Source organism: Anas platyrhynchos, chromosome 2 (genome assembly GCF_047663525.1).
Source record: "Anas platyrhynchos isolate ZD024472 breed Pekin duck chromosome 2, IASCAAS_PekinDuck_T2T, whole genome shotgun sequence".
Classification (NCBI taxonomy): Eukaryota; Metazoa; Chordata; class Aves; order Anseriformes; family Anatidae; genus Anas; species Anas platyrhynchos.
Window position 1 is genome coordinate 104621408 of NC_092588.1, and position 72089 is coordinate 104693496.

General features: G+C 39.6%; 1 protein-coding gene and 1 long non-coding RNA gene across 2 annotated transcripts; one reads left to right on the forward strand and one right to left on the reverse strand.

Moving 5' to 3' along the window:
- Positions 1-19454: 19454 nt before the first annotated feature.
- On the reverse strand, positions 19455-29472 carry PDIA4 (protein disulfide isomerase family A member 4). The gene is made up of 10 exons (XM_027451302.3): positions 29246-29472; positions 26839-27016; positions 24560-24765; positions 23736-23874; positions 23343-23548; positions 22544-22702; positions 21564-21715; positions 21016-21172; positions 20697-20930; positions 19455-20123 (listed from the first exon to the last, which is right to left on the reverse strand). Exons 1-10 carry the CDS (start codon positions 29340-29342, stop codon positions 19708-19710), a joined length of 1944 nt encoding a protein of 647 aa, XP_027307103.1. The 5' UTR covers positions 29343-29472; the 3' UTR covers positions 19455-19707.
- Positions 29473-37221: 7749 nt separating this feature from the next.
- On the forward strand, positions 37222-38637 carry LOC106014462 (uncharacterized). Its single transcript, XR_002398471.4, has 2 exons — positions 37222-37592; positions 38135-38637. It is a non-coding gene; the product is annotated as an uncharacterized lncRNA (long non-coding RNA).
- Positions 38638-72089: the final 33452 nt, after the last annotated feature.

The following is a 72089-nucleotide window of genomic DNA, read 5'->3' on the forward strand; positions in this document are numbered from 1 at the left end:
TCCCTGGAAGTATTTAAGACCAGGTTGTATGGGGCTTTGAGCAACCCAGTCTAGCGGAAGGTGTCCCCGCCCATGGCAGGGGGGTTGGAACTGGATGATCTTTAAGCTCCCTTCCAACCCAAACCATTCTATGGTTCTGTGATTCTATAAATAATCCCTTATCATGGCAGAGACCCAAAATACCTGTAAACCCTGGCACGCAATGTGAATGTTGGGCCACCCCACAGAATGACGCTAAGATTGTTCCCATGTTCTTTACTTCTGGCTTCATTGTTCCAGTGACATCTGCATGGGCCTCAAGCTCAGTATTATTTTAGTACACTAACTAGGTATCCTGCAGCATGAACTGGAGTTCAGGACTAAAGTAGTGGATATATGTCATCCTCTGTACAATCTTTTTTAATACATGTTAAATAATGCAGGTTGGAGCTTTCTATCTGTTAGAGGGCTCTATGGACAGTGAAGAGACACTTGGAGTGTAATAGGACAGGTTCTTGTACATGTAAGAGCTCACAAGGATTTCTACATATACCTCGTGCTCATATTTTTATTGAAAACCATTGCTCTTCTGACTAGCCTAGTTAATTTTAATGCTGACTTCCTCTTTTTCATTCTCCACTATCTGTGTGTTCAACTGTGCCTTTAAAGACTTAATCTGCAATCAAAATATTTGACATGTAATGTGGGAGAGTTAGTGCTGCTACAGAAACCTTTATTATTACTTATAAATAGTTACTTTTAATTATGACAGATTGAGGAACAGGTGACAAAGATTCTACAGTGTGTTTCAGATAGTGTGCTACTCAGCATTTCAACACATAATGTTAATGGCAGTGGTTTAGGTATTCACTAAAAGCAACAAATGACCTCATTTGACACTTCAACATGTACTGTGAACTAGATTCCCATGAGCGCCTGAGGAATGTAAGGCAATGTGATTCGACAAGTATGTTCACATCATTAGTTCTGCCAATGTAAAGAATAAGAGATGGCTCCTTCCATTACATAGGAAGAAAAAAGCAACTCACTTTAGTCAAAACAGTAAGAAACAAAACACTAAATTGTTTAAAGAAAGATGTTTCTCCTTGAGAAATATTTTATCAATATTGCTGATCTTAACAAACAATAGCATAGCTCATATCTCGGAAAGGAATTTTGTTCATCAGGGTACTAATTCAAAGCACTGAGAGGTAAAACTTCCTTGATTTCCATAGAGCTTTAATCTAGCTAAGGAAAATACAAGTGTCTTGAGCCAACAAATGACCCTTCCAAGAGATTTTATCAGGCCCGATTTTCCTGGCAAAATTTAGCTAATGAAATATGACATTATGGGATTCATTTTCTTTGAAATAACTTTTTTTTTTTTTTTTCCTCTCTGTACCTTGCTGACCTACTCTTCAATTCATTACAGATTTGAAAGTGTCCATTTTCTTCCCAGGAGTTTTAATAAGTCCAAAATTATTAATACTCCAAAATTATCAGAAACTACGTGTAACAGGAGAATAGCTGCCCTGCTGTATGAACCCAGCCTTAACCTCAGATTCTGCTCTGTGTCTATAAATGCAGTAATAATTGGCAGAGATTAAATGCAGATATTGGAAAAATATTTCAGAGATTTAAGGAGTGATCAGACAAGGACACAATACAGTTGGGCAGAGGGTCTTCATTGTTAAGAGAAAGTCTATATGTTGGAATTTCTGTAATCAGAAAGAAAGAAATACTGTCTTTTGAGCATCTCCAAACATGAAGGAAAATGTTTTTCTAAATTCTCTCCTTTTTGTTTAAAGCTATAATTTGATTTAGTGTGCTGCAGCAACTAAATATTTACTAAGATTATTAAATCAGAGCAACAAGATTTTCCACCACTGAATGTAAGAGATCATGACCAAAATATTTAAAGATTTTTAATGTTCATGATTATTAGCATACTAAAAATCTATTCAGAGACTAAAGCTAATTTTATTTGCTCCTGTTTAGACAATTTTATGAAAAGTCATCTGAAAAATTATTTCTATCAATTTCAAACAAGAAAGTTCTCAGCAGAAGAGAGCTGGGAAAAAAAAAAAAAAAAGGAAGAACAATATAATACAACAAAACAACAAAAACCATTTATTTTATTCTTTGATGGAAAGCTCTGTAGTTTTGTTTTGTGAGAATATTTTCTTTGTAGCTGCTGGGATCCAGATCTCATCCACGCCCATTTACTACTTGCCTCTCCTCATTGGAAGCACTGATATGCAGGAGATGCAAATGGGGAAAGGCTTCAGCAGCCTCTCTTGAATAAGGAGAAGTATTTGTTGGTTTATAAGCTACAGCAGACAAAAGTGCAGGAACGTGTGTGTGTGTGTGTGTATGTAGGTGTGAGTGGGGCCCTGCTTATCTCTCTCTGGAGGGCTACAAGCACAGAAGTGTGAGCACAGAGCACGATACCCAACACAGGGCTGCTAACAATAAACCCTGCTCGCTTCGTTTGCTAAAGAGCAACCGCAAACAGTATTTTTCTCTTATCAGAGATCATCCTGCAATGCTTGCAGCACTGAAGCTAGGCTGCGTGGTTGCAAGCACCACTCTTATTCACCGATTCTCAATTTTAGGGCTTGACGCTTCTCATTTGCATATCTCTTACCCATCGTGCAACAGTGCCCGGCACTGCCTAGAGATAAGGGCCCACACGAAGCGTGTCACACACCGTGCTTAAGGCAGAGACAGAGGCGCTGCTTTTAAAGCAGTACGTTCATTCGGTTTTGGAAAACTAAAATACTACCAATATCACCATAACATTAAAATAATTGTTTTTTAGAGCTATAAATACCTTTGCATCAGCACTGTGGTTTCGGCTGGTCCGATGGCAGTGGCTCTTATAATTAATTGATCACAGTCAGTTACAGATTTCTTTGTTCTTTCTCCACTCCCACTGCTGCACTTGACTAGTCTTTTGCTGCCCAAGTTCTGCATTTATTATATTACTTGCAATAGAGCCTTATAGAAATATTAATATAATAACTTTCACTCTAGTAGAACTACAAGGTGCAGGAGAGAACAGTGATTCAGATGCCAGGGTTAGTGAATACCTCCAACGTTACACGTTTAATTCGACTTTCCTCATCCTGCTTCTACTTTTGCAAGTGCTTTAGTGACTAACAATTTTTTAAGACTGTTCGATTTAATTTGTAAATTTATGGTCTTTTTTGTTAGCATGTGATTTTCTGGAATAAATGAGCATCTAGACAACATTTTATTATTATTTAAGTCTTACTCCCTTTTGGCCTATGCTTTCTTCTCCAGTCATTTTGAGAAGTCAGTGCCTGCTACTTACTTGATTTTTACCGTTGTTACTAACAAAGGAATTGTGCTTCAAAGGCATTTGTACAACAGCAGCTGAAAGAGTAACTCACTGCTGGGGGTAGAGGAGGAAAGAGAAGCCACTTACCATATTCTGCTTCAATTACATGCTTTCCTTTTCTAATACATTATGCTTACAATCTCCCATGTGGTTTTAACAGACTAATTAAATCAAATGACAGTCAAAAGGATAAATAAAAATTAACTGATGACTGCCTAAACCTATTACATACTAGACATAAGGATTATTTTCCTCCTGTGCTTTATGCGACTGTCCCATTTGATTATCAGAGAATATAACAACTGAACAAGGTGGAGGCCCTGGTTTTATGCAGAAAGGTATTTCATTTTTTGTTGTCATGATCCTCAAAAATTTCTCTGATGTTAGCTTTCCACAGGTGGCTGCTTGATGCTCCTTGCCTCCAGCAATCTCACCCCCCTCATTCTAGACTAGGGGGTTATGTTTTTGTTTTTTCAAATCAGCTATGACACTTTAATTGTGCTGACAGGAATGCACCTTTACTCAGTTCAGCCACTACAGATTTTTTTTTTCCCCTGTAGGTTCTTTTTAACAATAATTGTGTATTTCAAATAGATGAGAAATGCTGATAAATTATGTAAGTCTGCTGAATAACAAACTATTGTTCCGGTTTGCCTTTTTTTCCCATTCCCCTTTATTTTTCTCACTGCCTTGCTTTCAGCTGTCTACGTTATGAATGCATTGCAAGAGTGCAGACCCACAAATACACAGCAAAAAAAAAAAGAAAAGGTTTCTTTTGTGGACTGAGCTGTGCAGGCAAGGCACTTCATATTCCTGTAACCATCACTGGAACCTCCCTCTCGTGTGTAACTGTACCCACAGGCTAAAGCTCCTTTCAGATGAATGTGGGATCTACATGGGATCTGTGTAAGCAACCTGTATTTTTGAAAAATTGTAAGGAAATAAAACTAAGTACACTTCAAATGTTTTCAACAGTGTAGCGTTATACTACAATATTACAAAACTGCCACACTCAAAAGAAGAACAAAGCACCGAACAGGAGCCGCAAGTCAGTTATCATGTCAGCAGCCATGCAACACCACTGTGAAGAGTATATCCATGGTGTTTGTGTAGGCCTACAGATGTTTCAAGAGAGTTCTGCTTCTGTACCACTGGGGCTAGAACTGCATTCGTATTAAAAATATTTTCCTTGGAGGCATGCAGTCTTTCTCACTTCAAAACAAAACTGATTTAGGATAAGCCCAAAGAGGTGTTGGGTACCTTATATACTCTTTTCTTCTTATTATTTTTTTTTTCCCTCCCCCAGTGTCTACAAGCCAACAGTTCTGGAGGTTTTGCTGGGAGATAATTCCCAGTGGAAGCAGCTCAGTAATGGCAATTATGGAAGAAGGAACTGCTTGTGAAAAGCAGAAGGAAAACTATAGAAGCAGACTAGACCCTAAGCCTCTGCAGTCATAAGCACTACTCTTCAAGTTTAATATTGAAATTCAGAAATTCAATTACTGGAGTTAATATGCAAGGCATAGGCCCACTGAGGCGCTGATCAGATACCTGTGTCTGCAGGGACCTCAGTGTAAAGGCTGTGTGTTCATTAAATGCTGCAACATCCACATTTGCATAACAAGTGTCTTTTCAGACATTTTGCCAAGCAGATGAGATTATGATATTGGTTCAAAACTAGCTTTCTCAAGATGCTGCCTATGGGGCAAACGTGCTTCAGCCTGACATAGTACAGACCAGGTTTCTGTGAGCGACAGGTGGGGTGCACCAGGGCTGGCAGTGTGAGCGGGCAAAGAAAGCTTTCACCTCCATTTCCCCTGCTCTGCCAAGGTACCATCTTCACCCCCTTGCTGAGCTACTACCAACTGCACTTTCTGAGGTACATCTTGCCTCCTGACCCGAGCCAGCAGCCTGCCCATCCCAGTGGTGCCCAGCTGCCCGTCAGCATGCAGGCCTTGTGCCCTGTGGGGCCCAGGGGGGTGAGGTCCTTGTGGGCCTCCCCATGGGGCCACTTCCCACTGGTAGCATCGACGCTGCCAGGCCTGGTGAGAGAGGCTTTGTCTGACCCCTCCATGATCTTCTGCAAAGCACTGTGTAAAATCAGTATTGCTGCGGAGATATTTAATAAAACCCAGGCAGACTCTGGTGCCTGAGGGAGGATGTCTGCATTACTCATCAGTGCATTCAGAGGAACTAATTATTCCTGTTATTTTACAGCATACTATTCTCTTTTGCTCTCCTTTCACATGGAATTTTCTCTTCCCTTTCCCACTTCAGAAACCCAATCTTGATTTTGTTCTCCAGCCACTTCTCCCACTTGCTGCATCCTCCAAGCAATTCACTGCACAGTATATTTAAAGAAAGTCTCTTAAACAAGTAACACCCAGCAGAACTCTCTTTAGAGCTCCAGTAACTTTTGTATGCAGGCTCAATCTCTTTAAAAAAATAAAAATAAAAATTATTATTTTATGTTTTTGGTGTGCTTTACCTCCCATGCCCTATGGTCTTGTATGGGATAGAACCATCCCAATACATGCTCATCAGCTACTACGGTTGAATAGGGATCTCTAGGTGTAAACAATATATCCACTATTATTTATAATTGCCACTAGTTTGTTTCCTTGCATTCGCTTTAAATGCTGACACACAGCCTCATGCACATGGCTATGAAGGTACAGTCTCATTTCTTAATACTTATTACCGTGCAAGTTTCTTAACATCTCTTCCTGTTTGGTGCAAACAGCTTGAAAAACATCTGTCTGATTTGTAAATTCTGTCCTTTGTCTCTTTCAGTCATGGAGGCCTTTTTAAAACTTAGACACCATGAAGGATCAAAGTTCAGATTCTACTAACCCTGTTAGCACACCACTCTTCCCAGTAGTTATTCAGTTTAGCAAACCTCTGAAGCTAAAACAATGTCAACAGTAATAAAAATTAATAATAATAAAAAAAAAGCCTTAAAAACATGCCTTTCTTTAAAACACAAGCAATGACTAAGTTCTATCTGATCTAGGAAGCCTGTGCAAAAATTAGGATAGCAAGTACACTCAAAATCTATATTTCAACTTATGGTTTCCTTTATGTGAAATCTCTATCCATCTGCTAGGTTCCAAGTGAATTTTTTTTTTAAAGACTGATTACATTACTCACAATAAGTATCAGTTATTAGGTACCTAAGAATATTAAAGACCAGATTATTGTAAATAAAAGTTAGTGAACCTTTTGTTATTATGTAATATTACCTGTAACAGAAAAGGCTCACGCAAATGAGTTCTGTATAAAGGTCAAATGATAATGAAATTGGTATTGGCACATGCAGTCATGTGCTCTTTGATCGCCTAAGCAGTAATCTTGTTCTGAATTTCTATTCACTTAAATCAGACTGGTAGTGTTTTTTTGTTGTTGTTTTAAAAAAAAAAAAAGGATCAGAGAAGCTTTAATAAGAGGGCCACAGGTTTAAATAACCACAGCCTTTATGCTTCCTCCTTCTCAGACCACTGGCATTCAGTGGACCAAGAAAAAAAAAAAAAAAAAAAAAAAAGGTTAAGGTAACTTCACCAAGACCACTGTAGTTTCCTCCAAGGAGACAACATCCAGTGATCAGCTGTTAGTCCAGAGGTAGATACTAGAGCTTCCTCTCCTGTCTCCTGCAGGACCACAGAGTTGCACCACATTGCAGCAGAGTTACTCACTGACTGGAGTAGTAACTCACCTGGGAAACCCCGGTACAGCAGTTCATGTGGCACTCACAGAAGATGCTTTCGGTGTGTCCCTGCTCCTCTACACAGGTGCAGTACTTGCTACACCAGGTGCAGCACCTCTACCACCTATAGAGGTCTGTATTTGTGCCACAGAAGCATTGCTATTTTTCTGCCAAAGGCTCATCTACACCTGCATGTGAGGGAACAGGATTGTCCCTGAGATAAGCTGGGAAAGGAAAAGTGTTTCCTTTCTAGACTTCACATCATTTTTCTTTTTTAAACATTGATCATGAATTGTTTTGGTCACAACTTTTGTGCCATAAACCTGGGAGAGTAAGATACGATAACAAAAATACATTAAAATAGTCTTCCTCATGATATCTTGTGAAATTTACTCAGTTGAGTGATAAAGAAGTAGTGCAAAGCTAACACATTACATAATACTCTCATTAGGGCAAAACAAATATTTTGAACAGAAAATAGCTCAAAGTACAGTTGGATACAGTACCTTCTCTTTAAGAAAAGTTATCCTTTCACTAGAAGTTTGTTTTGCTGTTTAAACTAAATTCTGGAAATATTAAATTAGATGCTTAATGTAAGAAATAACTGCAGATATGCAGCATCATTACATCCACTGTAAAAGCTGAGATATATCTTCAACAAATATTCCCTAGAGAAAGGTGCTAGAAGATTCTGAATATACAAATACCTATAGTCAGCAGAGATTAAAGTCATTTTAATTAATTCCCAGTGGGGAAACTTGAAGTTGCATGGAACCTATCCAAGGAATAAAAACAAAAACATTTGTGTAATTACAGATACTTCACAATTCCTCCTCTGTCCTCCAGAAGATAGGAAATATTTTCATAGTGATATAGGTTCTCTCTTAAGACTGATATCTTGAGCAATGGAAAACAAAGCCTTACTGAGCCTCAGAAGCAAGTGCTGCTAACAGTGTCACACAAAATAGTTTTCTCTGTTGTCTTGAAATTACAGATCTATAATTTATTTCTCACCAATTTAAAACAATGGAGTGTTGCACTTCTAAAGGAGACACTTCAAAAATGCTCTGTGATAAGCGTGTGTTGTTCCATATCACTGTCCTCGCCCTGTGAATACTCCAAGGACCTTAGCTGATATAAACCAGAATGCATGAAATCTCTGCCCTAAGGAGCTTCTTGCAGGCTCTTCCCCCCCCCCCCCCCCTTTTTTCTCCTCTCTCCTCCTTTTGCCTGTTCATTGTACAGTTGTCTGTCAGAGGGTGTGCAGGTGCTTTCTCAATGTAAATTATAATTAATGGTTTTTGATATTAATAAAAACATATTGATTTACACTTGCTGGAAGTATAAACCCAATTATCAGCAAATACAAAAATAAAATGGAAACTTATTGTGCATGCTAGCTGGAATAGAACAGCTATAATACCATGAAACATTCATTTTAAACAACGACAACAAAAACCACACCCAAGTTTCAAATACGGATGAAATAAACCAATCTGCAAACAATGCATTTTTAATGAAAGTTTCTCTAGCCAAAAATAATGGCACCATGGACTCCAAATAGTTTCTAGAACTTTCTGCTGTTGTAGAAAGTTCTCACTGTAAGCAGGAGATTTGTATTCCTATAATTGTTCCCAGAAGAGAAAGCAGGGAAGATAAAGATCTGAGTCTATGATCTAATGAGCAAGTAAAAAGAAACAAACTAAATCAAACAGGGCAAAAGTTACTCTGTAGTAATAACACAATGATAATCAAATTTTCATAGGAGAAAAGAAAGAAGAATAAATTGATATAAAAGTGCAGGAGATTAGCATTTCAGTGATTATCTGTGACTATATTTAATTGCAGTCCACGCTCTTGAAATGTGAGATAAAGATCAGTTAAGAAGGTTTTAGTTTTGGATAGATAAGAATACTGCAGCTCCTACTCCAAAACAAAAAGTCAAAACATTGCTACCGATAACCCACCCAAACAATCAAGCACCTATCCTTTGCTAATCCTTGGCCTTTATGCTCTGCATATAGGCATTTTCAGCATTAATAATAATAATAAAAAAAAAAGAACATTTAGAAAAAAATGTCGGGAACATTTAATATATGATTCCAGACCAATTACAGTAAAAGTAGCCCTTCTCTCTCTCTGCTTTGCCATTTTCTGTGTTTTAGGTTTTATTGCTGCTCAGAAAGCATCCATCCCCTCAAAATGAAGCGTGTAAAATTTACCACGAAACTCTTTCTGATTAAGTAATGAAGACAGCTTCCTTTCCTGTTATAGTCAGTTTTACCCATTTCATGCTTCTGTCGGTAATTACAGGCCACTCCAAGGCAACCACAAGTTTGCTTTTTTTTTTTTTCTTAAATAATTTACTTCATCAGACTTTGTTACTCTCTCATAGGCACTCACCTCAATTGGTCATCTAATACCAATTGCAGAAGCAGCTTGCAGGGCTGCAGTTGAAAAAATGTGCCAGAGTCATAGCTCTAGGAAAGGACAGATAGAAGGCATGAAAACACAGCAGTGGGCAAGAGATAGGTAGTTATTCTCCTCCTGCATATGTACTGGGGGCTTAAAGTACCAGATACTTTCATGTTTTCTGCAACAAGCACCAAAACGGCATGCAGCTTGGGCATATAAATAGAATTGTTCAGTTGGAAAAGACCGTCAAAGATCAAGTGCAAGCACATCAGACTACTTCAGGGCTGACACAAAATTAGAACATATCATTAAAAGTATTATCCACGTGCCTCTCAAACACAGACACGCACAGCACATCAACCACCACTCCTGGAGGCCTGTTCCAATGTCTGTTTACCCTCTCAGTAAAGAAGCTTTCCCTAACACCCAGTCTGAACCTCCCCAATGCAGCTGAGAGCCATTCCCACTTGTCCTGCCACCAGGTACCAGAAAAAAAAAGACAAGCATCTCTCTCAGCTTCTCCTCCTCAGGAAGGTGTGGAAAGCAATAAGGTCACCCCTCAATCTCCTCTTCTTCAGGCTTGAGGAACCCAGTGTCCTCAGCCACTCCTCACAGGACATGCCTTCCAGCCTGCAGAGCTTTATTGTACATGTACACCTACCAGAGCAGGATCATCAGGATAAAAGCACACACAGTCCTGCCTATCCACTAACCAAGAGGCAATTTCCCCAAAGTATATGCTGACAACTGAGGAAGCTTTCACGAGTTTGAAGTGAGAGTCAGCTGGGAAGCATTCAGTCAATTACGGAAACCATCCCAGTGATGAATTACACCAGACCTAGTGGCTAATGGAGGCAAGTACCCACAGGCCTTTAGATAGGTAAATAAATAAGTAAATGCAGAGAAGCTCTCCAAGGCCTGGAAAACCCAACTTCTTTCAATAATCACAGACCTTAGGGGGAGGAAAAAGGTAGCAATTAGAGAGGATTAACCACCAATTGCTTCCACTTCAGTGCCTTGATTACAGAAAGCAAGAAAGCAGCAGTGGCTGGCCCGGGATCCCCCCCCACCCCCCAGCAGAGTAGATACGTCGTATTCTCACTGTGAAAGAAGCCTTCTTGAGACGAAGGATAGAAGCCTAGGGGAAAATAATTTACGTGAATGAGTGCTTCTCTATATCTGTGTGTGCTACATACAGAAGAAGCTTAAAAATAGGCTAAAGAGATGGTCTGAGACATGGAGTCCCTTCTTGCAGCTGACCAGATCTATCAGCTTGCTTCTGGCAGAGGGTAGTAGTCTCACGTGCAATTTTTCTTTCCTCGTTGTCCTGAACATTGCTGCTTGCCTTGTGCTGCCTCTGGTGCTCATTAAGTTTCTCTGTGAGCCAATTCAAGTCACTAACCTGGCAGAGAACAAACCTAGCAAAGAAGTGACCAGCAAGGGAGCAACTGGTGGCATAGAAGCGGAATGAAGCCTTTCTTGGGTGTCCTGTACGTATTAGACTGATTCAGCTTAAGTTCATGCTATAGCTTTGGTCAGATTATTTATACAAAGTAAATAATATAATGAAATATACAACATACACTAGAAAGAACATTTTCTTTGGAGCTAATGATGTTCTCAGCTTGAGACCAAGCTTGTGCCCACTTATGTATTTTCTGCTTTCTGCTTACTTTATGCAACAATAAGACTGATTTCAGAGAGGGATTTCTATTTTCTGCATAAATGGCTGGGCTGGTACAAAGCAAGCTGCTATCCTTGGCTGGCAAGTGAGTCCTGATGAGAAAGCTATGGGGATGTCTTGAGGCACCAAGATACTGACCAAAAAATCCTGCGACTGATGTCATGGATATTTTGAATAACCATAATTTTAAACAAATCTAAAATTGCACAATGATTATTTATATTGCACTTTATAGATTTTCAGTTTTGGACAGATTGCTGTGAATAATTTTCTCCGGTAATTAACACAAGTGGTATATTAAATATCAGGAAAATGAAGCAATCACAAACAACTATTCATACCACACGCTTGAAGTGTGCGCATATACACTGCAGAAGTTTCTTTAAAACAATGCTAATCCATTGCACATTCATGCGTGTCTGAAAAGCAGCAAAGATGTGGTGCCCTCACCACAAGTGGGAGCATATTTTTTCTACTTTAAGAAGATCTTTTATTCTTTTCCTTCGATATCCATTTCATCTTCTGTCCTTCCTCCTTCGAGCTCTGTGCTGGAGATCTGCCATTTGCATACTAAAGAACCACTGCTGTTGCTTCTGTCCCTCTTGAACACTGCTGATGCTCCATTCTGTTACCAAATGCACTGTGCAAATGCAATGTGACATATGCTGAAGTCTACACTCTCCTGACACGCTATACTGGCGAGGTCAGTCACAATGTTAGGTTTATTCTTCGTGCTTGCTTTCTCCAGGTGCTGGCGTGCCTCACAGGGTGGCAGAACGCTCAGGTCCAAATTATTGCAGACCAGGCCTCTCCAGCCACGAGATCAGCTGGCAGAGCTTACAGCTTTACTCATCTGTTTATTTTTAACGAGGGGTTCATGAACACTGGCACTGTTGGAGACCTTCAGTCCCAGGGGTACGTCACGCGCCTGCTGGCACCCTGCGCGTAGGAGTTTGTGCCCAGAGCAGAAACATGCTTTTTTTCCCCATAGGGCTGCTTCTAAAACACGTCTTGGAAGCCGCAGGGTGCCCGTGCACCCCCTCCTGCCGCCCTTTTGTCCTTTCCCTCAGCTGGCAGACAGCAGCTCACCTCTGAGAGAAAATAGGGGAGTGTGGGGGGGTGTCGGGGGGCGGGGCCGGGGGCACGGCCACGGTGCTTAATTTGCATACCGCCTTCCCAGGGGGCAGCGCGGCGCGGGGCGGCCGGCAGGGCCGTGTCCTGGCCACGCTCGGTGACCGAATGACCCAAATCCGGCCTGGCACCGAGCGGCAAGGCTGGTACCGAGATCATGGCGCAAGGACACGGTACCAGAGGCACAGAATCAGAAGTAGCCATATCCAAAGAGAAGTGTAATAGTGGAGGTATAAATAGTCCCTTGGTAGGCAGTGGTTGTTGGCTGGTCCGAAGGTAGTGGGGTATCTCAATTGATTGTTCACAGTCAGTTACAGATTGATCTCCTCGTTCTCTCTTTCCCCCCTTCCCACTACTGCACTTGACTAGTCTTTTGCAGCCCCATCCTCGGGCAATAGTCCCAGCCTTGCCTTTTGCAGGTCTCCGTGCAGCTCCCAGCCTCTCGGCTTGCCCCAGTGCAATGGCAATTTTAAACACCTCCCAGCCTTTGCACCCCCTTCCCAGGGCTGGGTGTGGGGAAATACGGGTGCCAAGTCTGGCTCTAGTGCAAGTAACGGGGTTAATGAGTCAGAAAACGTGGGATTTTAGAGCTTTGAGGGAATCCCAAGAGCACATTGGGTTTGCAGGTGTAAGAAGCCATGAGTTTTTGTGGGCAGGCGGGGGCTGGTTGGATGAGGCAAAATCTCTGGGTACAGGGAAGGCAGGCAATTTATTTTTTTTTTTTTTGTCACTGTAACAGTCCTTATTCTGAAAAGGTAACATTGGATTCAACATGACAAAAAAAAAAAAAAAAAAAAAAAAGAGAGAGAAAGAGAGAAAAAAGAAACAACTTGACCTAGGAGAAAGGAAATATCTTAGCAGAGAACCACATAATAACCACTTCTTTTTTGGATGCCAAACACGTTAAGTCCAGCAGTATATTTTTGAATGCATTTGATTGACTCTTTGAAGTTAGTTTCTTTGTCTATTATAGAAGCCCTTCTTGAATCAAGCAATGCACATTCTTTCTTTTACTGAGATTAAAAATGAGTGGACTACATCTATTATTGATTTCAGCTAGTGATAAGCTAAAATTGGTGTTTTCAGACCAGACTTTTTTTTTTGTCAAACAATAACACAATATCCTTATGCTTTTCTACTTATTCTGTATCTGAATTAACACATTTTTCAGACTTCACTTTCAAAGTCTTTCAAAGACTTTCAAAAGTCTTCACTTTTTTTTTTTTTTTCCCACTCACATAGTTATTGATCTGTATTTGCTAATGGTATGATGAGGGATGAGCAGTACTATGTGTGGTGACATTTATAGTGATCTTTACACATTATTTGAATTTTCTCTTTATTTTCTGAGCAGTATGCTTTTGATCAATCAGCTAGGTCTGGTCCTTCAAACTGCAGTGTCCCACAGCCATGAGGATGACTTGTTACTTACACATCCATTGTTCAGCTGCATCTCCTCAGGCTGAGGTGTTTAAGTAGTGTGGCTGATTAAGGTTGACCATTCCTACATTATCCAACAACTTAATTCTCAGCAAAACAAGGATGCATTGTTAGAAATAAAGCACACACTGATTTGCTTGTACCACTGAAGCTGTTGTCACATCACTGGGATCAAAGACGTTTTGATCCTTAGCAGTCCTGTTGGACAGCTGTCAGCATGAGGAAGCGCTGCCCGTCCTCCTGCTGCTGTGCCACTACAGAAAACAGCAAGCATCAAGGATCTCATTAATGGTGGTGTATTGTGGAAGCATGAAAATGAAAAACAAAGCCCACAGTGACCTTTTTTTTCATTTATTCAGTGATTTTTCTATTTAAAGATTTAACAACAGCTTTGTCTGAATTGAACTCTAAGGATGAGCTCTCAGAAAAATAGAGGGAGGCAGATTAGTAAGGCCACTTAAATTTCAATGGAATGGTTAGTACACCAATAAATGCCTCTCTAGATTTGCACATGCTGCTTGCTTATTTCTCCTTCAGATTTGTTGGAAGGATCTTGAACAAAGCTCAACCCCCCTGCCACTAGGCCCTCTGTGAAGACCTCTAGGTAAAAGCAGAAGTAACATGAACTATATCACTCTGTAATTGAATGCAAAATTGCCTTCTGTACTCAAAATAGTACTACTTTCAAGGCACGATCCATTACCTGAATGCATTTTGTGGACATCAGTGTAGCATCAGCACTTAACGAAAGCTCTATGACTTATGTGTAGACTTTTTTTTAAAATGGGTACATAGGTTAAATGCAAGTTATTAGGCTTAAACAGCTGGAAACACAGACAGATATGTAAAGAAATCAGAGTGAGTAAATGGTCATGTCTAGTCTTGATTTCTCAGACTTTATAGAAGCATGGGTTATCAGTTACTTTTCTTCTGAGCCCACCTTCTGCAGTATTTTCTTTTACACTACTTCTATCACTTTGAGCAGCAGTGTGCTAGGCTGTATTACAGAATAATTCTCTATTGTAAGACAAAGCATACTAAATTTCAAGAAGGTTACTGTAGCTTAGATAAAGCGAGAAGTAGCACATTAATCAAGAGCAGGCTGACAAACATCAGCTTTCACAATGAAGAAACAAATGGCTGTTCAAAACCCCAGCACAATGAAATCCATCAAAGGATTGGGTTACTGATAGTGATAAGGGTTTTATTTGCATGGTTGTGTTAAATGTAGCTTTATCTTCTCTGCGTTTTTGTTTACCAAGCTGCACAGAGCTTGGGATTTGAACAAAGAGCATTTCTGGAAGGGAAACTTCCGCCTTTCTGATGTATAGAGTCATGGTAAGTCACAGAGGAAATCTTTTCCTCTCTACAAGCAGAGATGAAAATGGAGAGTGGCCACAACCTTCCAGAACCGAGCAGTCTCACTCAGCCTCTGCCAAGGACTTGGCCAGATAGGCCTTCAGGAGTTCCCCAGAGAGCCATGGTACAAAGACTCAGGTAACCACAAGGTGGCTTCGCATAAGACCAGCTGTTCATGGCACAGGAACCTCATTCATGCTGAAATGACAGCAGTCCATGGCTCCTGGACTCTGGAAGGATGCACAATAGCGTCCAAGGAAGTCAGCTTCAGGGCCAAGGGTCTGCCAAAGATGAGCAAGCAGCCTTCTGCGCTCTGTGGGACTCTGGACACAGATTTCAAGTGAGACTGTGTGTCTAGAAAGCTTTTGCCAGCCCATGGCTTCCTGCAAGCTACTACAGGTTCAGGCAGGAAAAGCAGGGAAGCCCTTCTTCCTTGACACCAGGGGAACCTGGTCACCATGGACCATGGTGATTTGTAGTGATTCCTGTGACAACCCACAATTCAAACCAATGTCCCAGAAACACCTAGTAACAGAGGTAAGGTACTGCAGCACTTCAGAGCTTTCAGATACCATTGGTCACAGCTACCCACTTTTTACCAAAAAGGGAGCTATGCAACTTAAGCAATTTGGCTTTTGCTTGCTGTACTTCACAAACACATGGCTTTGTATCGCTTTTGTGGGTTACATACTCGCTTGCATGGGGCTTGATATACTCATTACCCCACAGGCTGCAACACTCAGTCCTCTGATCCTTGTACAGTTCCAATTCAGATCATGACCAAATGCAGTTTGGAGCACAGGCAGCTTGCAGGGGTTTTACCTGCCTACTGTAAGAGAAAGGACAGAATTTTGACCACATTTATTGCTGCTTTCTGAAGTCTTTAACCTCTAACATACATTCTTATTCACAGTTGAATTTCCAGAAGCCCGTTATCTCAACATATAGCCTTACAGGAGGGCAAATCTCTTCATGAAATTGTCTGCTCTGTAATGCCTTGCTTGCTATCAAACACATCTTGGGCCATCCCCAAACATCACCATAATTAACAGCATAGAAGAACAAAATTGTTTTGTAGAAGCCAGGTTGTAACTTTGATTGCAGAAAGATGGCTTGTTAATCTCTCTCAATACAAAAAAAAAAAAAAGCTAGCATCAAAGTCCTAGGACAGCATTTACTGTGGCCTTGACTGCCCTACAGCTAGAACAGAAACTCACTTTCAGTGGAGGAGCGGCTGTGCTGGAGGTAGCCACCCCAATCCTCTGCCCTTCAGGGCAAGGGAGTAGCCCTGAAGTCTCAGCTCTGACTACATAAACTGTACCCCAGTTTACAGATTATTATTTTCCCACCCTCAAAGCTGTGCATGAGAACATGATCTGGTAGTAAGTCTTTCCCACTGAGCTCCTTGCAGCCTATCTGGGAACGGTTACTGCTATGCAATCGTGTGCTGAAGCCTGAACTGTAAGCTTTGTTCCACTTGGAACTACAACCAGAGATGGTATCATATGCTTGTACAGCTGTATTAAGATCAAGCGACCTCCTCCCTTGCTTTTCTGCACTGTGTGTATTTTTTTCCCCCCTTTTGTAAGAGGTAAAACACCAAAACTGACCAGTAGCACTTAGGTAATACCTTAATGGAGTTTAGGATGAATAGGCGCCACTCTAATGTGAAAGGGAAACAGAAAGGGAACAGAACAGAAAGGGAAAAGCATTTAATAGAAAATCCAATAGATGGTATGACTTATTTTCCTTATGAGCATCAAGCACATTTTTAGAAAAGTCACCTTTCAGGTAGATAGCTTTATCTAGCTATGGCCTAATGATCAAACCACCCCAGTGAGACTCCTAGCTCAGGGCCAAGTCTCAGAGAAAGTCTGTGGGATCCTGACAATGCACGTAACAGGGGATGGGATATAGGAGCTAAGGAAGTTCATTTGCTTTCCAGTATAACTTTGCTTCAAGCTGACAGACAACAGTGTTCTCTATTCTGCTGGAAAGTAGTCAGGATAAATACATCAGTTACAGAGTGGAGGTGCCGAGGGTGGCAGGCAAGGACTTGTGAGAAATACAGCCAAATGACACCAACACAGAATGAGGAATTCACCCCTCTTTAATTCACCCCTTTCACTGCTCTTGCAGCTTACAGATGCCAGGAAATTAAGTTAGTAATACTACAGCTAGGCTTATTTCTCTTACACTGCTCTGACTTCAGCACTGCCACCCCAAAATAAAACCCAGTCCCTAAGCACAGCCCTAAGTATCTGCAACCCAGGCTGTTTCCACCTGCAAAGGCAGGGAAGAGGAAGCCCGCAGGACTGCCATGCAAGCACAGCTCTACCACTCCCAGGGGCTTGTATAGCTGCAAGGCTCCCGGGCAGGCTGGAGAGCTTGCTTTCAACCCAGAGCAGCTTCTGCCCACACAGCCTCCTGTGGAAGACAGATCTCCAGAAGCAGTACAGTACTGGCAGTGATATGAAGTTAGCAGCTGCAAGAAGAGAGGTGGAAAATTCTTATCAGCTTTTGACATTTACTGTCCCAAGAATGGAGCCTCAGCCCCAGCAAGGGATTCCCTCCCCCACTACATGTTCTATATTTATCTGTGTCCTCCTGTTGGTTAGGCAACATCTGTTTTGGAATAAATACCTACAAGCCTGCAACTAATCTATTGTAAGAGCAAACGATAAGCAGGAGCAATTTAGTTTCCCACAGCGCTAAGTGAGGTATCTCAGGGATAGAACCTAAACTATGTTTGAGAACAGATTTAAAAAGTCTGTGCTTGCTTCTTTGAAAAAACGAGCTGATAGGAACTGGCAGAAACAGGACAGAACATTCTGCTCGGGTTATATACATCCTGCAAAGCTGAAAAAATCATCTCTAACACACTGACGCTCAGCTAAGTTTGATCTCAGTCCTATTACCTACACATAGACAATTACCACAGATTGTGGTCTCTGAAGGCTCTACAGAAAAGCTGTAAACAGAAACAGCCAATGCTGAAGATAATGCACTTTGGAAGAGTCTTGTAGATGAAGCATTGCCTAAACTTAACATGCATCTGTATGTTTAGGGACACTATAGGAAAGCCTTTTCTACTGTGAAGAGAAGACTGACAATGCCAGGGCATGAAGTAAATGACTACACCTGCTTTAACACAAAGCAGCAATTGAGACATTATCCTGAGTAAGTAAATGCTCAGCACTTCTCAGCTTCCTCTGATAAGCAACAGGAGCTAAATGCAATCTCTCACACCCCAGCACTCTATGGAGATTTAATACCATCCCCTTCATTCATAATCTGCTGGTGAGCTTTGTTCAATAGCTTCTGTTTAATTTTTAATGAAGGGAAAGCTTTCATGCAGTCTCATTCACCTCTGTGAGAATTTAGTCATACTTTGCTGGGTAGGTTGTTAACTGTCAGGTAGAAATGGTCTCTTACTGAGGCAGAGGCACACCCCCTTCAACAGGGATGTAAAGTACACTAGGAGAGGAGAAGCATTACTTGTCCCTTTGCAGGCTTTAGGCTGTACTTTAAAAACCAAATCCTGGATGTGGGTTTATTCTTGCTACACAGAAGATGCTGTCTCATCAGGAGAAAAAAAGACTGGGTGGTGGTTTTAGATTTCACACCCTCCAAAAAGCTGAAAAACTAATGCAGCACAGAAACAGAGGGAAGACTTGGTCTTTTGGTCTTTTCTAAGACAGAAAACAATGCTGCTAGGTCAGGAGCATTACCTGTAAAATTAAGTTTGCTGCAAAATTGCTCCAGTGACACTCAAGTGGCACACGCTATAGCATCAGAGCTCTGGAAAAAGGCAGGCTGTTTCTGGACTGCTAAGTCCAGTCTTTCCCACAGAAGAATCAGTACCAAACACTATCTTCTCCGAGACAGCAACACACAGACCTGATATCAGAATCCAAGCACTAGCCCCACTAGATGCTATTTCCATCACGCTCCAATTGCTCTAAAACATATTTGGGAAGACTAAGATATAAATTGGTCAATATGAACACATATCAAATTTTTCTAAGTGACTTCTCATTATTATATCATCACTCGCTCTACAGAGATCCATAAATCAAAAGCAGACAAGTCTAGTGTGTATTTAGTTAGCACATTACTGGTGTCTTATCTCAATAGCACTGAGTACTTCATCCACACTTTAGAAAACCCCCTTTCTTACCCTCAATCTATACAGTAATACAGTCACCTGAGTAAGTATACAGAAATATAGCAGGAAGCTAAGCTCTCTTGCTCCCAAAGTAACTATACCAACAAAGAAGACAAATATATTTGGTAGAGGAATTTGGTTCTCTCTTTTTGGTAGTATCTTTTAACTTCTAAAAAACAGTTGCATTGAAATCAAAGAATCAAGGTCAAGATAGTCACAAAAAATAAAGGATGTATTTTTCCTCCAAAGATCAAAACCATAACTAACGTAAGACATTCATATCATAGAAGTTCAGTGTCCAGAGAAAACTTTCCTGCAATGCAAAAAAGACATACTGCAATTGCTTTACTGCTCAACAATTTCCTTGTTCCAGCTGCTGAATTCTTCTCTCAGGAAGTTTTGTCGGTAACTTTCTTTAAACTACAAGGTACAAAAAATTCTTTCTTTACCATCCCTCATCTTATCTAAAGCTCTTCTTTTGTTCTGGAGAGTTTTGTCGCATGCTCCTCTATGAATTTGCTCAAATGCTCTAAATCTCTGTCCCCGCCTTCAAATTTAATAGGATTGTTCTTCTTGTCCCTCGGAGCGAAGTAGATAGTAGGGAATCCTTCTACTTTGTAGTGGTCATTTGTCACGTCGTTGGCAGTAGCATCCATCTTGGCTATGACTAGATTTTTCTCATTCTTGTATTTTTTGCCTAGCTCATTATACACTGGTTCTAGTTTCTTGCAGTGTCCACACCACGGGGCATAGAACTCTATGAGAACATCATTCTTTGAATCCATTACTATGGTATCAAAAGTTTTACCCACTACCACTTTCACGGGCCCTTTGTTATTTTTTGGCACCGGCTGGGACTTCACAATAGGCTTCAGTTTTCCTAGGAGGAAGGAAAACACACACCATTATTAGTGTAGAGTAAAAACAATCCTTATGATCTCCCCTAAGAAAGGGCAGAAGTACATTCTCACACCAAGGAAAAGTGTTGCACCAATAAATAAGCTTACCTCTACAGGAAACACTGGCTAGCTTGCTGACTATTTTTTTAGTATGGCAAGCTTGTGAAATATTGGCAACAATATTTCAGTTCTCTATAAGCTTCCTCCCTTTTTTTCTGGTATCCATCCATAATGTATTAGACAGTGATTTATTATACTAGCCATGAATATGAATGATCAACAGGCACTTCAAAGCTACAAGCAGCTTTTAGGCTTAGCAAACACATTCAGTGTTAGCTAGATATTAGCTAGTGTCAGCTAGATGCCACAGCATAGCTAAAACAACAAAGTTAATGTACCAAGGTTAAAAGAAAAAAAAAGGCAAGAATCATCCAAAAGTTTTAAGCTACAGAGCACCATAAGGTTGCACATATGATTTTATTGTAGCCATAATACCGGGAAAAAGTGATGGAAGGAAAACAAGCAAATGGCTTTTTTCTTTTTAGAAACTATACCTTTTTTGAATGCCAGCACAAATTGCCTGAGTACATCAGAATCAAACTCCTCTGGCTCCATGGCATATTTCTTGCCACCTTCATCCAGAATGGCAACATTGACATCCTCTCCACTCTCAAGAAGTCCTAAATCCTTTATTTCAGAAGAATAATCTTCCTCATCAGAAACAGCAAACACATATTCAGGGAAGTCCTTGGCCACTTCCAGAACTTTGCCTCTCCAGTATTGAGTAGCTAAAGAACCAGAATACAACAGGATTAGTGATTTCTAATTACTTATCGCTTGCTTCCTTCCAAAGAAGAGGGATGGTGAACTTACCAACACGATAGTCAAAACTGAAGTCTACAGTATAATAGACAACCACTAGAGGACGCTTCGTGTATCTTTTAACATCATTGGAAGGCTTGCGATGACCAACTAGAGGCAAAGCATGTTTTAGCACGTGCTCTTTGATCTCTGATCCATCTGTAGAATCCTGCCAAAAAAAAGAAAAACAGGGAAAAGACATGCGAATAAGTGGCATTTCTGTTACACAGTACTGGAAACTAGTATTTGTGCATGCATGACTAAGGAAGTGGCATGTTATAAACAATGCCCTCACCATATTCTTCAAATCCTTAAGCATTAATAATTATTTAGCTTTCTACCCCTAACCTGAACATTGCAGTAGTAAATTATTTGAATGTATAATCTCTGTGTTAATTTCATAAAGTTTTGAAGAACAAACCAAAATAATTTCAGGAGACAAACAGGTCACCTCAAATATGTAATGGACTATTTCCATCAGAAAGATGCCAACTGCTCATACATACAAATAAAGCCTTCGATCTCTTAAGAAACTTTGTAGCTTTGGACCAATTACTCACTTTAAGATCCAAAACATGCATCTTGGGCTCGTGCTTTGACTGAAATTTTTCTGGCTGCATTACAACCAGTTTTCCAGGAGATGCTTTCAATAGTTTTGCAATCTCATTGCTGAAGGTGTGGTGAAACTTGTAGTCTTCTCTTAAGCCATTAGCTGAAAAAAGGTTAAGAAAAATGAAGAGTTGTAAAGAACTGAATTGACAGCCTTCAACCAAAATCTTAGTACTGTACTGCACAGAAATTCTCTCAGACATGTTATGGCCCAGAGTCTTAGGTAACAGCTCTCACCTCCAAACTGGGAAACATGGGAGACAGTTCTGTATCTTGCCATGCCAGAACTGCCAGATCAGCTCTTAATCCAGATATAAACAATGGCAGCCCCAGAAACAGGCATAGCCATGTCATGAGGAATAGCCCTTTCTTTCTGTTTGAGCCTTGAGAGAAGTGAGTGGCTGTAAGTAAATCAATCCTGTGAGACACAAAGACTTACAGTGCTTTGCCTCTTACACATGGTAGCAAAAATTGTTAACAGGACTATGTTATGTCAATGTGGTGGTAAAAATAAGCATTGCCGGGAATGGTCAAGCTAAACTGACCCAGAGATGGATGATGATAATAAACTCAGTGGAGTCCAGCCTCTGGAACTGTCAGATATGAAGCCAGCAAAAGCATATGACAAAGCTAGCAAGAAGCTGTGACTTGTTCCTCAGCTAGGAATTTTCTTTCCCCTCCACTGCATAGATTTTTAGGGATGCAACATCAAGAGATTATGTCCTGTGACTGGCTGATACTTCAGTTACACAATCAAGACCTGGTATGAGCTTTTTTCCTTGAGTAAAAGTGGAAGATCATCCTTCAGTCTCCTTTTCCCTCTTTAAGTCCCTTACTGAATTTAGAGCAAATATAAAGGAACTTCTCATGCATGAAGTCTTGGACAGAATATCAACAACCTGGTCTTCTAATATTTTAGAATATTCCTTACCTGCTTCCTGATAGAGCTGATAGGCTTTGTCAGTCTCCCCACTAAAGATACCAATAATGATGACATCATCCCCATCCTTCAGAAATTCCTGTACCTGCTTGGTAGCCTGAATCTGTTTAGATGGAGGACCAGCCTGTTCAATCATGTAGTCGACAATACCTGTGAGACAAACCCAACCCCAAGAAATTGCTTAGAACATTTACTGAACTGAAAGGTTCAGGCATTTTCTCTACAGCATCGTTTAATACCATATTCCCCACTGACATCTTTCTTTCTGTGCAGCCTTTCCACAACAACCAAGAGACCACATCAACAGGACTGCAGTCATGGTCTTCAAAGGCTTCAGTTCTGGATAGTCACTTTTAGGCTGCTTTCAAGGACTTCCATGGATATCAGATCCAATTACCTTCCCAGTAATTCATCTTTCTGAAATTTTAGATCCTCCATAGTCTTGTGACCCTGCTATGAGACATGATTCCACTCGGATATTGCTAATTCTTCTCTAAATATTACCGAGCACTTCACCAGCCCTTACACAGCAGGGCAACTAATGGCTGCTCATTTACTCATACTGCCAGCTTGTACATTTACTTTATATTAAAAGGAGCTTACAGTGCCACCATAAGATGTTACAAAGATAAGACTAATTTATTCTGCTGGCTTGTGTAGATATGACTACATCTTTTTTTCAGGTTCCTCTAACTACTATTCCTAGGATGCGAACAAGTTTGCAAGCTCTAGTGTTACATCAATACATTTATAGTCAAGCCCAAAGAAAATAAAAGAGAAAGCACAATACCATATTTTTCTCGGGGACCATTGTAGTCATAAGGTTTGCCTTTGCGGAATATTTTCAGAGTTGGGTAGCCGCTAACATCAAACTTCTTTGCAAGGTCAGTTTCAGCGGTGGCATCGACTTTAGCCAGAGGAATAGGAGGTGTGCGCTTGCTGAGTTCCTGAGCAGCCTTCTCATATTCTGGAGCAAGCCTTTTGCAGTGTCCGCACCTAAGAAAGGAGGAGGGTGAAAGGCAATTTTTACGATGTACATGTATAGTCCTGCTAGTTACCTTTACCTCTGCAGTGAAAGAGATGCAAGCCTCTTTATTAGAGACATAATGACGGAAAACAGCTTCACCAAGCACGTTCAGACCAGCTGTGCTAGTAAAGCAGAGGTGACTGCATTCCTGCTTACCATGGAGCATAGAATTCCACCAGAATTATGTCAGCACTATTCACAACATCATCAAAGTTATCTTGGGTCAATACCATTGTAGCTTCTGGTGGAGGGGTCCAGTTGGGGTCAGAAACCTCCTTGACTTTGGCTACAATTTCTGAAAGATAGTTCAATAGCCCAGTTAAAGTTTGCGCTATCATATCCGTAGTATATCAAAAGAAAGAGTCAACATCAAGATATCAGAGCAGCAAGCACGGTCTTAGAACAAACAGTCAAGTTTTTATATTGGTTTACACTATATCACTTTTTTTTTTTTTAAATAAAGCTCCTTTATAGTCTACTTTACTGCTGGTATTGCCAAGGTCTTTAATATTCTCTTCACCTACTCAACACCTTAATTATGCAGAACACAGTCTATACTTCACAGCAAGTTATTATGTGAATTCCATTCAAAGCAGACAGAAAAGGTAGTTTTTCCTTCTGACTGGAGTGAAGATAGACAATTTCATTAAGTGAGAAACACAGGGTTTTATACACAATGTCAATTTACAAACCTGATGTTTCCTACTGGCTGATCTCTCATCAAGCACAACAATACCTCCTACTCTAATCAAGTCATAATTTTAAAAACCTTTCCTCACTAAAAGCACTACACACTACCTGCAGAACTACCTTCTAGTACAGAGAATTTAGAAGACTGGACAAAATTTCAGCCTTCATAATGCTGTTCCTCTTAACACAATGGAATTTGAGATCAAAGTCCTTGATAATACATGGTCTGAGTAGCAAAACAATATAATTCCTTGCTTTGTCATGAAGAACTGTAAAGGACCGGTGCTTACCATCTTCTGTTCGAGAACCATCATAGTCAACAGGCTGGCCTTTTTTCAGGATTTTAATGGTTGGGTAGCCACTGACATCAAAACGACTTGCTAGCGAAGTGGCTGCAGTAGCATCAATTTTGGCAACTGGAATAGGAGGGTCATTTTCTTTCAAAGTTTTGGCTATCTTCTCATATTCAGGAGCAAACTGCTTGCAGTGCCCACACCTGTAAAAGACAAAAGTAGACAGATAAATGCAAGGCAGACATGGAGACGTATTTTACTACCCCACATTTCCAGGAGGCCTTCTACCAGATGTTCACAGTATCAAGAGTATTTGTCTTGCTATATTTTCAGACTCATGGGGGGTGGTAGTGGTGGTGAGAGGGCAAGAGATGCTGTAGCTAGTTCACTCAAATCACAACCTTTCTTCTTTTTCCACTCCCACCCCTATTCAAAAGATACCACATATGCTTCTTAAAGCCTCTGTAAGAAAATTTAATGACTACTTCTACAAAGTTGCAAACCTTGTACTGTGCTTCTCCTCCCTGCCCCCAGATAACATTTCACTCAGACTTCAGCTTCTCCCTAATCTGATCTGGGTTCATCTTCTCTATATGGTACCCTAAAATTAAACTGAAGAGAAAAATGAACCAGAAGTTAACTGGGCTTTAATGAAACCTCGCATCCACTCTCATATCATAACACCTGTTCTCTCTGACCATGCCAAAACTCTCTGGGAAGAACATGACTTACTGCTGCAAAAAATGGCACAGCAGAGGATACCAGCATATGAGAAGCTGAATATAGCTTGACAAACTGAAGACAGAACAGGAAAAAAAAAGTAGCATGTAACAGACAGCCTGTATTCCTTAGCCTCTCAACTGGCAGGAGAGGGTGGAGGAAAAAAAGAAGTGTCTAGTCTGTGGTGACAACACATCCTTCTACATGGTTATATTAAGCTTCACGTTCAGTTTTCAAGCTGGCAAACTACAGTTGCCAAAAAGGAATAGGCTTCCACGTGATGAGACTGGTATTAGAAAAAAACCACAACTCTCCCTTAAGCAAGATCAAACTCCCCCCCACCACCTCCACTCAAAGACTAGAAAAAGTCCTGGACATCAGTAATAGGTTCTTCACCAAGAGGGTTGTCGCGCACTGGAACAGGCTCCCCAGTGAAGTAGTCACTGCACCAAGCCTGTCTGAATTTAAAAAGCAATTGGACTGTGCACTTAGTCACATGGTCTAAACTTTTAGGCAGACCTGTGCGCTGCCGAGTTGGACTTGATGATCCTTATGGGTCCCTTCCAACTTGGGATATTCTATGATTCTATGAAACAGGACACATGGGTAAGTCAAAAGACTTATCCAATTATATCACTAAGCCACAAAGGAAGAGAGGTTCTGGCAGCAGCACTAATGCACCAGCTTGACTGCAAATAGTCTACTCTTATTTTTCCCATTAATGATCCTCATTATTTTTGCCCATAATAATGCAAAAAAAAGGATACATTCTGGTTTAAGTTCTCTGTCTCAGTTGTACACAGGTAAATCCATGGTAGCTCCTGAGTGTACTGGTGTAACTCAGCATACACGATCAAAATTCTGCTGGTGTACGTGGCACTGTTTAAACTAGAAGTATGAAGGAACTATATCCTTACACCGCATCCTTCTGGCAAGGACAAAGACTGGAACTTCAAAAGGAAAACCTCCCAGCTAGGGAAGCCTCCTTCTAGAAGTACATCTAGAAGTACACTGGTTTTAGGTAGGCCAACAGGACAAGACAGCAGGCTGCACGGTCATACTGCACAACTTTTCTGGGGCTCACTGGGACCATCTCTGTTCCCTGACAAGAACAGAGCAGCGACAGACCCTGAGCAGTGCTTCCCTTGGCACAGGAGCCCTCAGTATGACCTAAATGCGTGGTGACAGAAAACTGCATGCTTTACAGGAGCAGGGAAAGGGACACCTCCAGAACCATCTCTTGCCCTGGACAACAGCACAGTCCAGTACTGGTCCTCCTTGGCCTTTGAAACCACCTATGCTTTTAAACCAGTCATGACCCAAACATCTGCTTTTAGAATCACAGCCTACTAACATGAGGAAACGGTATCAACAACTCCTCACTCCCTAAAACCGTTCAGATAGATACTTGGTAAAGAGTAGAAACAAACAAGCAAACATCTCTACCCCAAAAACAATAGCCCAAGCTCACCTTTTAGGATTGCATATTGCCAAAAAACCCCCCAGCACCCATCCCATCCTGCCACCTAAGGAGGTGCTGAAGACCGTGAACCCACCATGGCGCGTAGAACTCCAGCAGCACAGTGTCCTTGTCTGCAGTAAAGGTGTCAAAGTTTGCATCATTCAAGATCAACACACCATTCTCTTCTTTAACTTCAGAATCATCATCGTCATCATCTTCCTCTTCATCATCGTCGTCATCATCATCATCATCAATTTCTTTTGTAAGTGATTCTGGAAAAGTAGAATTAAAAAAGTGCAGTACAGACTAGATTGTGTCAAGCTTAATGTTTCAATAACTACCAGGTTAAAGATGGATTAGATGTATCCTGTAGTTAAAGTAGTACTAGGTTAGTTCCTGTTCCACATCCAGTGACAGCTGCCCAAGTTTGGGAATTTTTGTTTCCATCCCCAACTGCTTAAGCCCAGCCCTGCCACCCCAACCTATCCTGCTTTCAGTTACAGAGATGTTTCAATTCATTAAAGAGGCTTTCTACGTGCAAAAGCATCGCTCTGCTTGTAAGCTCAGAATCAGCACCAGGCTGTGGAGCAAGTGTAAAAACAAACTGACTGTCACATAACACACCCCTGCAAACCCATCCCCAGGCATATGATGGATACAAGATGCCCTTCTGAAACAAATGGAGTGAGGCCCCCCACCCAGGGGGCCCTTTGGTTTCAGGAGTCCAAAACCACTGGTCTAGAACAGGCCTTTGGAGAAGACAGATTTGCTCAATTTGAGAAGCAGGACTTGCACATGAAATCTGATGCCAAAACACTTCAAACAGTTCAGTCTGCCTTAGAATCTGAGATGGTGTCTTTAACATTTGATCATTCTCGTCTTCTTTTAAAGACGTTGTTAAAACTGCTATAATTCTAGGCAAACAAACCTTACTGAATGTTTTTATAGGAATTTCAGTCACAGAACAAATGATGACAGTACCTCATCCCTAATGTAAAACATGCATCAGTGTACCTAAGGTCCTTTTAGCCACATGGAGTTCCATGGTTAAAACAGCAGGAAGAAGATTAAAAGTTTCCTTGTTCAAAACTATATATTCTCTACCTAAGCTTAGCTAGCTTTCAACTACGTTGACATGCAGGACTGCAGTAGGCAGTAGATAACGTACACATAGTCTATGCGTTCAGAACAAGAATTCTGAAAACACTCTTGATTTTGCCTGGAATTTGAAGTCAAGAATTACAAATATGTAATATTCAGTGGCCAGGTACAAGCAGGAAAAAATGGAAGAAAACCCAACTTATTTTCAGGCCAACAGCAAACCAGAGCAACATTCTCATCATGGACATTATACCACTAAACAACAATAACCATTTTTATGTTAAAAGATACTAAAAAAAGTAAGTGCATACGCTCTCTGCATAAACATATTTTCTAGAGGAGTGTATATTTTAATTAGAACCCAATTTTATACAATGCCAAAATAGTGAAGTCTCTAACACGGTCAGAGATCACAGGAGATCATTTATCACACAATGGAAGTCACCTGGATTAAGTTTCTTAACAACTACTACTGTTTCCCTCTCATCTAAACATCAGCTAACAGCACTATTTACAACTGGACAATGCCTTCAGTGTTGCCGCCTCAGAGCACCTGCAGTAGTAGAAGGGCTGAGCTTCCAGACACACTGCAAGAGAATTCCTAGGGCATTCATTTATTTACATTTGGGAATGCCGCTGTGAGAAAGCTAGCTGTCAGGGGTGTTCAGCAGCCAAAACCTCTGCTGACATCAGTGCTCAGTAGATTCGAGGGCTGTGTTTTACTGCAGGGAGTTCCAGGCTGGTGTGTGCCTGGATTCCCAGGGAGCTGTGCAATACCCGTTGCTTTCCAAGCAAAGCACATCAGCCTTGACTTTTTAACGAGGAAGGAACTTGAGCAAAACTCATTAGTCAATTCTGCTCGTGCAGCTTTGAAACTGACCAGACTGCAGCTCTTGTTTCTGCTCACAACATTGGCTTCCCTCCGGTAAGAAGAAGACCGCTGCAGTAACAGCAGCGTAAGCTCGGAGCCTGGAAAGGCGAGAACCATGTGTGGAGATTCTGCTCAAATTAAAAACACTAAACCACCTGATCTCACGTGTATCACTGAAGTAATTTTATATCTTTCCCTGGAAGCAGCTGCACAGCCTGCCAACACGAAGCTTTGACACGGATGTATGGTCAGTACACACACCCACTTCCTCCTCCCCAGAGGTGGAGGCATGATAAAGGCACGTAAAATCAGGACTCCAGGCCTCCCAAAATACCTCACGGAGAACACGCATTCCTGTAACAACCACGGACTCATCCTCTGGAGTCTAAGTAAGGACAAGCCGTATTTAGGAAAGCTGCTTTCCTCCGCCTTTTCCGCGCCGGATTCTCTGCGTGGACCCTGCTTTAATGACGCGCTGAGGCAACCTGCCCCCCCACACACCCCCCCCATCCCCCCATCCCGCGCTCACCTTCGTCCTCCTCGGCCGCCGCGCCGCGCGCCAGCACGGCCAGCGCCAGCGCCACCCCCAGCAGCAGCAGCAGCGCCCGCACCCCGCGACGCCTCATCCCGCCGCTGCTGCTCCCGCTCCTACTGCTCCTACTGCTGCTGCTGCTGCCGCCCGGCCCGGCTCCGCTGCGGCGCGGCGAGGAGCGCGCGGGGCCGTCGGCGCGCAGCTGCACGCCCTGCTCTGAGCTGCCGCGCGCCCATTGGCTGCCCGCCGGCCGCCAACCGCCGGCCGCCACGAGCGTGGTGGCGCAGCCGCGCTGCGAGCGGAGGGGCGGCAGCGGGGAGGGGAGGGAGCGGGGATTCCCCGCCCGCCCGCCGGGCGCAGCGCGACGTTGGCGCTGGGGACTGGAGGGCGCCGCCGGGGGGAGGGCGCAAGGGCGGCGGCGGCGGCCTGTCAGGGCGAGCCGCGTGCGCGGCGGGCGGGGGCTGCCCGTCAGGGGGCCGTGCGGGGCCGCAGGGGGCGGGTGGGCGTGTGAGGTGACTGAACGGCACACAAAAAAATCCTGCTTTTTATTTTTTTCAAATTAAATGTGTATTGCTGCAGCCGAGTGGGACCTTGTGAGACCTGGTTTGAAAAGATGTCTTGATCCCGCCGGATTTTGGAATAAATATGAAAATAAACAGAGTTTGTTCCGATGATGTGTTTTATTGGCGTGGATGCACAGTTGGTTGGATCCCGGCCCGAATATGAAAAATTAAAGAGTATAGGAGGTTGCTGCTCACAGGGTGTTGGTTAACACGACCATTGATTTGAATGTAGTGCTGGTGTGTGAAATATTTGCTGCCCTCCTCATCTGAGTTCCACCATAAGACAAATGGTTGCTACTGCAATCCATTTATCCCAATGTTGTTTGGAGATTAACCAGCAGACAGCTCGATAATATCAATACTACACCAATATAGGGGAGTGCTGCCAGACCCAGCATTTCAGGGCTGACATTGTTTGGACATTGGAAAACAGGTGAAAAAAGCTCACAGAAAAAAAACCAGGTAAGAGGGAGAAGTAGTGTGATTATTGCTTTCATCTGTTAGAATGTGAAATGCAGGATTAAATAGTTTTTCTTCTGTGACAGCTAAGTTTTATACTCATTAACCAAGTTGAAAAACGAGGTTGGTAGACTTGCTAGACAGTCACAGATGACAGGCACCAAGATCCAGCTAGAAAGTGAAAAAGGAAATGCAGGCAGTACAAATACAGTTTCTGGATTTGTTTGAACTGCATCAGGAAAGCCTGCAGGACAGAAACCCTGTAATCCCTGCTCATGCAAGGACAGCCTGATCATCTGACTGAAAGGCTGCCAAGCTGTGTGGGTAGTTACCATAGCCTGGATCTTAGGCACGTCCCATTAGACAAACAGGGCCTTGGCAAAGGACCACAGCCTTTTCTGTCTTCAAACCAGTGGGGCTATGCCTGCAGGCCTAGGCTGGCATAACAGGACAACACAACGGGTCATAAAGAACATACTAAACAGAAACGTAATTCATCAGAGACCAGCTGTGGTGTAGCTTAGTGTAACTGTAAGCTTTGTGCGAATGTGAAATACAGCAGGCACTGAAAAGAGTGTGCTATCCATGCAGTTTTTCCAAGATTCCTTCCTGTTCCCTCAAGGCTTGCTTGCATATAGGGATGGCCATATGAAGCTGAAAATTCTCTGGACTAAGTCCTACTAGAAACAGTGCTGTGGCCTTTTGCCAAGTACGTGATCTTTATCTGAGGTAATGTTGTGGTTTAGCCCTGGCAGGCAGCTAAGTACCACACAGCCACTCACTCACTCACTCTCCCTTGCTGGGGTAGGGATGAGAATTGGAAAGGTAAAGTGTGGTAACTCATGGGCTGAGGTAAAGGCAGTTTACTAGGTAAAGGAAAACCCATGCTTGCAAGCAAAGCAAAGCAGTGAATTCATTCACTGCTTCCCATCTGCAGGCAGGTGTTCAGCCACTTCCAGGAAAACAGGGCTCATAACCCATGATGGTTCCTTGGGAAGTCAAACGCCATTGCTCTGAATGTCACCACCACCCCTCTTCTTTCCCCCAGCTTTAATTGCTGATCACAACATCATATGATATGGAGGCCAGTCTGGGTCAGCTGTCCTGGCTGTGTCCTGTCCCAGCTCCTGGTGCACCCCCAGCTTCCTCTATGGCAGGGCAGCATGAGAAACTGTGAGAAGTCCTTGGTGCTATATGCAAACACTGCTCTGCAACAACTTAAAACATCAGTGTGTTATCACCACTATTTTCATCAAAAATCCAAAACACTGCACTGTTTGGACCCCTACAAAGATAAATAACTGTCCTGGCCAAAGCCATGACATTTAGCAACAGAATAATCATTCTCTTTACCAGTAGGCTCTCTAGGTAGAAGGAAGGTGGAACAGAGTTTGGAACAGATGGTTAAGTATAGGGTTATCTGTAGGTTAGATACATGGAATAGTGAATAGTGAAGCACAGGTCCCTTGCAGCACGTATAGTGAAGCACAGGTCCCTTGCAGCACGTAAGAAGTGAGAAATTGGCCACATTTGCAAGTCATGTCTGCTCCATACATTGCTAGAGAGCAAACAAACACTGAAAGCATAAGAGTTCACAAAGCATCTATGGAACAGTTTTAGGTGAAAGACATTTTTGTCTGATACCTCTGCTATGCTGCAGAAAAATCCAGGTGTTAGCACACTTTAGTTATTTGAAAATGGATTATGTTTTGTGCATACTGTGTTTTCATACCCTTATAACCTGTTGGCCTTACCCTTGGTAACCCAAGGTGATTCAGAATGATACTGCATATTTCTAATCAATAATTTAAATATTGTATTAACTTTCAGATCAAAACAGATCAAAATCTGTTCTCTAATAAGCAGCATGGTAGGTAGTGTTTACACAAGGGACATCCTATTTTAAAAATACTTTTGTTCTCCATTTCCTTATTTTATATATATACAGATATGTCAGCTGTGAAATTATTATGAAAGGAAAAGAAATATTTATATATATATTAAAAAAAGACATAATATACAGATGGAATACTGGTCAAGTTTACTTATGTCACACATTGTACCAGTTCCCGTCTAATCTTAAATGTTATGTGTTCTGAAAAGTACACTCTGTGTGATGAGGTATTACAATCCTGGTTTGTTTTGAGCAAATGATTTTTCCTGTTTTAATCTCAAAAGAATGTCTGTATAAGTGCAAATGTCAGAAAATGTTGCTGGGAAGGAAAGAGAAACAGTAAAGCTAGAAATTTAGTAAGCCTAAAACAGCAAAATATGTTTCCTTCAAGATCATTGCAAAGAAATGTTGAAAATTATGTGCAGGATCACTTTTGTTTGTGCTGTCATGGTCCTCAGAAATACGAGTGAAATTATTTCTGACTGTTTGGACCTTTATCTCTTTTGCTTAATGGAATAAAACAGTCTGCATAGACTGGTGTGCTCAGGAACAAGCAGATGGTCATACTCCTTAAATTAATTTTCCTCAGGAATGTTGAGTGCCTTTCATGTTGGTTTAAGTTGTCAGTGGCTACCTTCAAGTCTTCACAGATGGCACCTGTGTTTTCCATCACCAGTAAGTGGTGGACCGGTGAAATATTTCTTTATAATGTACTGAAATTTTCCCCTTCAAGCAGTGGTCTAGGTGCTAGTCATTGTATGTCAATCATTCTGCAAATCTGTGGGGTATGTTTTTTGATCTTAGAAGAGACATATTTGGCAGTGAATGAAAAAGAAGCAAATGCTGTTTTTCTTTTACAAAAAATCATGAAAATTGCAAGGTATGCCAAACTAATCTACATCAGTCTAACTTGTGTTCATAAATTAGTTTCAAAAGTGGATTTGAACCTACTTGGCTTTTCACAGCCTGATTGATAAAAAGTGGCAATGTGTAAGGATACTGAGCGTTCTAGCCTATGTGGCAACTGCTTTAATTTATTGTATCCTTAATATCACAGAGTGATACTGACAAGATATTGGCTGATACCGGTCTGAATAGAGGTGTGACAAATCAGTTTACTGTTTTTAAACACAAATTTTGTACCTGGGGACTATAGGAAGTTGCTGATGGTGCTTAAAGAATTAGAAATTTGTTGTAATAGAACGTGTGCAGCCACAACACAATGTGAGTGCAGTAATGTATTGGACCGTGATGCACACAGCATTTTCAGTAGGATTGTGTGACAAGCTGCTTTCTCTTCTGTAATCAGTTTGAATAGCATATTTGTTCCCCACAGCATGGGTTAATGGTGCTGTTAATACCACCCACTGGAAGTCTAAAATATGGCCAAAATGTTACAAATACACATCTGACATTGTGACAAGTGTAGTTATGAATTGTTTTGCAGGAATGCTCTCAGATTTATTTATTTATTTATTTTAAAGAACACATCAGGTTCAGTTGCAAAACCTCTCTTTTATGTGACCCGTCAGTTTTAAACTGCGACCGTGTCACACAGGTGTTCTGTATAATTTTTCTGGTAGTTTTCTTGTGAACATCAGCTGTCTTTTGCATTATCATTAACTTCAACAGCAAATGATGATGAATTGCTTATCACATAATCTTCAATTAAATCACTTCAATGACTCCCAGAACAATGCTTAAAATATTCGTCCTGTTTTGTGTTTCATCTAAATCTAGAAACAGTTTAGAGAGCAAGAGAAAACATTTGGACAACTCTGTTGGTTTTTGATCACTGTTTATTCACATGTTATAATGATAATTTTAAAATATCTTTCACTATTTTTTTCAGTCATCATTGTAGAAACAGGGAAAGAGAGTTTGAAAGTTTTATGTGAAAATGTTCTGTTTGTGAGATGCAGTCCACTTCAATACTACTAAATTCTTGTAAGTTTATTAAGTGTGGCAAGTCACAGTAATACATATTACTGATTCCTATGTTGCACTCTTGTTTTTTTGGTGCAATGATTTTGAGTGTTTGTCTGAATGACTTATTTTTTCAGCTCCTTTTTTTAAATTAATTAATTAATTTATTTATTTTTCCATTTTTTAGGCTCTTGCTGCTTAGTTCTTGGATCTGTGTACCATTTTAGGTGAGTATCATTTGATGTGTTCAGCTCAAAGAAACTTTTTACAAATACATCAACCTAAGTTTAGCATATGTTGTGATAAAATTCTGGGGCATTTTTCTGGAAGCAGTAACTTTTAAAGAATAGTGTACCTTCTCTCTCCTGAATTAGAAGATGAGTATACTGGTAGGTAACATTCAGATATCATTTCAGAAGCAAGTGATAGAAATACTGCAAAAAGTGGCATACGTAAACTGTTTACTTTTAGTTATAATACTGATGTCACAAAAAATTTGAATCTAGGGCTTCAAAAATGTTTGGAAATTTCAAATGACGTTAGTAGAATTCTTGTAGCTGACTTCACCCAGTATGTATCACAGTGTTTAACGTGTATTTGGACACTCCCCAATGTAGGTTTTGGCTACTTTTGTGCTTGTAAGTTAAACAGTGCCTGGGCAATGGAGTGCGATTATCTACTCTATTAAAATATTAGGCACTTGCTAGCACAATTCTAGCCTGTGCCAAGTAATACACTTACGAGGAATTCTGGATATTCGTCCAGAGCTGTTGAGTCAGTTTGTGTGCAGCCAGCCTGTTCAGAGGATGAGAGATTTTATTAGCATAGGCATAAGTCCCTCCTTATTGGTTGGCCTGAGTGCCTAGGAATATTCCCAGACATCTCTTAATTTACTGGTGAAGATGTGGCATTTCAGTGATTTGTTAGTTGGTGCCAAGAATAGCAGAGAGTGTGAGTGAAAATGTGTGCTCATTGAGATAAATAGCCTGAATGTTGTCTCTTAATAGTATTTTTCTTCAAAGACTTCTATGTCCTAATCGTAAAACACAATGGCTAATGGATTAGAACAGATTGCTCTGTGAAGTTAGAAGGCTTCTAAATTTGGATGACTACAAATCCAATATAACTCTGTAACTTATATCTAAACTAGAGTTTATAACATTAAAAATTCTTCAGCTGATGTATATACAAGTAGATCCCTTTAATGGTATTTACTGGTAAATGAATTTGGAATAAACATTGGAACCTTTCAGCAAGGTCAGATTTTAGTGCCTTCTACATACAAAAGCAGTCACATCAGCATCAGTGCTACAATGTTGACATCTCCATTAAAATAATAGAAGTAACAGAACCTTAATGGTAAATACTGCTAGAATTACTCACTTTTTCACAATTTATTTTTTCACCTCTTGTATGGATAACTGCTTGTCCTGCCTGCTTTCTGTATGGGGAAGTTAAGCTTGCTGAAGTTCAGCACATTGTTGACTCTAATGCTTTTTAGTTTATAGGGCTCTGACTCTGATCCAGCTGGCCTGCAGAGAGATATACGAAACCCACAGTGGGATTCCCCCAAGAGGAATTTAATTCCCCCAAAGGGAATTAAGCATGAAAGTAAGGGACCATCCATCTCCATTAGAGCAGGAGCGTTGTCATGTCCGCAGTTGGCCACAAGATGTCGGTGTCAGAGAGAAAGTTGGCGTGGGGGACCTGCGAGTTTGGAGGCAGAGCTGAGCCGCCTGTTCCCAGCTCTGGGAACACTGCGAGGAGCAGTTGCTGCATTGGGCCCTAGCGTTGGGAACTGGTGCAGCATTGTTCGAGCTTGAAGCTACAGTGCAGTTCAGGATTTTTTTATTTTTTATTTTTTCCAGCTGTTTGCAGGGTGTGTTTTGTTTAGTTTGTACAATCAGACTCATTAGAAAAGCTGAGAACTCCCAGAGGCAGGTAGGAGCAGGAAGCAGAGGGGATTATGAACAAGATCTGCCTCTGGCCTGAGGGAGAGGCTGTTGTCCTTTGAGAGGTTTGGGGGACAGTGCCAGTTTCTTCTCTTGTAATTGGTCTTTGGCAATATGAACGGTATCTTCACTATCTTGTAATCCATTGTATGGCTCTGTTTTGGCTCTGCCTCAGCTAGCTCCTGTGGGATAGTGGGATAAAGATCAACTCACTTAGCACTTATTCTGCCCTTCAGATACAAACAGTACTTAAGACTCCAGTGTTCTGCATTGGCTGGTTTTGGACCAGTTAGAAATGTACATCTATCTTGTCAAGGCAATCTTTTATCATCCTGAAAACCATGTATGTAGATTTGTAAAATATCAGTTGGCCATCAGTTAGACATAGGTACAGTCAATGCTGCTGGGTGCTAATGTGGGGAAGGTCTTGGCAACGTGCTGCTTGTAAATTGTATGGGGATATTTTCTCTCAAATAGCACCCTTTCCCAGGAATGTGGTAACTTGAAAACAGTTTTATAGGACTTAAGTGTCTCTAGGAAGAGAACTCTATGCATTCAACAGTTACACACACATAGGGTTTCATGGGTATACAGAAGCTACGCTCAGTTCCCAGCAAGTTTGAAAAGGCACCTTCCTGAGCCTGTGGCCTTAAAATTCAGAAAAAGCAGCTGGTACACCATTCTGCAACTGCTCTGCATTCTCCTCAGGAGAAATCATTGAACCAAAGGCAGCACCATGTAAACACTTTCATCAACTTCATTATTTCATACTATTTCCTCATCAATCATTTACAGAAGCAGTGGAGATACCACACAAAAATCTGTTAGTGAACTCTGCCTTATCATCTCTTTTTAGCTGTTACAGTGGGGAAATTAGAGGCTTGGTATCTCTTGTAATATCTTCATGGGTCTGTGTTTGTGGTTGCCCTGTGGCTATACTATATACTCTTGAAATGCACCACAAATCTCATCCCACCTAATTTATCTGACTGGACCAGATAATTCTTCTCTCTGCGATGTTCTGATGGAGAAATGCACTTCTTACATTTCCGGATATCCCCTTCTCAGAAGTCACTTGTGGTTGTCCCTGAAGGGTTCTATCTGTCCCTCAGAAAATACCCTGCAAGGCAGCACAGCTCAGAGTACCCTTCCTGGTACGTAGTTGCTTGACTGTTGCTTTTTTGGTTCCTTTCTTTCCTGACTGGTGACTGGAGAGTGTGTAGTTTGGCCTTTGGCAGCCCTCATGACTCATGGTAAATAGGACACATCTGTATAACACCTTCCTCTTCTGCCTTTGGGGCTCTTTTCTTCCAGCATCCCCTGTGGTGCAGGGCAGAAGGCTGTTCAGCTGGAGCCCCAGGGATTTATCAGATTTTCAGCCAAAGTTCATACCTAAAGTCAGGGGCCAGGAAGCAAGACAGTTGAGTGGATGGGATCGCCTCACAGGAAGAAGAAAAAGCAAAAAACAGGGCAAGAGGTGGATTTTCTTTTCTCTCTCGTGCCTTGTAAAGAGGAAGAAGCGCTGGCTTTGCACAGTGGCCAGATAGCAGGTGAGGTACTCACAGAGAATGGTGAAGGGGAGGGTGCTAACAAGGCACCTTTTGGGTTTGGTGTCCTGAGAGAAAATAAGGGATACATCGGCCCAGATGCAACAGTGTAAAGAGGGGCATAGAGTGGGAAAGGAGGCCACTGCTTCCCTAGTAGCCTGGTTGTGATGGGACTTGTGGTTTGTTTGAGGGGCTCCCTGAGGAGCCAGGACAGGTAGCAATACAAGAGTGCCACTGTTCCAGGAAGCTCTGGAGGCAAAGGGACTGATTTTCAGGTGGTTGTATGTATGCAAGTCTTTCTCTTTCTTTCAGTTGCCCAAGTTAGAGTCCTGTAGACCAGCTTTCCCATACAGCAGGTGGGGAGATGAACAATGCTGGTAGCATGGGGTAAGGGGAGAAATTTAAAACTCATTTTGGGTCAACCCAACCCCTGCAGTCTGTACTTCAGCCAGCTAAAGCTTCTATTTGTTTTCAGATTTGTAACACCAGCAGATATTTTATTTTATGTTAAAACCTAACTTGAAACAAGCTTCATGTGATTGCAGTTAAGGACCATGAGACTGACAGAGAAAAGTGATGTGCAAGAATTCTTCAGCTGAAGCTGTTTTCACAGGAAGGAGAAGGACCAGCTGGTGGAAATCATGTGCCATTACAGAAATAACTGAGCAGCAGGATACCTTCAGTTGGCTATAAAACAGGGATGAACAGCAGGAGTGATGTTGCTGAAGCAGTCCTTTGGGATTTTCTGTGCAAAATGCAGCTAGGAAAAAAAATATTCCATGGCTGTTTTTCTGTTTTGATCTTCTGAATATTTGTCTTTGTCTTCCTAGGACACTTATTTCATAAAAAATGTCTGATGATCGTTCCTCAGGCAAAACATTCTCAAGGTCGTAATGATGCTTCCACATGTCACCTGAAAGCATTTTTATTTACTATTTGGCAGTGTCAAAATAAATGGTTACTATTAAGTAGCCTGTCACTGTCTTCATAAATGAACAGTTTCTTGTTTGAATAATGCATTGAGAATCTTGCTTATTTTTTGCACCAATAGTTAGCTGCCCTCTAGGATTTTTCCAGTGTATTACTTTACAACACATTTCAGAATTTCTGGGGGGATCCAAACAAGATTCCCTTATATATGTATTTCAGGTTGCGATACATGACCAAAATCCAGTTCTTGCTTATTTTTCTCTGGTGACTAGGTGCTCTTTTCTGTAAAATCATAATCAGATAAGCCTTTTCTGTAAATCATAATCAGGAGGAAGGGAAAATTAATTAATGTTTCTTTCACACTATTTATTTGTTTTGGGAGGCTGATGTGGTTGAACATCTTTTCCAATAGCATTACTATGGCTGTGCCAACTCACCATATCCTTAGAAAACAGATTAACATTTTATTTTATTTTATTTTATTTTATTTTATTTTATTTTATTGTTCAGTAATTCACACAGAATCACAGAGAATGTTAGAGATTGGAAGGGACCTTGAAAGATCATCTAGTCCAATCCCCAAATTCAGTTCATTATTTAATATTAATAATAATGTCCCTGCTAATACTAGAGATAAGTTTTAAATGGTTGCACTTGTGAAAGGTCAAACAGTTTTAAAGGATCTCCATGAAAGGATTCCTGCTTAGAGATGTAATATACTGCTTGGGATTTATTCCTGTTATGCCTTAATAGCCTAACAAAGCCAAATCACAGAACTTCCATTATAGAAAATCAGATACAGTCCCAAAGCCACCAAATTCACCTATGGCGTGATGAGCTACTTCAGAAACACAGGCACTGTTATTGAGGGCACCAAGTATCAATATGAGACAGCTCTCTTTTTGTATGAAAAATCTTCCCTATCACTTTTGTTGATACTAGCTCTTTAATGTTTGTGATATCTGTGCTGTCATCAAGGGCAAGAGAGAAAATAATATTTCATTACTACAGCATCTAAAATTAACTTGAAAGGTGTTTCTTTTTTGCAGTTTTCCTGTACTGTTTGTTTTGAAAAAGAAATATGAAAATGCATAGCAACTTTGTTTTAATTTGTCATATCATTCTGTGACAGCCAAAACCAAATTACTCAGTAATTTTCTTTCTCTTAGAAGACCCAGGAGCTTCTGCAGTCTTACAAAGGCTGCAAATGTGTGGATTTTCCTGTAGATGGTTTTATGAGTGTGTTTTCTGGCTGTAAAGTATTTATTATTATTATTATTATTATTATTATTATTATTATTATTATTATTATTATTATTATTATTATTTTAATTCAGTTGTGTCATCATTTTGATATTCACCAGAATACTGTGCAAATTTGAAGAAATGGTAGATGATATGTCTGTTGAAAGTATTCCCAGTGTCTGGCAAGTTCCTGTAAACTCACAAGATTGTCAGTCTGTTGAATGAAAGGAATATATATATATATATAGAGAGAGAGAATCACTGAGAATTTTAAACTCTTACTTCAGTATCCACTTACTATTTTTTGTTTACGTAATTTCTGGTTTCATTTACTTTCTTCTGTAATGATTACGCAGCAGCAAAGATGTTTTGAGTCTGTAGCTCCAGTCCAGATCAGCTGTATGCCACCATTTCTTCCTTTGGAGTGGATTATTAAAAGAAATACACAAAATGCAAGCTGCAAGAATCTATCCCAGCATTCACAACTGTATCATGTCAGTCATGACTGTAAGCTTGCCCGGTTACTTTTTATAATTAAAATAATTTTATAATAAAAAAAGTCAAGCATAGCTGTGTCTTTTCTTCAGGCAAAGCCTGTGTGGTTGCATCAAAACAGTTTGCATGTCAGTACAAAGTTTCTGCTATGTCTTAACTGTCAGATGGAGAAAGAAAAATTTTCCGTATAATCATCTAATTTATTCATCACAAGTTTAAATTCACTGAGTCTCACTTGGCTTTCAAAGTGAGAAAGCTCTCTACTTTCTTTATCGTGTGCATCATATTATTAGTTTGACATTTAACATTTAACAAAAGCGATCTTCTCGCAGGTCAGGTGGTGAAAGCTGCGAGTGATTCAGTGGTTCAAGAACCTTTGAACTCTTCTTTGCTTCTCTGTTGTAACCGCAATGTCATCAGCTGTTAATATATTAAGAATCAATTCCTGCCTACCCTCTTCAAAACATTACTCAGAGCTTCCATTGTATCCTCTCTCTTCAAGGCAACACAAGTGTGGGGTCTTGAAAGAATAGCCATATGTGAGGTATCATTTAAATTTGTGTTTTCATCAAGTATGAAACTGGTAAACCCCTCTGTCTTTTCTCACTGTGTGCTAATCTCTAATAATTTCCATTTCTTGTGCATGCTGTTCATCAGTTTTTACAGAAACTGGCATTTTTCTGTTCAGGACAATGTAAAGTCATGATTTGGATGATTATTAAGCAAACATTCAGCACTCACAAGGATAATTTTTTTCCTCTTAAACTCTCATCTGTAAATGCAGGACTATTTTGTTGCCATGCACAGTGAAATCCAGTAGCTTAGTTCTATCTACAACCTCTGTTATTTTAGCATGTTCTTAAAAGTGTCAGAGCACTGCCCTTCTGTGTGCTACCTTCTTTCTTCTGCTTGTCCTGGTAGTTACCAAATTAATTATCATGTTTGATTTGAAAATGATATTGGATGCTCACAAGGTTATGCAAAACTCTTTATTAACATATAAGCTGTACAGTCCATCTTAGAAAAAAAAAAAAAAAGGAAAAAGGGGAAAGTCTTTTCCCCTCCTTTCCCTCCGTTTCTTCTTTTTGCCTGAGAAACTGACAAATTGACAGGATGTCTAGCTTTGTCTTTTTACGGCTAGACATTTTTATATTTGCTCACAATCCTTGTGCTGCAAGAGTCTGAACAAAACCTGTCTGATCAACAACTGCAGGGGCCTCCTGTACTCCTTTCTTCCATTTGCAGTGTCTCTTTGCACAACCATCGCTCTGCCTCATTGTGCACTACCGTGCTGTGGTGGTTTCCTCAATAATTTCCTTTTCTGTGATTTCTGAAGATGGTTGTGCCTCTTTTTCACACTACTCAGCCCTCAGTGTTTGCTGCTGTCTTGTGAGGCTGGAGGTGGTAGATGCTGGTTACACTAGATGTCACAGGGGCAAAAAGTTCATCTTTCCTTTCCTCCAGAGGATGTAAGCCAAACCAATTGACTTATCAGATGCTAATGACTGTTTGCTTTCATAGGCCAGAAGGTCTGGGATGGGGATCTTGGTGAAGATTTGTATTGTAACAGAGAACAAAAGAGAGATGGATTATTAAATGTGAAGAGCAATGATGTTTGAGTTTTATTTATTTTTTATTTTTTTCTCTACACCTGTGTTCATTCTTAGAAGTATTTTGCTGTCTTACCTCCAGCCTGTAGTGGTTTGAATGAAGTGCAGCTTAACACATGCAATACACAACAGTGCAACTATTTCTTTTCCACATATTCCCTTTAACCACTTTTGCATAGTTCCTAAAAGTATCTGAAGAAATTAGAATCATAGAATATCCTGAGTTGGAAGTGACCCACAGGGATCATTGAGTCCAACTCCTGGCTCCACACAGGACCGACCACCCAGAAATCAGACAGTATGTCTGAGAGCATTGTCCAAATGCATCTTGAACTCCATCAGGCTCGATGTCATGACCACTTCCAGCAAATTGCCATGCCACCACCCACAGAGGAGCCCCCGGTGGAGCAGGTAAGAGGCCTGGAGGAAGCTACAGCCCATGGAGAACTCCTACAGGAGCAGGCCCTGGGCCGGAGCTGCAGCCCATGGAGAGGAGCCCATGCAGGAGCAGGGGGTCTGGGGGGAGCTGCCTCCAGTGGGGGACCTGTGCTGCAGCAGCTTGCTCCTGACGGATGGACCCCATGGTACAGAGCCATGTGGGAGCAGTTCTTGAAGCGCTGCAGTCTGTGGGCAGCCCACGAAGGCTCAGTTCAGGAAGAATGGCATCCTGTGGGAGGGACCCCACGTGGAGCAGGGGCAGAGAGTGATCATGAAGGAGTAGCAGAGATGAAGTCATTTTTATCATTCATATATCTGGCTTTCATTCTTCTTCTTTATCCATCTGAAACAGTGAAAGGACATGCATGTTTCAAGGGAAAAGTTTTTTTGGTTTGTTTTGTTTTTACGTTGTTTTTAAAAATAGTTTTTCTATGTTATTTAACAGTTAAAAGGGTTGAATATACACCCTTTTAGAATATTCAGCACAATTCTAGATCATGCAAGCAACAACAAGTTATCAAGAGATACATGTAAAATAACAATTTGACACCACGTGATTATAACTTGGCATCCAGAGAACTGTCTGAAAAAATATGTTATTTAGGTTTCAAGAATATATACACAACATACAGCAGAAATAATTATATTCAACCCATTCAAAAGAATTCAAAATTCTGTTGTGTTGGCTGTATTTAAAAGCACTAAAATGTTCTTTTTCAGCAGAATTTGTCAACCAGTTTAGAATAATCAAGATTTTCTGCTAGTATTTTTTTTCTAAAGCTAAACAGTTAAATGAAATATTTAAATGAAACGTTGACATGGCAGAGTAAGGATAAACTGAACCTGATGTAGTATATTCTGATGGTTCAATCTTAATAGAAACTAATGGAAGATCTTGAAGAATTAATTGGATATTTAAGTGGAGAATGAGCAGGCAGATATAAAAAAGAATTATTATTATTATTTTTTTCCTAGGAAGAGAATGTGGAATTAGATCATCTGTATTAGTTGGGCCTAAGTAACATGCAACATACAATTGCATGAGGTAGCAGATCTTTTGGTCTGGCAGTTTAATCACGAAATGTAAAAATCTAGCTATTTCAAAGTCAAAACCACTTTGAAAGATTGTGTGTGCACAGAAAGGAAATTCTTGACATAGTATTTACATGCTTACATGGGTGGAATTCAGAGCAACAAAATGAATGTTGAAAAAGACTCCTCCTCTGGGAGGAGTTTTTAAGAAAAAAAAAAGTTATTGTAAGATGATATTTGCATTTGCAAGCCAAAGAATGTAACGAATTAGGCTAGGAAAACCAAGGCTAATGTAACCATTCATTACCTGAATGGCAAAAGAAAATTACAAGGATAGGCAAAGGCAAATTATTTTAAAAGTTCCATATGCTTTCATTCCCACTTCTCTCAAATCACCCTCCAAAAGTCAGTCAACTGTTAGGGTACAAACTGCTGCTGTTTTCAATCTGCTTGAGAATCCTTTGCGTGATATTTCTAACCTTAACATTGGGATCTTAAATGCAAGTTTAAATAATTTTCTTTGAGTGACTGTTACCTCTGTTTGATATGGCTTTTATTTCCTTCCTTAAGTTAATAAGGGTCTTGATGTTCCTACAAGGAATATGTAATAACATTAGACAGGGCCACATGACATACAAGACTCTGAGCATCTCAGTTGAATCCTTGGGCTATGTAGATGAATACAATGCCAGATGTTCTGTCCTTTTGCAGGGTGTACAGACTTGAAGTAACCAAGTGCTACAACAAACACACCTGCCTTTGGTTATCACCTGCTGCTTTGCTAGCCTAATTCTTAAATTCCTTCAAAAATTATAATAGCACTGTGAATGGTCATTAATTCTTCTTTTATTTTTTTGCTCTTTGTTATTTCCTTCTGCTTTCAGGAGAGCATGGGGCTTATTAATGTGGCCTGCAGTCATATTTATGATCAACCAGTTGTTGAACAGCTTAGTGTATGATTTGACAAAAGAGTTGATGTGGATTAGACTTCCCAAGACAGGTGGAAGGATTCTGAATTCTAGAAAACATAGATGATCAATAGCAAAAAATAAAAAAATTTAAAAAAAATTCAAAGCAAAACAACAACAACAAAACTAACACAGTAAAATGTTTTTCTCTATTTTCAGTAAAGAAGTCCTTGCTTACACTAAGAAATTGGTAATGTGAAAAAGGTCAAGGTGCTGCTTTTTTCCTGGGCTGTTCTGTCTGTTAACTTGATAAAAAGTACCATCTGAGGCTTCTAGTAAGCAAAAAACACTTTTGGTAATTATTACACTATCCTTTCCACAAGTCTTTACTACTCCAATCCTGAAAATGAGCTAAACTCAGCAGCGAGGTGGCAGACCTTTCATTTCTCTTCAGAAGTGTTCCTTTCCAGTGACTCACCAGCTGGAATGTGAACAAAGGTACTACCAAAGATAACATACTTCTTATTTTTGAATGAAAACATTACATATGTTATCATAATGCTTAATTCCATTTTAGTGAATCTGTGCTCTGACATTAACAGGCAAAAGTGTTTCAGTAGGTAGAATTCAGAGGGTTTGTGTGATATCAAATCACCACTAGATGGTACCTTTCAACAAAATACAGTTACTTCTGTAACTACCTTCAAACGGTGGGAAATTTTGAAAGGGTTGCTATGCTTGTTCATATATGTGTTTTCTTCATCATCTTATTGATAATGTACAGGTTTGAGTCTTGGGAGAGTGGAGAGAATGCTATTTAATCCATATGTGCAAATGCTCTTCATGGTGTATTTTAAATCCATAATACTTTGAATGGAAATACTGTCTTTTCTCATTTCTTTCATAGTGTGAATAATGCTTTAGATGCCCTCCTCCTTCCTTTGTGTTCCTGAGGAGGCTGTCAAGGTGTGGTCTTCTGAACCATCCTTCAGGATGGGTCTCTCTGAATGCCATTATGCAATAGTGCAAACACTAATCATTTTTCATCAGTTGAGTTTCTTGTATACAAGGGGTATTGTTAGTAAAACATTGAGAACAGCAGTTCTCAGCTATGTGTGAGATACTCATATCATAGAATCACAGAATCACAGAATATCCTGATTTAGAAGAGACCAAGAAGGATCACTGAGTCCAACACCTGGCTCCAGACAGTGCTACATAAAAATTAAACCATATCTCTTAAGACCACTATCCAAATGCTTCTTTAACACCAGCAGGCTCAGTGCCATAACCACTCCCCTGGGGAGCCTGTTCCAGTGTCTGACCACCCTCTCAGTGAAGAACCTTTCCTAATATCCAATCTGAACATCCGATGACGCATTTTCATGCCATTCCCTTGGGTCCTATCCATGAGATTGACTCTTAAAGCTAGTTTAAATTAAAAATACTGATTTCATATACATATATATGTTTTTAATCTCGCTCTGTAAAAGACAGCAGTAAACCTTCATATTTATTTCTATTTCATTTGTAAACTTCAGTATCTAATTGTAGGAGAGAATACAATTCAAATTCTACTTTAGAAGAAGCTTTCTATGATTTATAACATAGCTGAGCAGCCGCTCCCCCACCCTGGCTAGCCACCCCTATATATTGTTTAGCATGATGTCTAGTTTGGCTAGTTTGGGTCAGCTGTCCCCTCCCAGCTCTTGCTGCACCCCCAGTCTGCCCGCTGGCAGGACAGAGCAAGAAGCTGAAACATCCTTGGCTTGGTGTAAGCACTGCTCTGCAACAATTGATAATCAGTGTGTTATCAACATTATTCACATCCTAAATTCAAAACATAGCACCCTACCAACGACTGGGAGGAAAATTAGCTCTATCCTAGCTAAAACCAGGACAGCACCACATCCAACCTTTCCAGAGCAGAGTACAGGGGGACAATCACCTCCCTGGTCCTGCTGACTACATTGTTCCTAATACAAGCCAGGATGCTGTTGGCCTTCTTGGCCATCTGGGCACACTTATCACCTTCCACAGCACTTTATAAAAGTCGAAATGGTTTATTTATTTACATAGGGCAAAAGTGCAGAAAGGTTAAGGATCTTTATTCTTTAATAGGTTTTTCAATTTATATGACTAAGACCATAATTAAAATCATAATTTGTACTTGTAAACAGTGGACATTGCTAACAAGGATTTACTATTGAAAGGAGTGGAAGGAATTAGACTGTAGCTAAAAGGCTTACCTCTTTTCTCTCCAAAAACTTCCTAAGCAATGGAAACTCCATGGCATGAGCAAGAACGTATCTTCCCTCCTATAGGTAGGACTTGCAACAGGTTCATTTCTGATACCAAGTGGGCCTTAGGAGGAAAAAAGTTGCTTCTTAGATCTGAAAGAAAGAAAACAGGACATCTTCAATTAATGCTGCCAAAAGACATTGCACTCTGCAAGGTATTTAAATGACTAAATTTTATTCAGGGAAACAAAAAATTTACTGAAAACAATATGGATGTTTTTACCATTGTATCTTGATAAATTACCTCCAGTTCTGTCTTCAGTCAAAGCAGCTCTTGTTCTGTGCTCTTGAGTTTTCAGACACTTAACTTTAAAAAAAAAGTAAATATTGACACCATTTTATTTCCTTGCTTCAAATGCTTTGTTCTGTTTTGCTGTCCTGCTACACTTTGTTCCTGTGTCTTCAGTGTCTGATAATTTGAAAAACATTCTCCTAGAATTTTGAACAATTTAGATTTGCTTCCAAGGAACGTTAGACTGTTATAACTATTATTGTAGTGATTTAAATTTGCTTTTCTCCTCCATGGAAATGATATAAGTATCTTAGTGAGAGAATAATTTCAATACATTAGGTTTGTAAAATAATATCTGTGGAAATGCAATGTTCAATTGTTCTGTTTCTCCCCTCTGAAGTTGTTACGAAAACGTTTTATCAAACCTCCACGATACTTGCTCTATTCTTGAGCCTGTGAATCTCACGTGTGAGTGCTTTTTTGTGCCAAGTTCTCTGAACATTAATGTTTTTAGTTCCTGTGAACATAGTGGAGCTATTCTTATTTTCTGTTTTTGAAATTTTGGTTTACATTCTATGTTTATACTCCTTCTACAGAAATCTTGTGGAAGTTGGAGGATAAGCAGCTTTATTTGAACATAATTATATGCTGATACATAACATTAGGACAAAGAGTAATGGCTTTAAAGTAAATGAGGGTAGATTTAGATTAGCTGTTAGGAGGAAATTCTTCACTCAGAGTTTGATGAGGCACAGGAACAGGTTGCCAAGGAATTTGTATATGCCCCAATCCTGGCAGTGTTTAACGCCAAACTGGATGGGGCTTTGAGCAACCTGGACTAGTGGAAGGTGTCCCTGCCCGTGGTAGGGGGGTTGGAATTAGAAGATTACTTAAAGGCCCCTTCCAACCCAAACTATTCTATTATTCTATGATTCTTTGACTCTATGATTCTATGATTCTGTGATTCTGTGATTAGAAGGAAAGAAATCACTGTACCTATATTCAAATTTTAATGTGTGAATATTTTGATAATACCACTACATTCAGTAAATAGATATTCAGTTATCATTTCTGCTAGAATGGCTACTGTAGTACAGTTTCCCATCATTTAGTGTTTTAAATGTAGAATAGAATAGAACAGAACAGAACAGAACAGGTCAATTGGAAGGGACCTACAAAGGACAAGTCCAACTGCCTGACCACTTTAGAGGTAAACAAAAGTTAAAATGTATTCATGAGTACATTATCCAAATACGTCTTGAACACTGACATGCATGGGGCATCAACCACCTCTATAAGAAGCCTGTTCCACTGTGTGACCTCACACACTGTAAAGAATTTTTTCCTAATGTCTAGTCTGAACCTCTCCTGGTGCAGATTTTTGCTGTTCCCTCAGATTCTATCATTGGTTACCAGAGAGAGAAGATCAGCACCTCCTTCTGCATTTCCCCTCTTCAGGAAATTGTAGAGAGCAACGAGGTTGCCTTGCATCATGCTATTTCCATCCCTTACCCTGCCATGGGAAGTGACACCTTCCATTAAATCAGCCTCTTCTTCTCCAAACTAGACAACCCAAGTGTCCTCAGCCTTTCCTCACAGGACATGTTTTTCCAGCCCTTTTACCAGCTTTGTTACCCTCCTCTGGACATATACAAGTATCTTAACATCTTTTTTTATATTGTGGAGCCCAGAACTGCACACAATATTCAAGCTGAGGCTGCATCAGTGCTAAGTATAGCTGGAAAAACATCAATTTTGACTGGCTGGCTATGCTGTATTTAATACATCCCAAAATGCAGTTTGCTTGCTTGGCTGCTAGAACACACTGCTGATTCATGTTGAACCTTCAGCACCCCCAGATCCCTTTCAACAGGGCTGCTTTCCAGGCATTTGTCTCCCAGTCTATACCTGTGCCCAGCATTACTCCAACCCAGATGCAGAATCCAGCATTTCCTTAGTTGAATTTCATGCCATTACTGATTGCCTAGTGCTCCAGTGTATCTAGATCCTTCAAGGCCTCTTGTCCCTTCAGAGTCAACACATCTCAGTTTAGTGTCAGCAAAATTGCTAAGGATGCATTCAACTCCTGCATCCAGTTCATTGATAAAAATGTTGAACAGGCTGGCCCTAGAGTTGATCCCTGTGGAATATCACTAGTGACCATCCACCACCCAAATGTAGCCCCATTCGCTATGACCCTTTCAGCTCTACCACTCAGCCAGTTCATTGCCCAGCACAGCATGAACATGTTTATTTCACAGTTGGACAAGTTGTCTAGCAGGATGCTGTGAGGTACAGTTATCAAAAGGCCATACTAAAATCCAGAAAGATTACATTCACGATCTTCCTTTCACCCACAAAATGGGTGATCTTATCATGGAAGGAGACCAAATTACTAAGGCAAAACTTTACCTTTATGAATCCTGTTTCATGATCACTATGGGCAAGACAGCCATCTAGCATCTCATGTCCAACAAGAAATCACTATTTAAGGAATGTAATTTCTGTGTCTGTCATGCAGCTCATCTTTGACAGGAGAACTGGAAAGCTGCTCTGATAACTGGGTCAGGAGGAGTGTTTATACACTGCTCTGTGTTCATGGCCACCCAAGGATAACCAACAAATGTTGGTAATCTTGAGGCCTCTTGTTGGGCTTCCTGAGTTCAGAAGCAACCGCTGCATTGTAGTATGTTCCAGCGTCAAATAATTTAACTCACAGCAGGGTTACAAAAAATTACACTAAAGAGAGAAAGCCTAATGTGCTTTTAAGTACAGCAGTCCAGCTATGTGATTCTATTGAGTTAAGCTTCCCTGTTTTTGCTTAAAATGTAATTATTTTTAGGATTGTTAAAAACAAACAAACAAAAAACCCTGGATGAATAAAAGATATATAATCTGTCATTCCTGTTTGTATTTGTACTTTTATGTGTTGGAGAATCCACCAGAATATTTACATTTATGAAAGAGCAGGAAATTATATGTAAGTCCTCACTGTGCTGTATGTTACAAAAGCAAATAGAATTTGTTGCAATGTCTAAATGTTATTTGTTTTTTCAAATAATGTGAACCATATTTTTCATTATTTTAATGTCTCTGGAACTGTCTTTAAAAAATAAAGAGTTTTACGAAATTCCTTTTGCTTAGAAGATATGCTGGATTTTTATGAAAAAGATATAACATCATATAATAAACCAATATTGTGTTATTACATTTTTAGAATACATATTTATGAAAAGATTAATTCCAAAGCACACAATTTATTACTTACTGCCTGTGGAAAAAAAAATAATCTTAAATATGGATGCAATTAAGAAATTTCTTTCAACTTGAAAAAGTTTTAACATAGAAGATATATTTTGCACTTTAAAGACAAACTAACAGATATTTGATTAATAATCTAATGCAGCAAAATGTAAATGGCAGCTCTAGATTAATAGATATCTAATTAATACTCTTTCAAGAACACAGTCAATTAAAAAGAATGTGCAAGATAATATGTAACTGCATATTTTGTATCCTTAAAGCTAGTTATTTTGACTCCTCTGTGTATTCAGTCATTTGCTGGTATACTTCTACAAAGGCACCTTTTGCCCTTTCTGCTTTAAATGTATTCCATATTAACCTTTTCCTCTTGTGAATAATATTTTAATGTGTCATCCCAATGCAAGTGACTTATCAGCATTGGTCCTGAAGAACTGGATTTTTCAAGATGTTGATCAACAGTAAAAAAATCCCATCTTAGTAATACAAGTTAATAAAATAGGCAATTTCTTCAATGAAATAATACATAAGATTATTATTATTATTATTTTTAAATAATGCAATCAGAATAATGAACGGCAAATAGTTAAATTAGAAGTATAATAGGAAATGTGAAATCTCTTGAGTGCTTTCCCTGGCAGAGGAGAGGCTGAATGCAAGGAAGACTGGCCAACACCATGGACAATTTCCTTCAGGTGTCACTTTGAATGGTTAACCAGAAGGCCTTTCATTGGATGAGGCTGAATGAGGCTTATTTTTCTTAGCATGGCAGGTGTCTAATCTTTTCTCAAACTTGATATGTTTTGGCTTTCTCTTGCAGCTCTTACTGTTCTGAAACACTTTTTTCCATTGATATATTTATTCTGTTGAAATTCACAATGTCTTTTATTTTGGAAGCTTGGATTGATGACTGTGTTCAGACTTGAAAGCTGAAGGGCATGCCAGAAATGCTCAGTTCATCTGCAAATAGTATCAGTTCCTGCTTTGGTTTGGCATGAAGGTATTTCTTTACTGAACAGTCAGATGGACTAAGATACTGGTTCTCAGAGATACCAAAGCCTGTGGGAGAATTAGTGAGTAAAATCTAAAATAAATAAATAAATAAATAAAAATGCAGGCATGCAGGGTTTTGATATGCATTTTGTTCAGGCTGAGCCTATGCCAGCTAAAGAAGTAATAGTCTCAGACTGGGTTAGCTTAAACAACTGAAACATTAAGTATTTGCTATCCCAGTTGCTTTTGGTTGTATCTATAACAGTTTTAGTTTGAATGTAGAAGTGCATTTTTAAGTGAATCTCCTGACTACACCTTTCTACTGCATGTCAATTCACATCATAGAGCAGCCTCAATACATAAGAGTCGAATTGCACTGGGAGGAAACAAAATTGGAAGATGAGTTCCAGATGCATATTTCATGAATTCGGAACATCAGTGGTCATTCAGTACATGGGACCCCTAAGCGACACTCTTGAAAGATGTGCAGTGCAAAACATGAGACCTTATCACCAACTGTTTTATCCATTGGGCTGCACTGCCTGGTAATGCAGTCTTCAGTTTGGAAGTACGTGTATTTGTACGTATATGCCTGCTCAGCTTTGGTACCATCTACTAGGAGAAGAAGAAAAAGAAATGGAAGTGGGTCTACATGAGAGTTTTGGGGTAAAGATCTTGCTTTTAATGTTGAGCGTCAGGGTTTTTAAGCAAAAGAATAAGCTTCATGTGTTTGGGGAAGCAGTACTATGTGTACCTAACAACAATAAAATTCCAAATTCACTCATTTTCACGTGAGTGGCTATGGGTATTGGCTCCATGTTACACAACAATGTAATAAAGAATATACTTAATACTCTTTCCATTTATGCTCTTTCTTTCTTTTGTTCTGTATATGTGTATCTGTCTTCTGGTTTGGCTTTCCATTTTTTTTAATAGTGATTTTATTGCATTTTTAAGTATGTTTTTATTATTTTTGCCAAGGCTTGGAGTTAGAAAAGGCTCTTCATAAATGTGCTTCGGTATTCCAAAAAACCCCAAATAAAAATAAGAGATGAAACATATGAAAGAATAAAAAACTAGCCTTAGAGTACTATCAGCTATTGGAAGCTTTGTGTTCCTCCTTTCCTGGGAATTGCTATTGTTATTGTATTCACTTTTTCCATTGTTTTGATCAACGTGGGCCAACATTTTTAGTGGTGAGAACTAAACACAAATTTCAGTGGCTGATTTCACCTGATGGTGTCTGAGATAACTGGTGAAGTCTTATTCTCCAGGGTGTTTTGCTCTTATGTGGCAGAAAAACTTTCCTCCCTAGAGTCGGCAGCAGAACTCCTCCACTTGAGAAACTTAAATGCCAGTGAAGATAAAAAACTTCACAGGAGCCTGCTTCTTAGGTATACTGAATCCTACCCCATATGTGCTGATTGTGTAATAGTAGTAATAATAGTAATAGTAGTAGTAGTGATTGGTGGTAGTTTTTGAACCAGATTATCTGATCTGCTTTAAAATAGAAGAAAATGAATATTTGTTATTTGTTATAAAATTTAAGAAGGTAACATTGCAGCTGGTCAAGATTTGAGGCCAAATCTGTTTTTGAAAATGGTTCAGAAGGGCATGTTGTTATAATTAACTGTGTGCTTGTTTAGGAGCCTTTGCCACCTGCATTCCTTTTATCTCTGGCCTTGGTGAAATGGCAGAGGATGTTCTCATTACACCAGTCCTCCACTGGTATCATGTTTTCAATGAAGCCAGAAGATCACCAGCATGGTTAGGCTGGGGCTGCTTTGTTCACTCACAGGCAGCACCAGGAGACCACAGCACAGAAGGACTCCGCATTCTGCTTGCTGGTGCACATAGGGTCCCCTGACTCCAGGAGAAACCCCACTAGACGTCTGTCTCAGTAGCTTGCTTTTCAGAAGCACCATTTTACTCAGATGTGGACAGAGGAAAAAAAAAAACAAGACCTGTATGCCCTAGATAACAATTTTCTAACTCCTTTTAAGGGTAATATTAGATAATAAAATAAATAAAAATAAATAAATAAATGAAACTTTAGACATAACTGTTGATTGTTTCTTGCTTTCAGTTACAATGATTTGCTGCATTTAGACTACACTAACCCTAAGAAACAATTACTTTTAAAAGGGTGGAAATTAATGAAAATGTGATCTTAGAGATGCTTATTTCTGTGTATTGACTTCAGTTATCTTTGCATTTAAGTCTGTTCACATTTCAATACAAATAACTTGTTTTTCTCTTTGGGGTTTCTGGGTGGGGTGAGGAGAGACCATTGTTTATTAAGTGTGGTCCACAGTCTGTTTATTTTCATCCCATGTTCTTTACTTCCTCTGGCCAAGTCTAAGGCAAAAGTCGTGAGAGAGGTCATGTATATGCCTCCTTGGCCTCAAAAAGTCTGCCCGTTGAGTGCCAAAGAGGACTATGTGTCAACGAGAGTGCTTTTTGCAGCCAGCACTATGACTGAAATCTGAATGCTTGTACTCTTTCTGGCTTTTGGTGAGCTGCTGCTGTAGCTCTGTTCTTCGTTAAAAGAGAATAACTCCAGGCACATAATCTGAGCTAAAAATATTACTGAGTCACTTACTGATTTTTTTTTCTAGTGTGCTCTTTACTGTCACTACATAAATGTGTAAGACTATGCTACCTGAAATAGACATGTGTGTAAACTTAATGCCAGTCAGAGTCATAAATGAATATACTAAAAGTTCAGGTATAGTTTTAATTAGGAGCATATGAGGCTAATCTTTAAAAACCATGTAACTGAATACATTATATCAGTTTGGCAGCTTATTCTGAGTTCACTCTGCACATCCAATTAAAGCTAAACCTGATGTAGAAACAACTAATCACTTCTATGGGCTAAAATTAGAGTGTGTGGGTGGAAATTTTTAAACATTTTTCCTGCTGAGTTATAATACATTTCTTTGAGCATTTCAATGTTGGATATTAATAAGCAAAGTAGCTCCCTGCACTCTTTGGCTTAAATGACACCATTTATCCATCTGAAGTTGAAAACATTTGGGAGTATCAGAATGTTTGAGGATGAGGCTCATAGTCTGTTTTGTTGCTCTAAAATAAAATCTTAAGCCTAGCTAGATTATTTATTATCCTTTTGACTTGGGGAGTTAGACAAAATTGTAGGGTCTTGCAGGTAAACAATGAATTAAGGATAAAATCTTGTTGTTAGAGTTTGGAAACTTAAAATACAATCATGGCCTTTTTATAATAATGTGTCAAGTCCTGAACCCCAGGCAGTGTAAAAGTAAAGTTCTTTGGTCCCTTGTTTAACTAGGTACTCAGTTAGATCCAGTTAGGAACTGGAGCACACCAGATTGAGACAGATTGAGAGAGTTGGGACTGTTCAGCCTGGAGAAGAGAAGGCTCGGGGGGGATCCTATCAATGTCTACTAAAACCTGAAAGGAGGGTGCAAAGAATCAAAGAATCACAGAATATCCTGAGTAGGAAGAGACCCACAAGGATCATCAAGTCCAAATCCTGGCTCCACACAGGACCACCCAAAAATCAGGCTCCAATATGTTGGAGGGCTTTGTCCAAATGTTTCTTGAACCCAGGCAGGCTTGGTGCTTTGACCACTTCCTCTGTGAGCCTGTTCTAGTGCCCAACTACCCTCTCTGTGAAGAACCTTTTCCTAATATCCAGTCTGAACGTCCCCTCAGCTTCATGCTGTTCCCTTGGGTCCTGTTTCTGTCACCAGAGAGAAGAGATCTATGCCTGCCCTTCTGCTCCCATCAGAGACCACCATGACTCTTCCCCTCAGCCTCCTCTCCTCTAGGCTGAACAAACCAAGTTAGCTCAGCCAGTCTTCATACACCCTGCCCTCCAGACCCTTCACCATCTCAGTGGTGCCCAGTGACAGAATTTGTTTAAACATCAGGAAACACTTCTTTACTGTGGCGGTGACTGAGCACTGCTACAGGTTGCCCATAGAATTTTTGGTGGCTCCCATTTTGGAGATCTTTGAAAATCATCTGGCACGGTTCTGGCAACCTGCTCTAAGTGTCTCTGCTTGATCAGGGGAGTTGGAATAGATAACCTCCAGAGGTTTCTTCTAACCTTAACCATTCTGTGATTCTGTGGTAAAAACAAAACAAAACAAAACACCACCAGCAAAAAACAAAACAAAACAAAACAAAACAAAACAAAACAAACACCTCTCTCAAGACTTCTTTTTAGAACCAAGTGTCCTTTATTAAGGTTACATCTCTTTTTTCCTGCTGTCTCACTTTCATTGCTATTTTCTTCCTCCGATCCCTTGACCCAACCCTACACAAAGTAATAACCAAATAACTATGACAGAACATGACAAAACACTTGCATGTGTTTGGCATGTGATTTCATTCTCAGTGATGACATAAACCGAGTTGGGGCTGCCAGCCTCTCTTGTTTCATAAAATAGGTTTCTTTTAGCTCTGCAAAATGCAGGAAGTGGTTTATCATCATAGAACCATGTATCTGGGCTGTAAGTAAACATTGAAGGACTTGGATTATAAGCCTTTGTTTTCTACTGTTCAGTTTTATAGCATCATTTTTAAAACTAGAAAGTCCAATGTCCAGACAAAGAGATTTCATCATTCCTTAAGAAACCTAAAACCCCTTTTTTTGATTTCAAGAGTTCTTTCAAGGGAGGAACAACTTTTTATATGCATCAGCTGAAAAATAATTGAAAGCTCTATGACTATTCTAATGCAGTTTCCACCCATCTGTGGTGGTAACAGATTATGGCAAATTGTCTTGCACTCAGTTTTCCCACAGGAAATTTGTGTGCAGTGTTTGAATCCAAAAACATTTTATGAGTGTTTTTAATCTGCAGTGTGCCAAGAGGTAGGAATGGTGATGTATTCCATGGAAAATGTCTATAGGCTCAGTTAGGGTGACTTTATCTTCCTCTATACACCTGTTTCTTACCCCTAATATTTTCAATGACTTTTTTTACTTTTTTTTTTTTTTTTTTTTTTTCAGTTACATTTCATTTTATCATGCTGGTGCTGGTCTCTCTAAAGATTTAATAATCTTAATTTTATCTGTCTTGACAATAAACATGTACACATTACTTACTCTTGTACCTATACAATTATGTCAGGCATAATCACATTTGACTGAGTTCAGGAATTAGAGGTGCTCTGAAAATAGTACTGCTGTGTGTTTGCCTGTAAATGCAGGCAAATACAGGAACTATATTCTTTATGGCACTGATAGACCAAGTCTGAGGAAATATGGTTTTGCTCAACAATATCAAAGCAATAGTAAAACAAAAAACTGCCTTGAGCACCCCTTCTGACACTGAAGAAGAGTAGTACCAAAAAGCTAAATGGCTTTAGGAATATCTCCTACAGGTAATATCAAAAGCTTTCTCCTTTTCTTTCATGCAGAAAATAAATAATTTCTAGCAAAAATAAGGAGAAAAGCCAGGATATTGAAAGAGAATGATGACCAGAAAAAGGGAAGAGAAATAACCAAGAGGGTAAAACCCGGGTGTAGGTCTTAGGAGATGTCAGTAGAGATGGGAAACCTGAACACAAGTGAAAAACATGAAGTCCACAAGGGTCTACAGGTGGGTTGAGCAATTTACAGGGACTGTGAAAGTAGAGTCTTACAACCAAATTTATTGGGCTTTCCCAAGGGATAACTTCCTGAAGAGCATCTTTCAATACTTAAAGGGAGCTTATAAAGAAGATGGACAATGATTTTTTACTCGGACAGATAATGATAGGACAAGGGGGAATGGTTTTAAACTAAAAGACAGGAGATTTAGGTTAGAAGTTAGGAGGAAATTCTTTATGCAGAGGGTGGTGAGGCACTGGAACAGGCTGCCCAGAGAAGTTGTGGGTGCCCCATCCCTGGAGGTGTTCAAGACTAGGTTGGATGGGGCACTGGTCTAATGGGTGGCATCCCTTCCCACAGAGGAGTTGTAACTAGATAATCTTTAAGGTCTCTTCCAAACCAAACTGTTCTATGATTCTATGTTTTTATGTTTCTATGATTCCATGATTCTATGAAGAGTGTGCAGAGTTTAATGCATTACTTTACTCATTCCAAAATAGAACGATTCCTTTGCCAGATATATGGTGATTTTTGTTTAGTTTTGTTTAGTTTAGTTTTTTAAACACACATCTATAGTCTTTCCAACCTTCTATGTTAGTAAAAATCTGGTTTATGTAACCTCTGGATATATACTCATAAATATACTCATGCCTATGAGTGTATACTTTGGCTATACTATTCATATATAGTTTGGTAGTTTTTTGTTTTTTTAAATACCTTATCATCTTGCGTAGGTATAATATTATACTGCATTTAACAGCCCAATTCATAGATCAGTGCTATCCATTGTTAAGATTGTCTGACTGACACCTAATAACTTGTGCTGCACTGTAACAGCCTCATGGCTAGAATACTTTTTTATTGTTTAAAGTATTTTTATTACTTATCTTGTTGTAACAAACCAATCTTCTACCAGAGTTAATGGTGTGCAGATGGATGTAATCATGCTATTAAAACCGTAAAGTATAGAGAAAACAATGATTATACTAGTAGCTGAGCAACATCTCAGTTTTCCATTATACTTCCCTGGATTCTTAGTGAGTGTTTATTTTTCTGTCTTAAGGCAAACTTACTCTTTACTGCAAAATTTCCAGGCTGTGTTATTTCTGCATTCTCATCACAATTTTTTCCAGTTACTTCAGTACTTTTTCAACCAACACTTCTGTAATGCTTAACCCCATATGTTTTGTGTTCTGTGGCTGTTTAGAAAAGGAAGCCAACGGATTGCAGATTTCCTAAGCCAGTTCATTGCCATTGAACTCTGTGATTATATAGGATGGTTTTAAGCAGATAGGGGCTAAATGCCACACTTACTGTAGCGATGCAGCTTCTTGATTGCCTTAGGATATAGACATGGGTAAACTCATATCTGCCTGCAAGAGATTATATAAGCTTTCCCTGCATGCAGATCTATGTGTTGGATCAAACTTCCAAAAAAAAACCAGAACCTGAAAACAATTTTTCTTTGTTTGTTTTGTTATGAGTTTTAGTTTCCAACACAGACTTAAGTGTCCAGCTTGATTTTTAAATACAGTACTTTATAAATAATGTATTACAGCTAAGGCTTTGTGCTTCTCTTATTTTTTATCATCCTCTTCCCAGGCATAAGGTGTTATCTCCTCCATTTCTTGAAACATTGTTCATGACCAGGGCCCAAACATCCAACACTGCTGCTGTGTCCACCATATATCAATATAGATGGATTAGAAGTAGTTTTCAGAGCTGACATATTGACCTACTAGCATAAAGCTTCATGTAAATTATCAATGAGCTCTTTGTAAGGTCTTCTAATGGAGTATTAGTCATTCAAAAGAGTAGACACAGCTACAGCTTCTGGCTGTTTTCCAGTGTGTTCCCCTTATCAGCAATGGACAGCACAGGAAGTAATGAACTTAAATTGTAACGAAGTAAAATTCAGGTTAGATTTGGGAAAAATACAGCTTCGTAATAAAGATACTGAAGTATTGAAAGAGATTGAGAAGGTTTTTGAATCCTTCAGTTTTTGATATCTTTTAAGAACGTGCTTCGATTGTTGTGATTCCTGTCTTTGGATACCACAGAATGAAGTAAATCTCTGGACTCCAGCACTGTGATTTTATTGTATTTTAATACAAAACAAACAAACAAACAAACAATCTTTCCTTTTTTCCTTTTTTTTCCATTTTTTCTTTTTTCTTTTTTTCCCTTTTTTCCTTTTTCCCTTTCTCCTTTTCTCCTTTTCTCCTTTTCTCCTTTTTCCCTTTATTTTGTAATTAGTTGTTTGCAAAGGGAGGAAAGATGGTGATGAGACAGTGTCTATTAGAAATAGATTGATACTATGAATGGTGCAGAAGAGTCTGGTAACCTGTCCTGATCATACTGGAATCCAAATTGGGTTTGAGCAAGTCATTTTCAAGAAATTGCTTAGAAAGAGGTATGAAGTAAGACTCACATAACGGTCATTGTGGGCAGGTATTTTAAAACAATATTTGGAAGGGTCATTGTGACCACTTCTTTGGGATGCAGTAGTATCTACCAGCTGATTGGAGCTAAGTTCCTCCTTTGTGTTTTTCAGTGGACATATCTGTCATAACAAAGCTCTGCAACAGTTTTTACCTCAAGCAGAAAGTCTGAACTCTTCCCAGGTAACCAAGAAAGGAGGTTCTCCACGTGCTTTTTTTTTGCCACCACAAAGAAACTGGTTAGAACTAATCATTCTGAAGAGTAAAATAATGAGTACTTTCTTTCATTTATCTTATGCCAAGGCTTACTTTACATGCTACTGACTGTGAGTTTAGAATATATTATTAAACAATTGGTATATAAGATGGGAGGAAAACAGAGGAAGAAGAGGAGGGTAAGTTCTCTTTGAGAAAATGTGATGGAAAAACAATTTGAATTAGACCCTACAGGTAAGTGTAATAATTATTTATTATTGTCAGTAAGCACATCACTTTCTAATATAATCTTGTTTTTCTGTTTAGTATCATGGAAATACCTCAGGGTATTTTCTAATCTGTTCATTCATAATGTATGAACAAATCTTGCTCATTTAGAATAAGCAGGTAATACTGCATTCAGGTGTTTCTATGTGCAAACCTCTACTGAGTTGCTCAAGTGCTACAAATGAATCTTGATTTCTACCCTTTGCTTCCTGTTGGGAAAGCCTAGAAATCCCACTGTGCTTTTTACCTTCCTGCTGGCTTGTTTGGTTCTCAAGGACATTCAAGGTCCTTGGCTGGTCCTTGGTAGTCCCAGGCCCAGCTATTCAACAGTGAAACAGCTTTTCAGTCAGACTCAGTTGTTACCCATATTTACAGAGCTGTCATAGAAAGTGATTTTCCAGAACAGAATTTCTAAGATATTGCCCTAGAGCACAGTTTCCAAACAGTGCTTTGGGTGTGAAACATGTTTATTGGGTGCATATATTAAGTTTATATTGCTAACAATCTCTGCTTTAAGCCTTTCTCTAATTTTTAATAGAAAATATTTCTAGCTCCATTTAGCCATGTATTTCATTATCCATTTCTCCATCACAGCACTAATGCAAATGTGACACTTAGGTTTTGAGAGGCAGGCCAAAGGAGCAGGATAAAATGGCAAAAGCTACACTTGTAGCTGAGTGCTCCAGGACTGACACTGGCAGCCAATGGGAAGCCCTAGCTTAGACACATTTGTGGTAACTCAAATACCAGACAAGGGAATTTTTTAGAACATCATTTTCCCACAGGGACATAAAATCTCTTGGTTCCCAAGTGAAAAAATGAAAATGCATTGTTTTATTTTTAACTGAGAGAGCCCGGGAAGAGTTTATTGAGGAAGGCTGTAAGGTGGCCATGTTATATTAAAAACTCAGTTGTTATTGTCCCTACATTGATCATGTTTTTGCACTAAAAGTAGAGATTACTTTGGGAACCACAATCCAGGATTCCAAAGAGGCTTATAAGAAAGGCTTTTTGAATCTTGTAAATGATTTGCTGCATGACTGAAAGCTAGTTATTTGACTTGGTTAGTTAACCTGCCACTAAAATGTACATAATATTAAACTGCATGCATATAATATTAATTTGAAATTCAGTCACTCTATTTATTTAAAGTCTTTTGAAATAGCTGTAGTCTACATGTAATGATCAATTATAAAACTATAAAACACTTGCAAAATTTCTTCTATATCTTCAGCTTGTGAACCCGATTTCTTTACTATATTTATTTATTTTTAAGGAAATTATAGTTCTATCTGTAACATGAGTTTTCAGAGCAGAAAATGTAACCGTGAGGTATTCTTGCCTTAATTTTATTTATTTATTTATTTATGTTTTTTTCTTCAATCAATATATTCTTGTCAGGCCTGGAATTCAGTCAAATTTAAGAATTCTAGGGTTCTGGTCATCTATGAATGTACTATTTCCCAACTTATGGAAGTGAATTCTTGCAACTGTGTTTTCTCATGCTCTACAGAGTGATCACTTCATTGCTGTCTAGCATTCTTTCAGAGTTTGAAACACATCTGATATAAATAGAGTACCTTTCTGTTTTAGCCACTGAGTGGTACTAGATGGTTCTGGCATTCATTACCTTGACAGCTATTCTTTTGTTAGTGTAATTAAGTACCAGTTGGACCTGCAGACTCATCACAGGGATCAGTGGTATGTTTACTGTGATATGGATTTTTTACTCATTTCTAATTTATTTATTTTATTTCCTATCATTCAGTGCAAGCGAATTTCCTGTTCCTTAAATTTCCTTATAATTCTGCTTGATTTGATTTTTTCTATTAGGTTTCCTGGAAGGTTACATTTACTTTTCAATTTTCTGACTTTTTGCTGATCACTGTGCTTTTTGTGCAATAGTTATGTCATTCTCTTTCCTTCCCTGCCCTAATCCTTATTTTCACCATCATCTTTTCAGTTCTCTTACCTGTATGCTTTTCACAGATACCTGATCCACTACATAGGCATGAAGCATATGTACATCAGTTAAACAGAAAAATGTGCTTTACTGTCTAGCAGATGAATAACAGAGACCACACACAGTGACCTGTTCATGAACAGAATTATTGCTTCTTTGCACTTTGTGAGCCATGTGATCTTGTTGCTTTGAATTCATGTCATTAGTTAATTATAATTATTTATTCTCTGTTTGCAGCACTCTGTGGGAAAACCTGTTTCCACCAAAATCAAAATTCCATTTGAAGACTAAGTCTAAAATATGTATATTTTTCCAAAAGTCCACATTCACTAATAAACACAGGACTGAAAAAAATAAAAACAAAAGATGAACATTGGCTATTTTTTCTCTATCATTTTGCTAACATTGAAATGCTAAAACTTAACTTCTGAATACCAAATTGATAGTTTACTTTGAGACAGTGACTAAAACCCCACAACTCTTGGAGATGCTTATTAAACAATTATTCTGTTTTTCTTGTTTTTGTTGATTTCCATCTTTTATTATTTAGTTTACAATCATTGGACTAACCTTAGTTTAGTCAGTTTTGAAAATTAATCTGTTTTACACTCTGAATCTCTTTATCTCTTATGTTAATTTATAAGTCTCATATAACAGCTTCTCCCTCCCCCCCCCCCCCCCCCCACTTCTTCCTATAGTAACTTTTCTTTCTTCTACAATTTGCTTTATTTTTATTTTTAAATTTAAGCAGAGCCTTTTTTACAGCTCTGAACATCTTGGCCTTTAGTATTTTTATATTTTTTCTGACAAACTCTTTGTTCAGAGAGTCATCTTGCCTTTTGTTAAATTGTATGTCATAAAAGAAAACTGGAAGTCACCTAGTCCAGTCCCTTCAAATGGTTGTGAAATTATTTCCTACTCGGTATATTTCAACACTTTTTTTTTTTTTTAAATTCCATTTTTTAAATATCAAAAGATACAAAGGTAGTAATTCTTTGTATTCGAAAATTATAACATAGTTTCATAGACCTTTGAAAATTATAACATAGTTTCATAGACCTCCTGGCTTATCTGCTTCACACTCAATCATTTTTTCTCATTCTATTTGCATTCTATACTTCTAAACTTGTAAGAATTACAAAAATCTTTTTTTCTTTTTTTTTTTTCCAGTGAATTTATTTTTTTTTTCAATGATTAATCTATAGCCATGATTTCATGTCTGCCCCTTGCTACTCATTTTCTTTAGTTCTCTGTGGTCTGTTTTTGTTACCAGTATTAGTCTTTTCTTAGTCTATGTTCAAGGCTTTGCTGTAGTTGATTGTAATTGATTTGAACAATTCTCTTCCTCTGCAAATGTAATTGCTATCTCTAATACAACTGTATAATAATCTGTATGGTACTGAAGATGACCGCTTTTTACCTAGCAGACCTGTCAATCTCTCATGCTTATTAGAAACTCATTTTTCAACTTACCCTTTTCGTTTTCTGCCTCCCACAAACTAAGCTGGATAGGACATGAAAAGGATGGCCCAGGATAGGAAAGGCATGTTAATCCACAAGTGGATTGACTCTTTCTTGCCAGTATTAGAGCTAGTCACTGGATAGAAGTTGAATTCTACTGCAATTGAATATGTATCTGTTAACATAGATTGTTGAGGGCTTCTGTTTTTAAAGATGAATGATTTGTGATCACCTTAGCCAGATTCCAGCATAGGACACGCAACAAATGATATCCTTGCAGCTTTGTCTGTATTTATTATTATTCTTCAGTTTCTAGTCTAAACAAGTTTTGTTGTTTAGTGTAGTTAAATGTCTATTCTATTCCGCTGTGGAAGAGATTGGATTTCAGGTTATAGGAAATGTTTATCAAATTAAATCTACATAATGGCAACAAAAAATAGTACATGTACTGTGTTTTGAGATCCACAACAATCTGCAAGGAAATGGGAAAGTGCAAAGATATTTATTCATTTCTGTGGGGGACTGAAACCAGGAAAGGGAGAAGAACCTCCACTCGTGCAATCTCTTCTCTGTTCTTTGCTGTAAGGTCAGGAATCCAATCTCCAAAATTTATGAAACTGGCATGACTCAGCACCCTCTTGAAAAATACCTTGCCCACAGAGCTGTCTTGGGGCTTGCCTTGCAGAGCAGCATGTCACAGTGTAGGATGTGGTCCTGTCTGGGATTTCGTGCACCTTTCAATTTGATAAAGAAATTGAGGTATCTGTATCCAGTTTGGGGAATGAAACAACTGGGGGAAAAGAAAGAAAGAAAGATTTTCTTCATTTTTCTTCTGTGAACGTAAAAAAAAAATAAAAAATTGAAATTACTGATTTATCAGCCACTTAGCTGGTGGGGCTGTGGAAAAAGACAGTACTTCAGTGCAGGTGGAACACATAAGCCACCAGCCCCCTTCCATTGCTAAATTCTGATGAAACGGGTGAAGACACTGAATTTTGTGATAGTTGTTTCCTCAAAGGACAGGCTTTGAAACCTGTATCTTTGTCAGAAAAACACACGAGAAAGTGAGGCTTAAATCAGACATCCTCAGAGTGCTTTGATGTTATTGCAAACACTGGGAACGTTCACTCCTTTTCTCTGAGGCACATTGGATATCTATCCAAGTCTTTGGACAGATGGATCTGATAGCATTAGAGTCTGGTGAACTTTTCTTAGTTCAAGAGAAAATACCAAATGCAGAGAGAGAGCAAGAGGTGAGCAGGTTATCCACCAGGAATGGTGGGAGTGCTACAGCACTGGTGGTGTAGACATGTTGAAGAGATGAGGAAGTGAGACTAAGTCAGGTGAGGTTACTGTTGCTTTTTCTTCTCTAAACTTCTGTACTTATCTCATTTTAAAAAGAATATGTATGAGACTCTAGCTGAGCTGGAGCAGAAATGAGGGGAAAAAGAGACCTCAAAAGTTATGGTAGTGCATCTAGATATTTAAAGATCTTTTATCATCAGTGTTGTCCCTGTCATTTATAGTGACTTGCAGTGTCTAACAGCTTTAAATCTGCCTATTTCTTCCCATCTCTTGTTATTTACAGATAGTAATATTCAGGTGTTTTCTGCTTTGGTCTTTCTATGTTACCCTATTTCTTAAAGTGATTTCTTCACATATATGAACACCTTTACCTCCAAAATGATAGAGGCAATGGATTTTCATCAAACTCTTGGTGTCTTTACTAGGTAAATGATTACCTTTCCCAGCCTTTAAATGCTTTCTGCATGGTTCTTGCATTTTAATCAGTTGACCACTTGAACACAGACGTTTCAGCTGTTCACTTCTAAAGCAATGGTATTCAATAGCAAACAGAGATCATGAAATGCTTGTAGGGCTGTCTCTATTCAAAAAGTTAATTTGCTACAGTAGGCAGTTAATTCTGTCTTTCTCTCTTCTACCTTATATTAATTGTTTAGCACTGTAATAACACTTGTAAAAGAAAAGTACATTGAAGATAGTTTGTTGTCTGAGCTGTATTGATGCTACTTAATTATATCCAAAGAAAAGTACCCTTTTTGGAATTTTACAAAACAATCTTAAAATATGTCAAAATAAGATGTTGAGAGTTTATGTAGTAATATCACAAGCTTATAATTGGAGCACTGTTGCTCATTCAGAGCAAAAACTAATTATGTCTCTTTGGATGAAAGATGCGCAAATCTCCACCTTGCTTCCAACTTTAAGATATATTCTGAAACCAAAAATATTTGTTTGTGCATCGAAAAATGCACATCTGCAGTGGATAATAGTGAAATGTAGGTGGTAGTAATTTGTTGGTTTTGTTTCTAAATCATTTGTAGATTAAATGTTTTCAATCAGAATTTTTGTCTTTCTACTTGTCATGGTTTTGGCTAGGACAGAGTTAATTTTCTTCATAGATGCTCACACAACGCTGTGTTTTGGATTTTTGATGAAAACAGTGGTAATAACACATTGATGATTTTGGTTGTTGTAGAACAGTGCTTACACATTGTTTTTCAGCTTCAGACTTTTCAGCTTCTCATGCTGCCCACCCAGTGGGGTTACACCAAAAGCTGAGAGGGGACACAGCCAGGACTGCTGACCCAAACTGGCCAAAGAGATATTCCATATCATACAATAATGTTATCTGCAATAAAAGTTGCGGTAAAGAAGGAGGAAGGGTGTGGGTTGGGGTGCAGGGGACACAACAGCATGTAGAGTGATGGCATTTGTCTTCCCAAGAAACCGTTGTGTGTGATGAGCCCTGTTTTCCTGGAAGTGGCCAAACACCTGCCTGCTGATGGGAAGGAGTAAATGAATTCTTGGTTTTGCTTTGCCTGCACACAGCTTTTCCTTTACCTAATAAAATGTCTTTATCTCAACCCATGAGTTCTCGCACTTTTACCTTTCTGATTCTCTCCCTCATCCCAGTAGAGGAGAGCGAGCATGTGGCTGCGTGGTATTTACCTGCCTACTGGGACTAAACCTCAGCAATCCTTTTTGGCACCCAATGTAGTGTCTGAAGGGTTTGAGATTATGACAGATTTGATTGCAGTGTGGAGTGTGCTAAATCAAATCAACAGATGTTATAGTTGTTTACTAATTGCCAGGCTTCTTTGCTTACCATGGAGCTTGCTTGACTTACTCTATTAGAGTCCAGTGCTTGTTAGTGGCTGCCTTTGCTTCTGCTGTTTGTTCTACTCCTTATCTTGCTTTGCTGTGCCTGTGGACATTTTGATAACAGCTACTGCCATGAGCCCGGGCTAGCAGACAGCCAGGGCATTGGTGATGTCCCTTTGCTGCTTTACTAGACAGGCTGGAACTCCAGACTGATCTCAAGTCAGAGGGACTGTGACCTGTGGATGTGCCTACGTGGTAAAGAAGTCGTAGAGTACTCAGTGTTCTCCATGTCTGTTGTTACATGTTCACCCCTCTCATCCATCAGAAGGGGCATTGATACCTTACACTCTCCTTGGTCTTTCTTTTTTTTTTGAGCAATATACCTATAGAATTCCCTCCTGTTATTCTTTGGATCCCTTGCCAAGATCAATTCCATCCGTGCCTTGGATTTACTGATCCCATCCCTGCACGTCTGGACAGCATCCCTGTGCCCTTCCCAGTCCACATGTCACTGCTTCCACTGCCTGTGCATTTCATAGAATCATAGAGTCATAGAATATATGAATTGGAATGGACACACAAGGACCATCGAGTCCAAATTCTGAGTCCCCACAGAACCACCCAAAAGATCAGACCATGTGTCTGAGAGCATTGTCCAAATGCTTCTTGAACTCTGGGGGCTTGATGCTGTGACCAGTTCCCTGGGGAGCCAGTTCCAGTGCCCAACCACCCTCTCTGTGAAGAACCTTTTCCTGATATCCAGCCTGAACCTCCCCTGCTGCAGCTTCAGGGTGTTCCCTTGAGTCCCATCATTGGTCACCAGGAAGAAGAGACCAGTGCCAGACTCTTTGCTCCCCCTTGCGAGGAAGCTGTAGACCACGATGAGGTTTTCCCTCAGTCTCCTCTTCTCTAGGCTGAAAAATTCAAGTGACTTCAGCCGCTCCTCATACACCTTCCCCTCTAGACCCTTCACCATCTTCGTTGCCTTCCTTTGGACACTCTAGCACCTTTATGTCTTTCTTATACTGTGGCACCCAAAACTTCACACAATACTCAAGGTGAGGCCACACCAGCGCAGAGCTGAGCAAGACGATCACTTCCCTTGGCTGGCTAGCAATGCCATGCCTGATGCACCCCAGGATATGGTTGGCATTCCTGGCCACCAAGGTACACTGCTGGGTCATGTTCAGCTTTCTGTTGATCAAAACCCCCATAGTCCTTTCTGTGGGGCTGCTCTCCAGCATCTTGTCACCCAGTCTGCACATGTAACCAGGGTTGCCCCTTCGCAGGTGCAGAGTCCAGCATTTGCTCTTGTTAAACTTCATATATATTGGTGATTGCCCAGCTTTCTAATTTGTCCAGATCTCTCTGCAAGGCCTCACCACCTTCGACAGAGTCTACAGCTCCACCTAATTTGGTGTCATCCACAAACTTGATCAAAATACCTTCAAGTCCTTCGTCAAAATCATTTATGAAAACATTGAAGATGACTGGTCCTAAAACAGAGCCCTGGGGAACCCCACTAGGAACAGGTTGCCAGTCTGATGTAGCCCCATTTACAAGAACCCTCTGGGCCCAATCCATCAGCCAGTTGTTCACTCATTTATTATTCTTTTATATAACTGGATTCTGGTCATTTTGTCCAGAAGGATACCGTGAGAGACAGTTTTGAAAGCTTTACTGAAATCTAGGAAGATTACACTTACTGTCTTTCTTTGGTCAACTAGCTGGGTGATCTTTTCTAGAAGGAAATTAAGTTTGTTAAACATGACCAATAACTCCCAGAATAATCTTCTCCATAATTTTACCGGGCACTGAAGTGAGACTGACAGGCCTATAGTTGCCAGCATCTCCCTTCTTGACCTTCTTGAATATTGGGACCACATTTGCCGGCTTCCAGTCAGTGACCTCTCCAGATTCCCAAGACCATTGAAAAATAATTGAGAGAGGTCCCATGATGGCATCAGCCAGCTCTCTGACTACTCTGGGATGAATCCCATCATGCCCCATGGGATTGTATGCATCCAGGTGGAGCAGCAAATCCTGCACAAGTTCAGTCCCTTAATTTCCTTCTTGCACCTCAGTTTGACCATCAGGCCCTTGCTCAGCCATCCAGTCTGCCCTTACTGCCCACTTTCTAATACAGAGGGATGGAGAGTTCTTGTGCTCTAAGGAAAGCATCCTTGAAGAGTCGCCAGCTCTGTTCAGCTTCCTTGGTTTGATCCATTTTATGTAGTTCAAAGGCACATCCTTTTTTTTAGAGGAATTGTTTTTTCTTTTATCAATATAAAATTTAGCTACTGTACACAAAATTTATCCAAGCAGAGAAGTATTATAAAGAGAATTTAAAGAGATTGGTAGCAATATATTTAAATGCTGAGGAGCTTGTGTTTTTTCTATATTGACATAATATTTCAAAATCTCTATGCCTAAAGCATATGTTTTAGTAGATATGTAGATTTGTAGATATTTAATACATTATCTTCATATATCAGTGTATGGTATCAATGTAACAATGTTGGCAGGAATGGTAAGAAGACAGGTGTTTTGAGTAGTCAGGAAAAGAAATGATACCTCAAGAAAACTCCCTGAAATGTAGCCTATGCTGAAGAAAGACCTTTGCATCCTTGTTTTTGATATTTGGAGCCTGAGTTCATGTTTAAATATTACAGGGACAGGTACTCTAGAAGCTCATGGAGTATTACAAGTGTTCATGTCTGCTCTTTAAAGAGATTGTTGATAATAGCACTGAAATTAGAGCCCATTAATGGGTATTTTAGCCAGTAACAAAGGATGCCAGTCCTTAGCCTGGCAGACCAAAACTTATCAGTAATGTCCTTTACTGATCGTGCAATGTATTTCTCTATCACAGAAAACAAAGTGAATTCCATCATCTCCTTTGTCCTATTGCCCAACTCTTCTCCCAGCTAGGCAGGTCACTATTTCTTGATACTTTACTTCTAGAGTCCACCCTTCCTTTTTGGTAACAACACAGGACATTGCATCAGTCAGCTACAAGCTGTTCCTTCATAGCTTCTTACATTTCCTATCTTTGCTTGTTAACATCTCTTACAACAATATTGTTTTTGCTGTTCCCTCCCCTCCAGCTAGTTTCCTTTTGTCCTGGCTGCAGGTATGCTGTTTCTAGTTGTTATCTTCAGCGCATGCTGAAGACTTATGAATACATTAGACTTTCAAGAACTGCTGCTATGTGAGGGTTTATTTACGCTAATCTGGGATATATATATATATGTATAAACCCACTGACATATATGCATACATTGAAATCTATATATATATTCACTGACATTATATGTTTGTATATATATATATATGTATTTGTGTGTGTGTGTTACTTTTCCCTGGTTGTTTCTAAGAGGTGATTATGATCAATTTGTACTATGAGTAGGCAGAAGTAAAAGCTGTTTTTAATGTGAACAACGTTTTCACTAAAAGAACAGCTTGTTCTGACAAATTCTAAAAAATTATCATTTCAGATAGAAACCCAGCTGGGGCTTTCTTCTGTGGCCTGCTGTAACATCCACAATAACAAAATCAGCAACTTTCCCTTTTCTCCTTCTACACCACTCAACAAATAAGGCTTATGGGAGACAGACCAGCGGTCATTCTGCATTTAAAGGATGTGAAAAAAACTTGCTGGGGTGATTTGTCATGAAGTATATATTCTGCCTCTGTCAGTTAACTAAATAGTTAACTAAATATTTACTTTCTATACAGCAACCTTTGCTTAAGTAGTATCTAGCTGAGGTTTTAAAAACTGTTCTACCCAGCTGAGTCACTTTTTAAATTATTATTATTATTTATTTTAATTGTCATGGGGAAAACCTTCTCATTCCATGTGGTTTAAACCAAATCAGTATCAAAGTGCTACATTGATCTGTCAGCAACATGAAATTAAGCAGCAATCAGTGAACTCTCAGGATCAATATTAGTAATAGGATAGTTAAACCTCCAAACTGGACATATTGATATTAGTAAGCATCAACAAATTTCTAAACATCCTTTATAACAAATGCAAAACGGATTGCTAGTCCCATGCAAGGGATCTAATGACTGTTGCCCTTCACTGCGCTATGCTGAGACCTAAAAGGTGTCCATTCCATCTTCAGTGTACTTTGCTACATGAGACAGACTGATAGCTGCATCTAGATTTTTATCTACTGATGTCTACCACAAATAACTGTGCTTTTTAAGGAGTATTCAGAGGCTATAGTGAGGCTGACCAATTCCTGTATTGGGATGTCATGCTCTAAGGTAGTTCAGAAATAGGTTTTTGATCCCTGGTTCCTGCGTATTAGCACACAACAAACTCTGAATTTACTTGCTGAACTCAAGGGAGAAGGAGAAAATAGCTCAGTATTTTCTTATATTATTTTTGATCCAAATCTCTGACAACTCTGGCTTTCAAATCACTCCATTGTTTTAAACAACTGATCACTAAACTTCGATTTTTATTTTATTTTTATTTTTATTTTTTATTTTTATTTTTATTTTTATTTTTATTATTTTTATGTTTGCACGGTAGAGGGAGCTGGAAGTTTTAAAAATATATTCAGTGTGTTGTTGCCTGTAAAGATAAGAAATGTGGGTGGAATAATGCATGAGGTTTTAACAGTGCAGCTCAGGAAGGTGATGGACATTTATTCTGAGCCATTAAGTGAAGTGAGTCAGAGGATTGTGAGTTAGTGGCGTTAATGGCCTTTAATGGCAGCACTACTATGAGTAGAGGCAACATGCTGCTCAACCATATGATTTGCAACTGATTTTATTAAACTACAGCTTGCCTTGCTGCTGTTGATGTTCACAAATATTTATTTAATGGAACAATTTAAATGAAAGACATGTACATATATGAGAAAATTTTCAGTTACATTTTTATGATTTGAAATCCATTTTTTTTTTCCCCTCATCTTGTATTTTAGTTTCTGTCAGGCTGGTTTCAGTACAGCCTCAGATTTGGTCTGTCAGAGCTGCCATTATAAAGCCACACGTACTTACTTGGCTCCTGAGTCTGTTTCTGTGAAAATGATCCAGGTTAACCTCTCATTTTCCTGCCTCTGTAGGATTAAACTATCTATGCTAAATACATTTGGTTAAAACTGGGCAAGGGAGAAGCTGTATTTTTAGCTGTGCTGCTAGATCTGGAAGAAAGTATAAACCAGTCTTATCTGCTGCCTTCCCAGATCCACAAGCACCTCATACACTCTAATAAAAGCACCTTGATCAGTGTTTATTTCCAACACATTCAGGAATTATCAGGAATGATCAAAGAAAAAGTAGTCAAGTTTTCTTCATTGTAATTTCTTGGGAGTCTCTAAATAGATGCAGAAAAGTATGGGGAGACTTTCCTGCTCTGCTGAGGACAGAATTTCTATCAAGTAATTTGGCTATATCCCAGCTTCCTTACTAATTACAGACAGGGCCAGCTCAATCTGCTTCTTCTCAGGGTGCATCCGCTGTGTGGCACAACACCTGTGCTGGGTGGGTAGGCAGAGCAGTTGGAGGATAGGGACCTCATAATACAGCTTAGGCACATCACACTGCCATGGTGATCTCATGCCAAAGCCATGGTGATCTCTGTGGGTGTGAGTGCTTGTGGCACTACCAGTTGGAGGAGCCTTGTTTTCCTTCATGACCTCTGTTTGTTTAAGGATTAGAGATGCATAAGGGAAATGTAAGTATATAAAGGTGTTGGCAAAAGGTAGAGAGGGGTGTGTTTTGAAGGAGTTTTCATATAAGGATGAGTTTGAAAAATGAATTTAAGCAGCAGGATTTTCTTAATGTAATGAGCTGGTGAGAGCAGGTGAACTCGTGGCTTAAATTACGTTGAATTCAATTAGCAGGGGATACAATAGAACAAGAACTCTAGCAGCATGGACAGACAGACCTTAAGCAACAGGAGAGGGCAGCATAAAAATAATCAAACCTTTGATATGTGAACTTAAGTGGGATCACAAAGTTAACTATATCAACAGCTGGG

Bases quoted from the DNA above. Each gene is read 5' to 3' on its own strand.
- PDIA4 (XM_027451302.3), bottom strand. From the start codon at position 29,342: ATGAGGCGTCGCGGGGTGCGGGCGCTGCTGCTGCTGCTGGGGGTGGCG. The intron at 23,875-24,559 runs GTAAGCACCGGT...ACTATCTTTCAG, and splicing joins TGGTTCTCGAACAGAAGATG to AAATTGTAGCCAAAGTCAAG. The intron at 20,124-20,696 runs GTATAGTTTCTA...CCTTCCTCCTAG, and splicing joins TGTGCTGGCATTCAAAAAAG to GAAAACTGAAGCCTATTGTG.